Source organism: Sciurus carolinensis, chromosome 17 (assembly GCF_902686445.1).
Source record: "Sciurus carolinensis chromosome 17, mSciCar1.2, whole genome shotgun sequence".
Taxonomy (NCBI): Eukaryota; Metazoa; Chordata; class Mammalia; order Rodentia; family Sciuridae; genus Sciurus; species Sciurus carolinensis.
This window is the reverse complement of record NC_062229.1, coordinates 17490282-17562370: the sequence shown is the minus strand read 5'-3', so window position 1 is coordinate 17562370 and position 72089 is coordinate 17490282. Positions and strand designations below refer to the sequence as shown.

The following is a 72089-nucleotide window of genomic DNA, read 5'->3' as shown; positions in this document are numbered from 1 at the left end:
AAAGCTTTTTTGATACAGGAGAACAAAGTCACCTCTAGTGGCTCCAGAAAAGTGGTGGAGATGACTGCAGGAATCGTTTGAGAGATGGTCAATTCCGTCAGTAAGGCAACACATCCTCAGAGCTAGGTTCCAGGAAAGAGAAGTAAGATGGGAAGGAGCTGAGAGGGAGAGAAGTGGAGAGACACAGGAGCTGACTGCACAGACTGCTCTATGTGAAGGCCCTCCTCTCTGCAGTGTCCCCACTGGGCCAACAAGGCTTGTCCTGTGAGCACTGTGCTGCCTCCTACCTGCTCCCACACCAGCAGCCCCAGGGGTGGTGAGCTCCTGCTCTTCCTTCCCTGGGTGATGGATCAGCTCAGCTCTGATGAAGGGCAGGAGGTGACATCAGGTTGGAGTGTTTTTCAAGGTCCAGTTTAAGGCACTGATTCCTGGCAGAGCTGAGCTATGGGAGAGAGGATCTAGGGTGTATTTACTATTTCCAGGAGCTCAGAGGTTTATTTCTCATGAATGCTAATTAAATTAATTGTTGCATTGTTACTCTACTCTCTAAGCAATTGAATTTCCAGGAGTGAGAAGACAAAACTAGGTAACTGTGCATTCAACTAGTTTTGCATCACTGGGACCATCTTGTTTGCCAAATATGCCTATCCTTCCCCTGAGGCTGCTGGCTCATGATGTCATTTTGTCTCTGGACTTGATCTCTACTGATTATTGTCCTTCCTCGTGAGTATTTCCTCAACCATGAGATGTATTTTCTTGGTCTCTCCCAGGCATGAGCAGGCAGTATCCATGTCCATGTGAATCCCACACCTAAAATGGGAACTGTGCACAGGAGAATATACAACTTCACATGCAGCTCTTCCTTTGACCTTAACAATGCTTCTATATTCATGATTTCAAGTGGATGGTCCTCAATAGTTCAGTGCAGAGAGTGTGGACCATCTTTAACAATTCACAAGGCACTGATCTTCACACCACAAATCAAGCATTTAAAAAATAATTCCAAAAATTATAACACTAGGACACAGGTTATTCTTTTTGGGTGACTGTTTAGTGTGAAGCAGTATTCAACAAGTGAGCCCTTCTCAACAGAAGGGAAGACCTACCATGGGGCTCCCAATGCCCATGTGTTCCAGGATTTCTATACACCTGATCCATGTTGTGTTACTGGATCCACTTCTCATTCTCCTCTCCCATGAAAGATGCATCTCCTTTTCACAATTGCTACAGAGACACCAGTCTTTACAAAATCATACTGTAGCAAAACAGCCTGTTGACATCTAATGTTGGATTCAGAGAGAAAAAAAAGATAATCATGAGAGAACTTCACAAAGTGCAAAGTTAAATGATCCCTGTTTGATAACAATGTGGTCAAGTCTTTTTATTGTCCATGTATCAGGAATGGTTGCTCTAGGGAGAACTCCTATGTGCTCACTTCAGCAATGTCCTGAGTATTGTGACACATAGTCCCCCTTCTCCCTTCTGATGTTGTAGATCACAGGGCCAAGTCTGTGTTTCCAATGTAACAGATGTGCAAGGACTTATGACCCATCACTGTCCTGTATGCATATGATTTGGGTTAAAGAATTAGGATGTGAATCAGCATGGGAGGCAGGACCTTCTCAGGTAGACTCCTAGGTGACTGGGAGGGTGTGACTTTCATTGTTAGTGATCCTGGGTTTTTGAGTGGAGGATAGGCCTTTATTTATGAACACCTTTCATGCATGACATCATCAAGATGGTGTAGAAAGACACCCCTGCCTCCACCAGCTCACCCAAGCCAGGTGGAGACTGCTATCTACAACGCAGGAAAGCTGAAGGTGGACCCAAGAGCCCTTTAGAACATGAGTTACATGGTGGATAAAAAAAGACAATGTTTACTTAGGAAGGATCATGGAAATGCCAGGAGATGAAGAAAAGGAAGAAAGAAGAAAAGCAGAGGCTATTGGTTGCACCCATGTAGTAGGATCCATGGTGATTGATAGCAGCCTGCCCCACAGAGGACACCAGCACCTTCTGCCCATGACATCACCAATGACTCTTTCCCCTGGGGAACTCCAGAGAGGGAGATGTGGTTCTGAGGTTCTCTTACCCTAAGGAACTGACTGCTGTGGAGTCACTTTGGAAAAGATGCCATATCCTCCCACACCCTGCCAGAGTCCTGACTCCCATGACATTGCTGCCACCTGTTAGAATTCCTCTGTCCAGATCATGTCCCATGGCTTAACTGGGCATGGACACATTTCAGATAGTGGACTCTTGTCATGGTGAGGTAGTTTGCACTGTCATATGCAGAGATGAGATCTCAGTGCATGTGACTGTATGCTGGACAGTGGGTCAGTTGCTGTAGAGAGCTATTCCTTGAGGAATCCCAAAGCATCTGTAAGTCAGTGGAGGCCTGGGTCCTCCAGACCTGGATTACTGGCTGCTTCACCACATCCTCATCTGACACACTGTTACCAATGTGTCAGTGGAGGTGGCTGCACCCTGCACCAACACCATTACTGTCCTGGATTCCAGAGCTGTATGCCCTCCATATATGCCTATGATTCAGGTCTCAGTGCCTTGACCACTACCCAGGTCCCCTCATCTGACATCTGTCCAGTATCACTATGAGTCAGACTATAAGCCAGATCAGTGCCATGAGGAATATGCTCAACTCTAACACCATGGTTCAGAGGATTCAGTTCATTCCTAGCTACTCTAGGGAGAGACATGGTGGAAGGGTGTGGCAGAGGAAAGCTACTCAGCACATGGTAGCTGGGAAGCAGAGAGAGAAAGGGAGCATGAAAGCGGATGGGGAGAGGGTGAACCCTTCCAGGTCACACCCCAGTGACTTACTTCCTCAATCTAGGTCCCTCTTCCAAGTAGCGCATTCAAGTACCAATGAATTAACTCATCAAGTGTATTCATGCACTGTTTTAATTAGATTTTTTTGCTGCTTTGAGCAAAAGATGTGACAGGAACAATTTTAGAATAGGAAAAGTTTATACTGGAGCTTGTGATTTGAGAGGTTTCAGTCCATAGACAGCAGCTCCATTGCCTTGGGCCCAAAGTGGAACACCATGGCAGAACAGTGTGGTGGAGGAAAGTGGCTCAGGACATGGCACTAGGAACCAGAGAGAGAGACTCTGCTCACCAAAAGCAAAATATATGCCCAAAGGCACACCTCCAATGACTCATCTCCTCCAACTACACCCTTCCTGGCTACAGATACCACCCTGTTAGTCCCCACTAGGGGATTAATGCACTGATTAGGTTCAAACTGTGACAACCCAGTAATTTCACCTCTAACCTTCTTGCATTGTCTCACATGTGAGCCTTTGGGGACACCTCATTGCTAAGCCATAACATCCAGTGATGAGGTCAGAAACCCCACATTCAGTTGCTGACTAAAAGCTGAACCTCTGAGCCTTGCTGCACTGGGGATCCTGCTTCCATCACATGTGCTTTTGGGGAGACTCCAGATTCAAACCATGACAATACTTCACACCCTCCTGAAGGAACACAGACACCATATTTTATCCCAGTGTTACCCATTCTGGACTACCAGGCTAATGAGCTGTAAAACAATTCATTGGTGCTCTTTTTGTGACAGGTTGACATATTTGACTCCATGGAAATGTTATAGGCCAGGCTATATGGACAATGACTAAACAGACTCCATTTTACCCTGAGACGCCCTGTTATGTAGGAAATGCTTCTTCCAAGGGAACACCCTGTCTGTGTACCCATCAATGGTTGCTTTGTATAGCATGTTTGGCAACACAAAATGATCATTCTTATATAATGTAAAATTCTTCCCTTTTTGATTCCTGTTTTTCTTGGACAATGCACCATGTCAGCAATGATTGGATGTTAGTACCATTCTTTAACTTGTACCCAACAAAGGTCATTTTGAGCCACTTCCCCTTCTGCTTATAATTTTAGATCTCATGATGCTTGTAGTTTTGAATCATAGCAACAGACACTTATGATTGATGTACTGACTTATGGTATAAAAATCCCTGCAACCCTCTGGTTGGAGCTGTTCTCCCAATAGACATTTTGGGCATTGTGTGAGACAGTTAGCCAGCCAGCTAATAAAGACTCTCAGATTTGGACTTCTCAGTGGGCATCAGTCTGTTCTTAAAATTGCACCCCACAACATTTTAATCTCCCAGGCTTGTTGTAATATGTTCCAGCAGCAAGAGGAAATGACCATACCTGGCAATCCCCACATTCTTGTTTTAAGCTGGTCAACCACTACCCCTGGCCAACTCATGGTGTCTATGAAGCAGAGTTGAGAAGGCATGTTGGAATGGCAGCTCAGGTGTGCTTTTCACAAAGAAAAATTGGGCAAGATAACTTTTAGGTAAAGGAGCATGCTGGAACATTTTCCATCTTTTATGAAAGTATGTATAAATCTGTATCCATCTAGACATTGCATATTTCATTTTTCTGTAAATAATTTTTAAATTCAGTAGAATATGGAAATGCAAATCCGATAAAATTAAGAGTTGTATTAGTTGTATCAAAAATCAGTGCCCTGAAAAACATTTTGAAATAAATGGTGCTTGGATAACTATTTATGCATTGAATCAAGATAAACTAAATTCCTGTCTAAATCCCAAAAATCATAATAAAAGGAAGCTGTAGGAAGGATCTTAAATTGTAGTAGACTTTAGAAGAAAATATAGATGAACCTTCTCAACATCTACCAATATGGAAAAATCAATGAATAGAACTGAGAATATAACCAATGGATTTAAACATTTTAAACAAGTATATGTCCAGATTTAAGAAGAGAAAAAAAAATAGAAACCTAGGGAATGTATTTAGAACATATTAGGCATTATAAAACATGATATTGTAGATATATACACTGCTTAAGTCAATTAGAGTAAAAACATATATTATGCTATTTAATTCAAGGAGGGGAGCCAAAATACAGAAAGAACAAATGCAGGAGCTCGTGATGCACTGCATGCGTCTGTAGAGCCATCACTTGTCACCTGAATATGTGCCACTGTGCTGGCCGTACTTCAGTAAAGCAGGAATGCAGAATAACTCAAAACTATGAAAAGATGCTCATCTTCACTAAGGATTCAAAGCAGTGCTGTGATTTGGATATGTGGTGTCTCCCAAAGCTCAGGTGTGGGACAAGACAGGAATGTTCAGGTGTGAAGTGATTAGATCATGGATTGGTACCCTCACTGGTGGATTAATCCCCTTAAAATGGATCAACTGGGTGACAACCTTAGGCAGGTGGGGTATGGCTGGAGGAACCAGGACACCAGGGGCATGGCTTTAGGTTTTTACTCTGTTCCTGGGAGAGGAGCTCTCTCTGCTTCCTGGCTGCTCTGTATTTTATGATACAGATTCCATTTTACATTTAACCCTGTGCCCAGCTAATTTTCACTTCATTTGATGAAGATTCGCTGAACAAATGTCCTTTCCAACAATAGGATGAGGCATTGTGGCTGCAAAGGTGGGACAAATTCGAGGAATCTGTACAGAGGATGAGAAAAAATTCAACACAGTCGGTGTGAGGGAAAGCACAGTAGGTCTGATATAGATAGGAAAACTTTGAGTTAATTTATTCACATCACCTCAGAAAACATTCCTATAAATGAGATTTGAAGATGGCATTCATTTAGTACTGGAGATTGACATCCCATCACTTCTGAGGATATATGTCAGTCAGGAAGACCAGAAATCAAGGACTGCAAGTTCTTGCTCATGTGAAGAAGCGGGTGAAGTTGATGTCACAGAAGTCAAGAGTACAACATTGGTCTCTGGAAGTCAGGCAGGGTGAGGAGGAGGTTGGGTAGAGGGTGCGAAGTCCAGTTTCATGAGTGAAATGATTTCTAAAATTCTATAGCACTATAGAGCAATAGTTCAAAACAACTGATTATATAATTTTGGAAAAGTAGAAGAGAGGAGTGTGAAGAAAAGACAAGCCTTTCAGCAGAAGTAAATGTCAATTACCTTGATTTGATCATCAGAGGTTGTGCACATGCATGGAGACATCACACTGTGCCCCAGAAACACATACCAGTATCATGTATCAATAAAAATACAAATGCCCATACCTCACTGTAGGTAACTGAAAAAGAAAAAGCTCAGATCTAGTCATAAAAATAATAATGACTGTTTGGTTAGTGTAAAGGTGATCAAAATGTTCCATCATGAATTGTCCTTAGACTGGAATGATCCCAGAGTAAGATGGAAAGAATGAGTGTCTTAAAATGCACCAAGAGAGGTAGCTACAGTGTTGGATGTGCGGCATGGGTCTCTGTGGTCTCCAGTATGAAACACGTTGTGACTCATGGGAGACGTGTATCAACACTTTCATTGAGAGGCACCATCTTTCTGAGGACTTTCCCCAGGGCCACCTTGATGTCCCTGTTCCTCAGACTATAGATAAAGGGTTGAGCATGGGGGTGACCATGGTGTACATCACTGAGGCCATCAGACTCATCCTAGAGGATAATGTTGCTACAGAACTGAAATAGACTCCAAGGCTAGTGCCATAGAACAAGGAGACCACCAGGAGGTGAGACCCACAGGTGGAAAAGGCTTTGTACTTGCCTCTGTCTGATGAGATCCTCAGGATGGAGGAGAAAATCTGAGAGTAGGAGAGGAGGATGCCAGTGAGAGGGAAAACAGCTAGGATGATGGCCACAGAGTACAGGACTACATTATTGATGAGGGTGTCAGAGCAGGTGAGCTTCAGAACTTCAGGAAGATCACAGAAAAAGTGAGGGATTTTCCTGTTTGTGCAAAAGGACAGCCTCAAAATGGTCAAGGTGTCTGGGAGGGAGCCCAGGATACTGATCAACCAGGATCCCAGAGCCATGAGCTGACAGAGTCGTGAGTTCATCATGGCTGCATAGTGCAGGGGGTGACAGATGGCCACGAAGCGGTCATAGGCCATCACTGCCAGGAGCAAATTGTCCTGGCATCCAAACACAAAGAAAAAGCAAATCTGTGAGATGCAACCTGCAAAGGTGATGACTCTGCTCTGAGTCTGGATGTTCCTCAGAGCCTTGGGGATGGTGGTGGAGGTGAAACCAATGTCAGCCAGGGACAGGTTGGAGAGGAAGAAGTACATGGGCGTGTGGAGGTGGGAGTCTGAGATGGTGGCCAGGATGATGAGCAGGTTCCCCAGCACAGTGACCAGGTACATGGATAGAAGCAGGCCAAAGAGGAGGGACTGCAGGTCAGGGTCATCTGAGAATCCCAGGAGGATGAAGTTTCCAGCTCCTGTTTGGTTTCCTCTTTCCATGTTGCTGGTGTGTTTTCCCAGAAGGAGGGAGAGAAGGAACTCAAAATTCACTTCAGCCAGAGACTTGGGAGGCAGAGGGAGGACTGCACATTGAGATCCATCCCTAGCAGTTTAGTGAGATGCTGTCTCAAAATGAAAAATAACAGAGAGCTGGATGTGGATCAGTGTTTAACCACCCCTGGGTTCAAACCATGGTACCAAAAATAAAGAAAAAAAGAAATAATTGAAATCATTTCAAATAGGGATTCCCCAGGATGCCCCAGTGTGTTTTATGGAAACCTATGGAACACAAGAGATCATTTATTTTGTATTATCATTGCATCCCATTGCTGACATGTTTCAATTATCATTTTTACCCCCCAAACAAACAAGTCAAGACCTGGCTCTAGGTCAGTGGTTATCAAATGGTGTCCCCAGGCGTAGCTCCCTGGGCATCACCTGGAATCTTGATGAAATGTGCGTTTTCATGCACACCTGACCACCTGAAGCTCACATTCTAGGTTGATAGCAGCCAGTATGTCTTAGGAAGCCCTTGCAGGGTTTAGATGCACACACTTGTTTGCGAACCAGGGCTCCAGGGCTTACGTGCACCCCTCAGCACTCCTCCATCCCCTGTCATGGGAAGGATCTGTATTTTACTGTGCTTCTTTCCTGTGATTATTGCATGTCATATCCTGTGGATTGTGTTGGTCTTTCTGCAGGAAATAGCAACAGCTTCTGTTATTGTTATTCTTTTTTCTATTTATTTTAATCATCACTCTTAGTATATAGATTCAAGAATCATGGAAAGTCTAAATAGAGAAATCCTAGAGTTTCTAAATGTAAGCACATTAAAAAATCACATTAAAATATTCCACATGGGGAAATGGCTGTTCAATAATTTCTTATTCTGGATGCTTGCTTTCCTGGTTTTCTTTATGAGGAAGACAGGTAAGGTGAATTTTATGATTTTTCTCTTATGATAATCTGCAGATGACTTCTGTCAGTTCTTTAGGATTCAGGTATTTCCTTTGTCACCTTCATGTGAGTAACTGATTAAAACTACAACATTCAGATTCTTATATCAGAAGTGAGAATTTGCCTCCAGATATTTCAATCTCTTTGTAGGTAAACTTTCCTGGTTTTGAAAAGAAAATGAGGATTGTGTTCATTTCTTTTTAATCATATTGAGTGTATTTTAGGTTTAATGCTGTTAGAAATGATTGTCCCCATATTATATCCACAGTTTTGATTATATCTGGGAAGGTTTTGGGATTATTTTTTGTATTGATGATGTGTCATGTAGTTTTCCTGGGCCATTTCAATAACTTCATCATTTTTATTTTGGTGAAAGTTACTTTAACTAAATGATATGAATTTGTAACTGCCAGCCTTTCTTTGGTTTTATTTTATAGATTTCACATTGCAGATCCTTGTTAAGGTTTTGTGTAAGATATGGAATTCTTTATTTTGTCACATTATATGATGTTCAGCTCAGTGAATTGCATGATATTAACTATGTAGTTTTAGTTCTCTTAATGTACATTGCTTATTCTGCATACTGTGGTGGGGCTTTTTAAAATTTTCAGTAATGAATCAGTAAGAGTGTAATGGTTTAAAAAATATAATGTTGAATTCTGTCTTTATGTTCCCAAATAAGTGTCAAGGCTTTGATGTGGATTATGAGACTAAAGCATCTATATAAAGAAAATACAGTATAAATAAAAGTAGACATATACAATGGCATAAATAATCTCTAAAAGTAGAGGAACATTGTGACTACAAATTTTTTCATACAAGTAAAAAAGAAACTTCAGTTATTAGAAATTTATTATGAAAACATCTGAAGGAAAAAAGGTACCAGGTAAAAAAATTGCAAAATATTCTATTTGGTTAGTCAAAGTTAATGTGTTTAAATGATAAAAATTCACTTATAAATTATAGAAAGCTTAATGCATTGCTGGGAAAAGGGTAGAAAGAGTTAAAAATTAATTAATTCTTTAAAGGAAATGTAAAAAGTGTATTGAATGAGACGAATTTCATTCTTATCATTGAAATAAGGATAAGATTACATTTTCACTGAAGTAGTTGAGAAGGCCTTTTTGATAACAGTTACCATGCTAAATTCTGTGAGGGGGAAAGGGAAGTAGCATTTCAGGTACTGATATGAATGGATACTTGGTCAATTTTTGGACTGGAGAAATTAAATCAGCAAATAGCCCTTTATAAATTCCACTAGAGTCACCAGTAGATGACTGGATATCTCATTGAGCAGTGACATCATTTTTATTTTTGGAATTGTTTCTTGGTATATCATATAAAAACTACAGATGAATACATATGCCATCCATCCTTAAGAAATAACAACTTTAAAATTTAAAGATGTTGGAAATAAAAATACCATTAGGCAACACTAAAGCAGGAGGGAACATAAAATAAAGATCAGAGAAGAGCTAGAGGACTCAAAAGGAGAAAGGTCCTAGAATTGAGAAGTAAATTCCAGAACTAATTCTAAGTTAGACTTGGGATGAAATGGACAAAAAGAGACAAGAGAAGGAAGGATTAGGGACCGAGGTACAGCCTGTTTGACTATGTCATAATGACCCCAATATATATAAAACAGCAACGTGCTAAATAAAAACCTTCAAAAAGACAAAAGTTAAATTGAAATGTCTAGGATTAGGAATGAGAAAAATGAACATAAACGTAAGGAAAAGTTCAACCTTGCAAAGTCATATTTCTTACAACTCTGTGTTGAAAGTATGTAGATAATCCAGAGTTGAACTTATTTTTGGGAATTGTCCAAAATTGACAGAGGATAAAAAATCAGCAACCAAGGAAAGAATCCAATAAAACACAAGACTTACCACCAAAAATATTCTTGCAGGACCCTGAGGAGGGAGCAGAAGCAGAATTCTCCTTCAAGTAATGAAGAAATCTGTCTTTCATCTCATCTAATTGTCAGAACCCTGGAGGTTCAGACCAATGCAATAGATGGAGAAAAAGACCCAAGACACCTGAGTATGGAAAAGGCAAGATGTCTACTAGGAATGATATTGAACAAATTCTATTGTGATATCGTGTGCACGTACAACAATGTACCAACAAATCCCACCTATGTACAACCCCAACACACAGCAAAAACAGAGACAAGGCAAGATGTCCTTGTGATGGTGGATAGATCGGCTGCAGATGCAAACCTATTTTAACTCAGGGTGATTTTACTGAGGCCGTTCATACAAAACCAAAGTGTCAATGGCAGAGGCCATTCCAGGTGGCATGAGGGCAGAGAGCACATTCAGATCTTTAGCAAATACTGCTTCTCTCTAGTTCTGAATTTGCATTTTCAGATCTAACAGGGAAGTCTCAGTATTCTCTGTAAAATTTCTACTCATTCAACTTTTAAAAAAATAAAACAGTTGGTAGAAGGGGAAAAAAGTTGCATTTCTACATGTAGGTGAATTCATTAGGAAATAGATCTCCAACATTCCAAATATTCATCCATTTACAACTCCTGGAATGGGGACCAGAATCTTATGAACACGCAAGGAGTGAGGTTTTAATATGTATAATTACTTGAAGATCTGCATGTGCTTACCCTTGTGTTATGTTTTATATACCTTCATTCATTTTATTATCATGACTGTTTTTACGGGATGTAAACAAATGTGTTATGATAGTGCAATGATAATAATGAACAGGCCTTACTACCTGATAGTGAGTATTATCATTTCTCATTCCTGATTTACATTGACTTCATCCCAATATGATTCCTATGAAGTGGATACGATTATGATCCTTATCTTAAAGATATGGAAATGTACACAAAAACCATTCAGTAACTTGATGTAAGAGGATGTATGGAAGGTGTTGTGTTAACTACACAAGATACTAAAGGAGGTACCTTGAGTGAATGAAAGAGAAGTTTTGTACATAAAAGAAAAGGAAACTTCTCTGATATAGGAGAACCAAGTCACCTCTAGTGATTCAAGAAAAGTTGCAGAGATGGTTGTGCAGGAAACAATTGAGAGATGGTCAATTCCGTCAGGAAGGCAAGACATCCTCAGAACTGGGTTCCAGGAAAGAGAAGTAAGATGAGAAGGAGCTGAAGTGGGAGAAGTGGAGAGACACACGAGCTGACTGCACAGACTAAGTGAGGGGCCCTCCTCACTGCAGTGTCCCCACCTGGGCCACCAAGGCTCATCCTGTGAGCACTGTGCTGCCTCCTACCTGCTCTCACATTGGCAGCTCAGTGTTGGTGAGCTCCTCTTCTTCCTTCTCAGGGTGATGAGAGTCAGCTCACCTTTGATGAAGGCCTGAGGTGGCTTCAGGCATGAGTGCTCTTCAAGATCCAGAAGTCACTCATTCTCAGCAGGGCTGAGCTGTGGGTGAGAGGATTAAGAGGCATATTTACTACTTCCAGGACCTCAGTGGTTGAATTCTCATGAATGCTCATTAAGTTAATCGTTGCATTGTTATTCTGTTTTCTGAGCAGCTGTATTTCCATGTGTGAGAAAACCAAACTAGAAAGGTAATTGTGCATGCAGCTAGTTTTGCTTCCTTGGGACCATCTTGTTTGCCAGCTATGTCTATCTTTCCCCTGGGGCTGTTGGCTCATGATGTCATTTTGTCTCTGGACTTGATCTCTACTGATTATAGTCCTTCCTCATGAGTATTTCCTCAACCTGTGAGATGGAGTTTCTTGGTATTTCCCAGGCATGAGCAGGCAGTATCCAATCCCATGTGAGAACTTAAGTGGGAGCTGTGCACAGGAGGACATCCAATTCACAAACAGCTCTTCCAATGACTTTGCCAATGCTTCTAAATTTGGTTGCATGTTTGGTGCAGATGAAGTTCCAGGCATTTGTTTAGCTAAGTACATTGAGAGGTGGTTTGTCTGTGCAAGAAGGAGTCTGTAGCATCTAGAGCTTTACAGTTTCCCCACAAGATAACTGAATGGTCCTCAGTACTCAGAGTGCAGAGAGTATGAACCATCTTGAACAATTCACCAGTAAATGATATTTACACCACAAATCAAACATTTTTTTTATTGTACACAATTGGAGTACAACTTTTCATTTCTCTGATCGTTCCCAATGTAGAGTCACACCATTCGTGTAATTATACATGGACATAGGGTAATGATGATTGTCTCATTACACCATCTTTCCTCCCCCATCCCCTCCTCTCCACTCATTTAACTCTACAAAATCCAGTGTTCCTCCTTTCATCCCATTCCCCCTGCACACCTCCATTATGTATCAGCATCCACTTATCAGTGGAAACATTCAGTCTTTGGTTTGTGGGATTGGCTTATTTCACTTAGCATGATATTCTCCAACTCCATCTGTTTATCTGCAGAGGTCATAATTTTATTTTTTTTGTGTGGCTGTGTAGTATCAAGCATTTTAATAACAATTCCAGAGAATTATAACAGTAGGGCAGAGAGTATTATTTTTGGGTGACTGTTTAGTATGAAGCAATGTTCAAAGGATGAGACCTTCTCACCAGTAGGGAAGACCTACCATGGGGCTCCCAGTGACCTGTGTTCCAGGATTGCAACACACCTTGTTCATGCTGTGGCTTGGATTCACTTCCATTCTCCTCCTCCCACGAATGATGCCATCCCTTGGTCACACTTGATACAGAGACACCAGTCTCTACAAAAAAGTCCTATAGGAAACAACTTGTTGAAATCTAATCTTGGATTGAAAGAAGAAAATCATGGGAGAACTTCACAGAAGGCAATGTGCAGTGACCTCCATTTGGGAACAATGTGGCCAAATGTTTTTATTTTCCATGTATCAGGAATTCTTGCTCTAGGGAGAACTCCTATGTGCTTATTTGAGCAATGTCCTGAGTATTGTGACACATAGTCCCCCTTCTCCCTTCTGATGTTGTGGATCATAGGGCCGAGTCTGTGGTTCCAACATTATAGCTGTGAAAGGATTTATGGTCCATCACTGTCATGTGTGCACATGATTTGGGTTAAAGAATTTGGATGTGATTCAGAGTGGGAGGCAGAAACTTTTCAGGTGGACACTTAGGTGACTAGGGAGGGCATGACTTTAATTGTAAGTGGTTCTGTTTTTTTGAGTGCAGTATAGCCCTTTATTTTGTGAATACCTTTCAGGGAAGACAGTATCAAGGTGGTATAAAAAGACTCCTCTGCCTTCATCAGCTCACCTAAACCAGGCAGAGACTGCTATCTACAAAGCAGGAAAGCCCAAGGTGGACCCAACAATCCACTTAGGATTGGCAGCCACATGGTGGGTAAAAGAAGACAATATTTAATTAGAAAGGATCATGGAAATGTGAGTAGATGGCTAGGAAGAAAGAAGAAAAGGAGAGGTTGTTGGTTGCACCCATGTAGTAGGACCCATAGTGATTGCTAGCAGCCTGCCCCACAGAGGACACCAGCACCTTCTGGACATGACATCACCAAAGACCATTTCCCCTGGAGAACTCCAGAGAGGGAGATGTAGCTCCAAGTTTATCTTCCCCTCAGGAACTCACTGCTGTGGAATCACTTTGGAAAAGATACCACATTCTCCCACACCCTGCCAAGTCCTGACTCCCATGCTGTTGCAGCTGCTCATCAGAATTCTGCTGTCCTGATCCTGCCCTGTGGTTAAATGGGCATGACCACATTTCGGGTACTTGACTCTTGTCATGGTGCAGTAGTTTGCACTCTCATATCCAGAGATGATATCTCAGTGCATGTGACCGTATGCTGGACAGGGGTCACTTGCTTCAGAGAGCTTCCCTTAGGGATTACAAACCTTATAAGTCTGGAGGCCTGGACCATTACTGGATTCCAGAGCTCTATGCTCTCCATATATGTCTATGATTCAGGACTCAACTCTACAGCCACTACCCAGCTCCTCCTCATCTGACATCTGAACCAGTGTTACCATGAGTCAGACTGTAAGGCCGATCAGTGCCAAGAGGAATATACTCAACCCTAACACCATGGTTCAGAGGATTCTGTTCATTACTAGCTCTTCCAGGGAGAGACATGGTGGAAGGCTGTGTCAGAAGAAAGTAATTCAGCATATGGTAGCTGGGAAGCAGAGAAAGGGATAATGAAGTGGGACAGGGAGAGAATGAACCCATCCAGGTCAGACTCCCAATGACCTACTTCCTCAATCTAGGTCCCTCTTCCATTTAGCCCATTCAGGAACCAATGAATTAATTCATCAAATGTATTCATGCACTGTTTTAATTAGATTTTGTGCTGCTTTGAGCAAAAGATGTGACACAAACAATTTCAGAAGAGGACAAATTTATACTGAATCTCACCATTCCAGAGGGATCAGTTCACAGATGGCAGGATCCATTGCCTTGGTCTCAAGGTGTGGTAGAACACCATGGCAGAAGAATGTGGTGGAGAAAGTGGCTCAGAATATGGCACTAGGAAGCAAAGAGAGAGCCCCACTCACCAAGAGCAAATTATATGACCCAAAGTCACACCTCCAATGACTCATCTCTTCCAACCACAACCTACCTGCCTACAGATACCACCCTGTTAGTCTCCACTAGGGGATTAATTCACTGATTAGGTTCAAACTGTCACAACCCAGTAATTAAACCTCTAAACCTTCTTGCATTGTCTCACATGTGAGACTTTGGGGGACACCTCATAGCTAAGCCATAACATCCAGTGATGAGGTCAGAGACTCTGGATCCAGTTGCTGACTAAAAGATGAACCTCTGAACCTTGGTGCACTGAGGATCCAGCTTCCAGCACATGTGCTTTTGGGGATACTCCAGATCCAAACCATAACAACACCTCAGATGCTCCCGAAGGAACACAGGCAAGTAGACAACCTGATTTCATCCCAGTGATACCCATTTTGTACCTCCAGTATTCTGAACTGTAAAATGATTCATTGGTGCTCTCTTATCTCCCAGTCTTGTTGTAATTGGTTCTAGCAGTAGGAGGAAATGACCATAACTGGTATTGCCCAAGTTCTTGTTTTAAGCTGGTAAACCACTATCCCTGTCCAACTCATGGTGTCTGTGAAGCAGAGTTGAGAATGTATGTTGGAATGGCACCTCAGGAGCCATTTTCACAAAGACAAATTGGGCAATATAGTTTTTAAGCAAAGGAACACAACGGACCATTTCCATTGTTTCATGAAATTATGTATAAATCTGTACTCATCTAGACATTGTGAATTTCTTTTGTCTAAATATGTCAATTCAGTAGAATATTAATATGAAATTAAATAAAATTAAAAGTTATATTAGTGGTATAAAAATCAGTGTAGAAGAAGACAATTTTGAAATAAATGTTCCTTACATTTTTTAAATTAATTGAATCAAAATAAACTAAGTTACTGCCTTAATGCCACAAATAAGGAAGTTGTAGGGAAGTTCTTCAATTGTACTGGGTTCTAAGCACAGCATCAATGAGCCCTCTGAGCATACACTCAGGTGGAAGAAAAGGAACTGAGTAGAACTGAGAACAAACTGATGAATTCAGGCATGTTAAACAAGTGTAGGTCAAGAAAACCAGAATGAAAAAACAAATGGAATCCTAGGGAATGTATTTAGACCACATTAGGCATTATAAAACATGAACTTGTAGACATATACACTGTTGAATCGATTAGAGTAAAAACACATACTGTGCTGTATGTTCCAAGGAGGTAAAAGGAGCTCATGACCAGCTCTACAGGTCTGTCAAGCCATCACCTTTCAACTGGATATGTACCACCATGATGGCTGAACTTCAGTAAAGCAGGAATGCAGAATAACTCAAAAGCATGAAAAGGTGCTCATCTTCACTAAGGATCCAAGGCAGTGCTGTGGTTTGGATACGTGTTGTCCCCAAAGCTCAGGTGTGGGACAAGGCAGGAATGTTCAGAGCTGAAGTGATTAGATCACAGACTGTACTAATGGGTGGATTAATCCCCTTAAAATGGATCAACTGGGTGATAACTGTAGGCAGGTAGGGTGTGGCTGGAGGAGCTAGGTAATGAGGGGCATGCCTTTGGGTTTGTACTTTGCTCCTGAGAGTGGAGCTCTCTCTGCTTCCTGATCGCTCTGCCCTGAGCTGCTTTCCTACTGCTTGCCTTCTGCCATGATATCTTACCTCATCTCAGGTCCAGAGTTGTAGAGTCAGCTGATCATAGACCAAAACTCTGAAAGTGAGAGCCAAAATAACTCTCATGATCTAAATATTCTTGTCAGTACTTTAGGTCAGAGCAAGGAAAAGCTGACTAAATCAGGAACTAAAAGTAGAATACAGTTGTGCCTGAATAATAACATTTTCGTCCCTCACAAACCTCACATAAGATGGTGATCTCATGAGTTTGCATCCCCTGGTGACACCACGCCAACATTAAATTGTGTACGTGGCTGTGATAAAGGAGCAGGACTGTCCTCCCAACATCTCTCTGGCTTCCCGTCTCTCCATGTGATCTCTCCCACTTGGGTGTGCTCCTGGCATAGCTCCAGCCACTAGAATGGGATGAAGTCAGAGGCTCCCTCACCAGAGCTGGAGTCATGCTAATTGGATTCCAAACTGTGAGAATAATGGACTTCTTTATAACACAGTCCATCTCTGGCAGTTTGTTATAGTAATGCAAATGGACTAATATGTCACATAAAAGAGATATTGAGAAACTTAGTGATGTGATGTGTATACAATATAGAAATAGTGCTGTCACCTACTGAGTGCTGTTGTTACTACTATCAGCATAAATTACTTGGAATGTCTTCTCCAGCACAAAACCTTTTATTCAATTTAAAAGTTTGCATTTTCTGTTCCAGATTCTATTTTTCATTTATCCCTCTGAACAGCTATTTTTCACTCCATTTGACAAATGAACAAGGAGTCCTTTCCAACAACAGGATGAGGCATTGTGGTGGCAAGGGTGGGAAAGAGCCAGTTCTCAAATTTGAAAAATCTGTTCAGAGGATGAATAAAAAATGCAACACAATTGGTGTGATGGAAAGCACAGTAGGCCTGATAAAGAGGGAAAACTTTGTGTTATTTTTTTCACATCACCTCAGAACGTGTTCCTGTAAATGAGTTTTCAAGATGGCATTCACTCAACACTGTAGGTACCCATTCCCATCACTTCTGAGGATATACGTCAGTCCAGAAGACCAGGAGCAAGGGCTGCAAGCTCTTGCCCATGTTAGGATGTGGGTAAAGTTGATGTCACAGAAGTAGAGAGTAGAACAGTGTTTTCTGGAGTCAGGCAGGGTGAGGAGGAGGTTGGGTAGGGGTTGTGAAGTGTAGATTCATGAGTGAAATGATTTCTAAAGTTCTACAGCATTGTAGAAGGCCATAGTTCACAACAACTGATTATATAATTTTGGAAAACTAGAAGAGAGGAATGTGAAGTGACCCAGTAAAAAGAAAAGACAAGCCTTTCTGCAGAAGTAAATATCAATTTCCTTGATTCGATCATCACAGGTTGTACACTTACATAGAGATATCACACTGTGCCCAAGAAACATATACCAGTATCATGTATCAATAAAAATACAAATGCCCATTCCTTAGTGTAGAAAACTGAAAAAGAAAAAGCTCAGTTCTATTCATCCAAAATCACAATGAATGTTGGATAGTATACAGGTGATCTAATATGTTGCATCATGAACAGTCTTTAGTTTGGAATGAGCCCAAAAGAAGATGCTAAGAATGAGTTGTCCTAAAATACTCAAAGGTATCCGCACCATTTAATGAAAGGGGCCACACTCTCTGGTCTCCAGTGTGGTGTACACTGTGATTCATGAGAGACGTGCATTGACCTTTTCTCTGAGAGGCATCATCTTGCTGAGGACTCTCCCCATGGAAATGTTAATGACCCTGATTTGATCCTTACACATTGTGCACATATACTGATCATCACAGAGTGCCTCATCAAGATGTACCATTATTCCATACCAATAAGAAATGTATATAAGTAAAAAACCCAATCAATATTGCAGATAACAGAGAATGCCCAGTTGAGTTCATACAAAGTTGAAGTGATTAGTTAGTTAGTAAAAAGGAAGATACAATATGTAGCAATATGAACAATTGTTAGGGTGGGAGAATCCCAAAGGAAGATGCCAAAAATGAGTTGCCTTAAAATACACAAAGCAGAGGTAGCCACAGCATTGGATGGAGAGGGTGAGGCTCTCTGGTTTCCAGTATGGAGCCTATTGTGACTCATGAGAGACGTGCATCAAAACTTTCTTTGAGAGGCACCATCTTGCTGAGGACTGTCACCAGGGCCACCTTGATGTCCCTGTTCCTCAGACTGTAGATGAAAGGGTTCAGCATGGGTGTGACCATAGTGTACATCACTGAGGCCATCAGACTCATCCTAGAGGATGATGTGGCTACAGAACTGAAATAAACCCCAAGGCTAGTGCCATAGAACAAGGAGACCACCAGGAGGTGAGACCCACAGGTGGAAAAGGCTTTGTACTTGCCTCTGTCTGATGAGATCCTCAGGATGGAGGAGAAAATCTGAGAGTAGGAGAAGAGGATGCCAGTGAGAGGGAAAACACCCACGATGATTGCCACAGAGTACACAACCACGTTATTGATGAGGGTGTCAGAGCAGGCGATCTTCAGAACTTCAGGAAGATCACAGAAAAAGTGAGGGATTTCCCTGTTTGTGCAAAAAGACAGTCTCAAAATGGTCAAGGTGTCTGTCAGGGAGCCCAGGATACTGACCAACCAGGATCCCAGAGCCATGAGCTGGCAGAGTCGTGGGTTCATCATGGCCACATAATGCAGGGGGTGACAGATGGCCATGAAGCGGTCATAGGCCATCACTGCCAGGAGCAAATTGTCCTGGCATCCGAACACAACAAAAAAATAAATCTGTGAGATGCAGCCTGCAAAGGTGATAACTCTGCTCTGCGTCTGGATGTTCCTCAGAGCCTTGGGGATGGTGGTGGAGGTGAAACCAATGTCAGCCAGGGACAGGTTGGAGAGGAAGAAGTACATGGGTGTGTGCAGGTGGGAGTCTGAGATGGTGGCCAGGATGATGAGCAGATTTCCCCAGCACAGTGACCAGGTACATGGAGAGAAGCAGACCAAAGAGGAGGGACTGCAGGTCAGGGTCATCTGAGAATCCCAGGAGGATGAAGTTTCCAACCCCTGTTTGGTTTTCTTTCTCCATGATGCTGGTGTGTTTTCCCAGAAGGAGGGAGAGAAGGAACTCAAAATTTACTGCAGCCAGTAGCTCAGGATGTTGAGGCAGGACTTCGTACTTTGAAAGGCAGCCCCAGCAACTTATTGAGATCCTGTTTCAAAATAAATAAAATAACAAAGGAACTGTGCATGTTGCTCAGTGTTTAAGCACTCCTGGGTTGAAATCATGGCACTTTATAGAAAACCAAATCATAGAAGTCATTCCAGATAGGGATTTCCCAGGATGCCCCAACATATTCTATGGAAACCTTTGGAACATAGGAGATCATTTATTTTTGTCTTATCATTGGGTCTTTTTGCTGACATGTTTCAATTATTTTTTAACCCTCTAACAAAGAAACAAGTCAAGACCTGGCTCTAGGTCAGTGGTTATCAAATGGTGTCCCCAGGAGTAGCCACCTGGCAATCATGTGAAATGTGCATTTTCATGCCCACCTGACCACCTGAAACTCATAGTCTAGATGTGAAGCAGCTCTTTGACTTAGGAAGCCCTGGCAGGATTCAGATGCAGGATACACCTGTTTGGGACCCAGGGCTCCAGGGCTTACCTGCACCCTCAGCACTCCTCCATCCCCAGGTACTCTGCTGTGTTCTGCCTCATGCACATGGGAATGAGCATCTTCTAGTTCCAGGCAGGTTGACCTGTCATGATAAGGCTCTCTGTCTTATTGTGCTTCTTTCTTGTGATTTCTACATGTCTTATCCTTTGGACATTGAGGTTCTTTTGCTAGAAATGTCAACAGCTTCTGGTATTGCTATTCTATTTCTATTTTATTTTAATCATCACTCTTAGTATATAGATTCAAGAATCATGGAATGTCTAAATAGAGAAATCCCAGAGTTTCTAAATGTAAGCATGAATCTTATGTACCTTAAAAGAATCACCTCAAAATATTCCATCATGTGGAAATGACTCTTCAAACCTTTCCCATTCTGGATGCTTGCTTTCCTAATTTTCTTTATGAAGAAGACAGGTAAGGTGAATTTTATGTTCATATTTTCTTCTCTTATGATATTCTGCAGATGATTTCTGTAGGTTCTTAAAATTCAGGTATTTTCTCTGCTGCCTTCATATGAATAAGTGATTAAAACTGATCACATATGAGGCTTCCAGGTTCATATTTAAAAAAATATCTGTCTTCTTCATGTATTTTTGTAGACAGTGTCACCTAGAAGTATTTCCCTCAGATTTTTATTCCTAGTTCCAGTTTATTCTTGTAGATGAATGTTAGAATCAGCCTATTTTTAAGGAGAATAGTATTATTACTTTATTAGAAATGTCCTTAAAGTTTTAATCTAAGTTGAAAAGTTGTGAATCTGCACAACCTTCAGATTCTCATATCAGTAGTGGGAATTTACCTACAGGTATTTCAATCCCTTTGTGGGTAAAATTTCCCAGTTTTGAAGAGAAAATGTGGATTATGTTCATTTCTTTTTAATCATATTGAGTGTATTTTAGGTTTAATGCTGTTAAGAATGATTGTCCCTACATTATATCCAGAAAGTGTTTGGGTTTTATTTTGTGGTTGTTGATGAGGTAGCATATAATTTCTCTGGACTGTCTCACTAATTTCATAATTTTTTTGTAATAGTGTACTTTAACTAAATAATATTAATTTATAACATTCAACATTTCTTTGGTTTTATTATATTACTTTGACATTGCAGATCCTTGTTAAGGTTTTGTGTAAGATATGGAGTTATTTATATTGCCATGTAATATTGATGCTGAACTCATATTGAATTGCATGATATTAACTATGTAATTTTAGTCCTGGTAATGTATATTACTTATTCCTGCATACTTTGAGAGAGCTTTTTAAAATTTTCAGTAAGATTGTAATGACTTATTAACCACTTTATAAACATAATGTTAAAACCAGTCTCCATGTTCCCAAATAAATATCAAGTCTTTGCTGTGGGATGAGAGACAAAGCAGCTATATAAAGAAAGCATAATATAAAAATAAAATAAACTCATTCTTGGGCATAAATAATCTCTAAAAGTAGTGGAATATTTTTTGAATACAATTTTTTTGGTACAAGTAAAACAGAAACTTCAGTAATTAGAATGTTATATTGAAAATATCTGAAGGAAAAATATACCAAGTAGAAAACTGCAAAATATTCCATTTGGTTAGTCAAAGTTAATGTATTTCAATCACAAGCATTCACTTATGAATTTTAGAAAGATTAATGCACTGCTGGGAAAGGGGTTGAGGGAGTTAAAGACTCATTAAAGGAAATGTAAAAAGGTATTAAATGTTTGAGAGGAATTTCATTCTTACCATTGATTTAAAAAGGTGAAATAAAAATAAGATTGCATTTTTTTGAAGTAATCAAGAAGACCTTTTTGAAAAACAGTAACCATGCTAAATTCTGTGATGGGCAAAGGAAGTGACATTTCAGGTACTGATATGAGAGGATACTTGGTTGTCTATTCTGGGCTGGAGAAATTAAATTCACGAATAGCCCTTTTACAAATTCTGCTAGAGTCACCAGTAGATGACCGGGAATCTCCTTGAGCCATGACATCATTGTTTCCTTTTGGAGTTGTTTCTTGGTATATCATATAAAAAACTGCAAATGAAAACATATGTCATCCATGCTTAAGAAATAAAAACTTCAAAATTTGAAACTATTGGGAATAAAAACACCATTAGGCAAAACTAAAGCATAAAATATAGTTCAGAGGAGAGCTACAGAACTAAAAAGGAGAAAGAGCCCTAGAATTGAAAATGAATTCCAGAACTAATTCTATATCTTCCACAACTAGAAATGGTTAGATGTAATTTAGAATGACAGGGACAAAAACAGACCAGCAGAGGAAGGATCGGGGTCCTTCAAATAAAATTCCACACATGTATGATTATGTCAAAAAGATCCTGATATAATATAAAAGTAAAATGCCTACTAAAACCCTTCAAAAAGACAAAAGGTAAACTGAAATGTCTAGGATGAGGAATGAGAAAAATGTGCACAGACATAAGGAAAAGTTCAATCTTGCAATGTCATATTTCTTACATGTATGAAGCTATCCCAGAGTACATAGTATGAAGCTATCCCACAGTAGAACTTATTTCTGGAATTTGTCCAAAATTGATGGAGGACAACAAATCAACAACCAAGGAAAGAATTTAAAAATTACAAGATTTACCACCAAAAAATGCTCCAGTAGGACCCTGAGGTTGGAGCAGAAGCAGAATGAAGTAAAGTAAGGAAAAAAAAAAACACTAAGTTTCTCATTGCTAATTACTGGTCGGTGCCCTGGAGGTTCAGAGCAATCCAATAGATGGGGCAAAAGACACCAGACACCCGAGTATGGAAAAGGCAAGGTGTCTATTTGGCGACTGGTATTGGTCAAATTCCATTGTTATATCAAGTGCATGTACAACGATGTATCAAGAAATCCCACCTATGTACAACCACAGAGCACAGTAAAAAACAGAGAAAAGGCAAGATGTCATTGTTGATGGAGGATGGACTGGTTGCAGATGACTGATCGGTAGCTGCAAACCTATTTTAACTCAGGATGACTTTTTAGAGGCTGTTCATACAAAGCCAATGTGTAAAAAGCTGATGCCACTCCAGTTGGCAACAGGGTGGATAGCACATTGAGATCTTTGGCAAATATTGCTTCTCTCTTGTTCTGAATTTCCATCTTTAGCTTGAACAGAGAAATTGTAGTATTCCCGGTAACATTTCTACTCATCTAACTTATTCAAAAAATAAAACAGTAGGAAGAAGGGGAAAAACTTGCATTTTGACATGCTGGTGAATTTATTAGAAAATAGATCTCCAAGATTCCAAATATTCATCACATTTACAACTCCTGGAACAGGGACTGGAATCTTACAAACACACAACAAGTGATAGTTTTAATATGTATAATTACTTGAGGACCTGTCTGTGTTCACCATTGTGTTATGTTTTATATACATTAATTTTATCATCAGACTGTTTTTATAGTTTGTCAACAAATGTGTTATACTAGTGGAATGATAATAATGAAGAAGAGGAGGCCATACCACCTGATAGAGAGTATTATCATTTTCTTCTGCTCGATTTGCTTTAACTTCACCCCAATAGGATTCCTATGAAATGGACCCTATTGTGATCCTTACTTTATAGATATGGAAACAGATACAAAAACCATTCAATAACTTGATGTCAGAGGTTTTATGGATGGACTTGTGTTAACTACACAAGATACAAAAGGAGGAACCTTGAGTGAATGAAGGAGAAGTTTTTTACATATAAGGAAAAGAAGCTTCTCTGATACAGGAGAACAAAGTCACTTCTAGTGGCTCCAGAAAAGTGGTGGAGATGACTGTGCAGGAAACACTGGAGAGATGGTCAATTCCATTATGAAGGCAAGACATCCTCAGAATGGGGTTCCAGGAAAGAGAAATAAGATGGGAAGGAGCTGAGAGGGAGAGAAGTGGAGAGACACAGGAGCTGACTGCACAGACTCCTCTAAGTGAGGGGATCTCCTCACTGCAATGTCACCAACTGGGCCACCAAGGCTCTTCCTGTGAGCACTGTGCTGCCTCCTACCTGCTCCCACACCAGCAGCCCAAGTGGTGGTGAGCTCCTGCTCTTCCTTCCCTGGATGATGAAGGTCAGCTCAGCTCTGATGAAGGGCAGGAGGTGGTGTGAGGCAAGAGTGCTCTTTATGGTACAGGTGAAGCCACTCGTTTCTGGCTGGGCAGAACACTGGTGAGAGTTTCAAGGGCATATTTACTATTTCCAGAACCTCAGGTTGAATTCTTATGAATGCTCATTAAATTAATTGTTGCATTGTTACTCTACTCTCTGAGCAATTGAGTTTCCATGAGTGAGGATACCAAACTATGTAGTTGTGCATACAGCTAGTTTTGCACCACTGGGAAAAATCGTTTTGCCTGCTATGTTTGTCCTTCCGCTGGGCCTTTTTGCTTGTGATGTCATTTTGTCTCTGGACTTGATCTCTAGTGTTTATTGTCCTTCCTCATGTGTATTCTTCACCTTGTGAGATGGAGTCTCTTGATCTCTCTCAGGCCTGAGCAGGCAGTGTCCAATCCCATGTCCATCCTGCACCTTAAGTGGGAGTTTTGCGCAGGACCACATCCAACTTCACACACAACTATTTCAATGACCTTGCCAATGCTTCTGTATTAATTATTGGAAGTTTAGTGCAGATGAAGTTCCAGGCATTAGTTAAGGAAGTATATTGAGAGGTCGTTTGGCTGCAGAATATGGAGTTTGTAGTTATCTAGAGATTTACAGTTTTCAAATAAGCTGGGTGCATGGTCTTCAGTACTCTAGTGCAGACAGTATGGACCATCATTAACAATTCACAGGGCACTGATTTTTAAAGCACGAATCAAGCATTGTAAAAGCAATTCCAGAAAATGATAACAGTAGGACAGAGAGCATTCTTTGTGGGTGATTGTTTTTTGTGAAGCAATATTCAACAGACAAGTCCTTCTCACCAGAAGGGAAGACCTACCATTGGGGTCCTGATGCCCATGTGTTCCAGGGTTTCTATACACTTGGTCCATACCATGTTCCTTTATCCACTTCTCATTTTCCTCTTCTTAAGAATGAAGCCATCCCTTGCTCACACTTTGTACAGACACAACTGTCTCTGTAGGAGAGAGCCTGTTGAAATCTAATGTTGGATTCAAAGAAAGAAAACCATGGGAGAACTTCACAGATGAAGTGCAGTGTGCAGTGACCACTGTTTGGGAACAATTTGGCCAAGTCATTTTATTGTTCATGTATCAGGGATGGTTGCTCTATGGAGAACTACTATGTACACATTTTAGCAATGTCCTGAGTATTGTGACACATAGTCTTCCTTCTCCCTTCTGATGTTGTAGATCACAGGGCCAAATCTGTGGTTCCAACTTAATGGCTGTGAAGGAATTTATGGTCCATCACTGTCACGTGTGCACATGATTTGAGTTTAAAGAATTTGAATGTGATTCAGAGTGGGAGGCAGGAACTTCTCAGGTGGACTCTTAGGTGACTTATTTGTAATGATTCTGAGTTTTTGAGTGAATGAATCAGTGGACAGCCTTTTATTTTGTGAATTCCTTTTGGGCATGACGTCATCAAGATGGAGTAGCAGGAGATCCCCACTTCACCAGCTCACCTGAGCCAGGCAGAGACTGCTATGTACAAAGCAGGAAAGTGCAAGGGGAGTCCAAGAGCCCATTTAGAAATGGGAGCCACATGGTGGGTAAAAGATGACAATATTTCATTAGAAAGGCTCATGGAAATGTGAGTAGATGGCTAGGAAGAAAGAAGAAAAGTAGAGGCTATTTGTTTCACACACGTAGTAGGACCCATGGTGATTGCTAGCAGCCTGCCCCACAGAGGACATCAGCACCTCTGCTCATGACATCACCAATGCTTATTTCTCCTGGGGAACTCCAGAGAGTGAAATGTGGCTCTAATGTTCTCATCCTCTCAGGAACTAACTGCTTTGGAATCTCTTTGGAAAAGATGCCATGTCCTCCTACACCCTACTGTAGTCCTGACTCCCATGCTGTTTCTACCACCATTTAGGAATCCAGTACATTTCAGGTCTGGACTTTTGTCATTGTGAGGTAGTTTACACTCTCATATGCAGAATGGATATCTCAGGGCATGTCATCATGGGCAGTACAGTGGATCAGTTGCTGCAGAGAAATATTCCTTGTGGGATCCTAAAACTTCTCTAAATCTGTGCAGGCCTGAATCCTCAATACCTGGATTATTCCATGCTTCACAACATCCACATCTGACACATGTTACCAATGTATCATGGAGGTGGCTGCACCCTGTACCAACACCATTACTGTCCTAGATTCTAGAGCTCGATGCCCTCCATATATGCCTATTTTCATATCTCACGAATATGGTCACTACCAAGGTCCCCCTCATGTGACATCTTCCCAGTGTCACCATGAGTCAGACTGTAAGTCAGATCAGTACCACAAGGAATATGCTCAACCCTATCATGATGGTCAGAGTATTCAGTTCATTGCTAGCTCCTCCATGGAGAGACACGGTGGAAGGGTGTGGCCAAGGAATGCTACTCAGCACATGTGGCTGGGAAGGAAAGAGAAAGAGGGAGAATGAAAGGGGATGGGGAGAGGGTCAACCCTTCCAGGTCACACCTGCAGTTACCTACTTCCACCATCTAGGTCTCTCCTCCATGTAGCCTATTCACTTACCAATGAATTAATTCATCAAATGCAGTGATTGACTGCTTCAGTTAGATTTACTGTTGCTTTGAGCAAAATATGAGACAGGAAGAATTTTAGAGGAGGACAGATTTGTACTGGATCTCACGATTTCAGAGGTTTCAGTCCATAGTGGGCTCCATTGCCTTGGGCTCAAGGTGTGGTGCAACACCATGGCTGAAGAGTGTAGTGGAGAAATGTGGCTCAAGACGTGGCAATAGGAAGTAGAGACAGAGCCCTTCTCATCAAGAGCAAATTATATGACCAAAAGGTGCACCTCCAATGTCTTATACCTACTATACCATACCTGCCTGCAGACACCACCCTGTTAGTCCCCAGTAGGAAATAAATGCACTGATTAGGTTCAAACTGTCACAACCCAATCATTTCACCTCTAAACCTTCTTGCATTGTCTCACATGTGAGCCTTTGGGGGGCACATCATAGCTTAACCATAATATCAGTGATGAGGTCAAAGACCCTGGATACAGTTGCTGCCTAAAAGGTGAACCTCTGAATCTTGCTACACAGGGGATCCTGCTTCCAACATGTGTGCTTTTCGGGATACTCTGTGTGCAAACCACAGCGACACATCAGACTGTCCTGCAGGAACACAGCCAAGAAGACACCTTGATTTTATCCCAGTGGTATCCACTCAGGATTACCCAGCTTCTGAACTTTAACATAATTCATTGGTGCACTTTTAACCTCCCAAACTTGTAATTGGTTCCAGCAGCAAGAGGTAATGACCATACCTGGCATTTCCCATGTTCTTATTTTAAGTTGGTAAAACACTACTCCGGCTAACTTATGGTGTCTATGAAACAGAGTTGGGAATTCATGTTGGAATGGCAGCTCAGGTGTGCTTTTCACCACAAAAAATTGGGCAAGATACTACTTAAGCAAAGAAGCACAACGGACCATTTTCCATTTTTTTTAACCATATGTAAATGTATATGATTACACAAATGGTATGCTGTTAATCCATGTACAACAGAAACAACATGCATCCCATTTGTTTACAATAAAAATAAATTACAAAAAATAGGACTGGAGATACGGTTCAGTGGTTGAGTGTCCCCAAGTTCAATTTGCAGTATGCGCCCCACAAAAAATGATTGTTCTGGATGACCTCGGGGTAGGGCCTACATAATCATAAGGGTCCTTAAACAGGGAAGAGAGGCAGATGATTCAGAACCAAGACCTCTGCTCGGAGCCTCTATGGACTACTGCTAGCTTTGAGGATGTTTTGAGGCCAAAAGCCAGGCAATGTTTGGGAGCAGCTTTCAGAAACCATGCAAGGATTTCCCCTAGGACTTCCAGAAAAGAACATGGCCCTGCCAACACCTTGAATTTAACTCAGGGAGACCCATTTGGGACCTCTGACTTCTAGAACTGTAAAATAATAAACCACGACATTTGTGGCAGTTTGTTACAGAAGTAAATAGGAAATTCATATAAGGATTGAGAAGAAGGAATTATCTCTTTGAGACTCAGTTTCCTCATCTGAAAAAGCCATCTTTTTATAAAATTACATAAATTGTATTCATCTAGACATTGTAAATTTAGTATCTTTCAATATAAATATATCAATTCCACAGAAAAAGAAAATACAAATCCACTGAAATTAGGAGTCATGTAAATGGTACCAAATAAGTGCCGAGGAAAAGATTTTGAAATAAATGGAGCTTGGATAATTATTCATTGATTGTTTCAAAATGAGCTGAATTTCTGTCTAAATGCCAAAAATCATAATAAAAGGAAGTTGTAGTAAAGAGTTTAAATTGTAGTGGATTTTAGAAGAGAATATATATGAACCCTCTGAGCCCAAATGCACATGGAAAAGAAATGAGTAGCACTGAGAACATAACCGATGAGTTCAAACATATTAAATAAGTGTAGGTCAAGAAATCAGAAAAGAAAAAACAAATGCAAACCTAGGGAATCTATTTAGAACACATTAGGCATTATAAATCATGGCCAAGTAGATATATAAACTGCTTAAAGTAAATTAGAATTGAAATATATATTATGCCACATGATTCAAGGAGGTGAGCCAAAATACAGAAAGAATAAATGCAAGGAGCTTATGATGCACTGTTCATGTCTGCCAAGCCATCACCTGTAACCTGAATATGTGCTACTATGCTGGCTGTACTTCAGTAAGGCAGAAATGCAGATTAACACAAAAGCTTGAAAAGGTGCTCATCTTCAATAAGGATCCAAGGCACTGCTGTGGTTTGGATATGTGGTGTTCCCCAGAGCTCAGGTGTGGGACAAGGTAGGAATGTTCAGAGGTGAATTGATTTGATCATGGATCTGTAACCTAATGGGTGGAATAGTCCCCTTAAAATGGATCAACTGGGTGACAACTGTAGGCAGGTGGGGTGTGACTGGAGGAGACAGGGATGTGCTTTTGGGTTTGTATTTTGTTCCTGGGGAGTGGAGCTCTCTCTCCTTCCTGGTTGCCCTGCTCTGAGCTGCTTACCTCCTGCTCACCCTTCTGCCATGATATCTTGTCTCATTTCAGGCCCAGAGCTGTGGAGTCAACTGACCATGGACCAAAACTCTTAAACTGAGAGCCAAATAAACTTTCCCTTCTCCAGATCTTCTTCTCAGTGCAAGGAAAAGCTGATTACAACAGGAAGTGAAATTAGAATCCTGTTGTGCCCTACATAACAACATTTTGGTCCCTCGGCAACCACACATAAGATGGTGATCTCATGAGTTTGCATCCCCTGGTGACACCATACCAATCTTAGCTTGTGTACGTGGCTGTGATAAAGGAGCAGGACTGTCCTCCCCCACATCTCTCTGACTTCCTGTCTCTCCATGTGATCTCTCCCACTTGGGTGTGCTCCTGGCACAGCTCCATACGGCTGGATGGGATGAAGTCAGAGGCACCCACAACAGAGCTGGAGTCATGCTAATCGGACTTGATAGCCTCCAAACTGTGAGAACAATGGATTTCTTTATAATATACTCCATCCCTGGCTCTTCTTTATAGTAATGCAAATGGACTAATATGTCACATTCGAGATATTTGGAAACTTAGTGATGTGATGTGAATAAAATATAGAAATAGTGCTGGCACCTACGGAGTGTTGTTATTAATATCAGCATTAGTTAATCTGAATGTCTTCTTCAGTTCAAAATCTTTTATTCAATTTATACCTTTATATTTTTGGTTCAGATTCTATTTTACATTTAATCATCCATCCTGCTAATTTTCACTACATTCTAAAAATATTCACTGAGAAAAAACTCCTTTACAAAAAAAGGATGAGGGATTGTGGCTGCACAGGTGGAAAAGAGCCAGTTCTGAAATTGGGGGAATCTCTATAAAGGATGATTAGAAAATATCAATATAGTTGGTGTGATTGGAAGAACTTTAATCTGATAAGATGGGGTTACTTTATGCACACCCTCTCAGAAAACATTCCTGTAAATGAGTTTTCAGGACTACATGTACTCAATACTATAGGTACACATTTCATCATTTTGAGGATATATGTAAATCCAAAACACCAGAAACAAGGGCTGCAGGTTCTTGCTTTTTGGAGGAAGGGGGTAAAGTTGATGTCACAGAAGTCGAGGGTGCAACAGTGGTCCCTGGAAGTCAGACAGGGTGAGGAGGAGGTTGGGTAGAGGGTGTGAAGTCCTGTTTTATAAGAGAAATAAAATCTGATGTTCTACGACTTTGTAGAGGACAATAGTTCATAACAATTGGTTTTATAATTTTAGAAAACTAGAAGAGAGGAATGTGAGATGTTCCAATAAAAAGAAATGATAAATGTTTCAGGACATGGAAATGCCAGTTGCCTCTATTTGATCAGAATATGTTGCAAAGATGCATGGAAATATCACCCTGTGCCCCTCATCAAGATATGCAAGTATCATGTGTCAATAAAACTACAAATGCTCATACCTCAGTGTAAGTAATTGCAAATGAAAAAGCCCAGTCGCAAGTACACAAAATTACAATGACTGGTAAGATAGTGTAAAGGTGATCCAACATGTTACATTACGAACAGTTACTAGGTGGGAATGAGCCCAAAGGAAGATGCAAAAAATGAATGTTTTAAAAACACCAAGCAAAAGTAACCACAATGTTGGATGGAGAGGGAGAGGCTCTCTTGTCTCCAGTATGGCCCACATTGTGATTCATGAGAGACGTGCATCCACCCTTTCACTGAGAGGTAACACCTTGCTGAAAACTCTCCCCAGGACCACCTTGATGTCCCTATTCCTCAGACTGTAGATGAAAGGGTTAAGCATGGGGGTGACCATGGTGTATATCACTGAGGCCATCAGACTCATCCTAGATGACAGTATGGCCACAGAACTGAGATTGACCGCAAGTACAGTGCCATAGAAAAAGGAGACCACCAGCAGGTGAGAACCACAGGTGGAAAAGGCTTTGTACTTGCCTCTGTCTGATGAGATCCTCAGGATGGAGGAGAATATTTGAGAATAGGAGAGGAGGATACCAGTGAGAGGGAAAACACCCAGGATGATGGCCACAGAGTACACCATTACAGTACAGATGAGGATGTCAGAGCAGGCGAGCTTCAGAACCTCAGTAAGATCACAGAAAATGTGACATATCTCCATGTTTGCACAGAATGACTGCCTCAAGATGGTCATGCTCTCTGGAGGGGCGCCTAGGAAACTAATGAACCAGGACCCAATAGCCATGAGCTGGCAGAGTCATGGGTTCATGATGGCCATGTAGTGCAGGGGGTGACTGATGGCCACAAAGCAGTCATAGGCCATCACTCTCAGTAGAATATTGTCCAGGCATCCAAACACAGCATCAAAAAGTACATCTGTGAGATGCAGCCTGCAAAGGTGATGACTCTGCTCTGCATCTGGATGTCCTCAGAGCCTTGGGGATGGTGGTGGAGGTGAAACCAATGTCAGCCAGGGACAGGTTGGAGAGGAAGAAGTACATGGGCTTCTGCAGGTGGGAGTCTGAGATGGTGGCCAGGATGATGAGCAGGTTCCCCAGCACAGTGACCAGGTACATGGAGAGAAGTAGATCAAAGAGGTGGGACTGCAGGTCAGGGTCATCTGAGAATCCCAGGAGGATGAAGTTTCCAGTTTCTGTTGGGTTTCCTCTTTCCATGGCGTTTCTGGGATTCTCAAGGAAGAGGGAACAGGAACTCAATCTTCTCACCCAGAAGGCATTCCCAGGATGCCCCCAGTATCTTTTATTGAAATCCAAGGAACTCAAGAAATTATAGATTTTGTCTTATCTTTGTGTGTTTTTGGTGAGATTTTGAAGTTACTATGTTTAACTCCAGGCAAACTGGCTCTGGGTCAGTGGTTCTCAAATGGTGTTCCTGCAGCAGCCACCTGGGTGTCACTTGGTGGGAATGTGCATCTTCAGGCCCACAGAACCACCTGAGCCTCACATTCTGGGTCTGGAGCCCCTTCTTGGTTGTTAAGCCCTCTTGGGATTCTAATGTGCATGCCTGTATGTAGGTTCCAGCTCTAGTGCTTGCTGCATCCCTGGAAGTCAGTCCACCCTCAGCATCCTGGTGGCTGCTCTGGGTTGTTCTTCCTACTGCACTTGGGCCTGCGATCTCTCTACCTCCAGGCAGGAGCATCAGTGAGTGGAGGACTCTTTATTGTATAATGCTGCTTCTCTGAAATTTCTACATGTCCTATCCTGTGGGCCTTTAGTGCTCCTTCTGCTAAAATATCAGTAACCACTGTGAGTATTCATCACTTCCATTTCACGTTTACTATTTTTATGTGTATATTAGTACATTATAGACATAAATAATATTGGCCTTCATTTTGGCGTAATCACACAAGGAGGGAATATAATTTGCACTCCAATCCTCTGTCCTACCAATTTCACTACATAAATCCAGTGAAGATGGATTTGCCTAATGCAGAAATCCTAAGCCATGTGTGCTGGGCACACCAGCAATCCCAGTGACTCAGGAGACTGAGGAAAACGTATTACCAATTTGAGGTCACTTTCAGAAACAGAGTGAGGCCCTAAGCAACTTAGTAAGAGCCTGTTTCAATAGAAGGAAAAAAAAAAGATAGTTTGACCATATAATTTTAATTTTCAACACATTTCTCTGTTGTCCTCACTGTAGTGTTTTGAAATTCCAGATCCTTGTAAGATATGGAACTCTCCTATTTCTTCCTTTCTTTCAAATAACCCCAGGGTTTTGTCCTGTAATATGATACTCATTCTTTTCCTAATTGTTCACATTAAATATGTTTTTTTTTATTTTTGTGAACATCATTCATTCACTCTTAGAAACTTTAGAGGGGATTTTTCAAAGGTATTAACAATTGTATAAGTTCTGGAGATAACACATGGATTTTAGGGAACAACATGACACTCTTTTGAAGTTATACAAATTATGTCATTATCTATATGATTACTTGATGTTATAAACAGAATCAGGATCCTTTTGCTTATGTGACCAGACAGTTGCTGTTATAACTTCTTCTTTCAGTAAATCAATAAATTCAAAATTCATATAATGTGATCAGTAAACTTTTATGTCCAAAATTGAAAGTCTCCTTGGTCTATTGATCATCTATTCATCTCAACAAGGTCCTGTTCATTCAGGAGATAGTTAAGACAGTCAATGAAACTTCACCTTGATAAACTATAGCCTGATTCTCTGGGACAATATAATTCTTTTAATAGTGTAATTTAAGAATAAGAAAATAATAAATATCATGATATTAATATTACAATTTTGCATGCATTGGCACTAATAATTTGTGATGCTCCATCCTTACATCTTTACACAGGATAATGATAAAAATGGTTACTGATTTTATGATGTAAATACTAATTGAATATGTGCCTCCATTTATGCATTTCAAGAAGTCTGTTTCTGTAAGTGGTACAGATTTCTACTAGACAGTTCAAATCCCTTCATTAATGTGAAATGTTTTTTGTTTGTTTGTTTGTTTTATTTTGTTTTTTTTTATACTATTTTTTTTTGTTTTTAGATATACATGACAGTGGGGTATATTTTGACATATTTTACATGCATTTTAAAAACAATTCCAGAAAATGGTCACAGGAGGACATTGTGTCATCTTTGGGTGACAATGTTTAGCATAAAGGAGTAGGCAACGGGGTGAGAACTTCTCACCAGAAGGGAAGACCTAGAACAGCGATGGAAAAGAAAATCACTGGGGACTTTGCAGAGTGCAATGTGCAGTGACCCCTGTTTGGGAACAATGTGGCCGCGTGTTTCCATGTCCATGGATCAGGAATGCTTGCTCTAGGGAGAACTCATATGTGCTCACTTTAACAATGTCCTGAGTATAGTGATACGCAGTCTCCCTTCTGACATACTAGATCACAGGTCCAAGTCTGTGTCTCCACCTTAGCAGCTGTGCAAGGACTTATGGTTCATCACTGTCATGTGTGCACATGATTTGGGTTAAAGAATTAGAATGTGAGTCAGGGAGGGAGGCAGGAGCTCCTCAGGTAGACTCCTAGATGACCGGGAGAGGTTGTGAGTTTAATTGTTAGTGATACTGGCTTTCTGAGTGGAGGAATCACTGGACAGCCTTTATTCTGTGAATGTCTTTCACTCATGACGTCATCATGATGTAGCAGGAGATCCCCACCGTCACCAGCTCACCTAAGCCAGGCAGAGATGGCTATGTACAAAGCAGGAAAGCCCTCAGGGACCCAAGAGCCCATTACGAATTCTGACCCACATGGTAGGTTAAAAAGGGTCACTGTTGGCTAGAAAAAAAGAACAAATTCAGAGGCTACTGGTTTGGTTTCACTCACGTAGGAGAAGCTAAGGTGATTATTAACTTGCTGCAGAGAGGACCCCATCACCTCTGCCCCTGACTTCACCAGTGACCATTCCCACTGGGGAGCCTAGGAGGAGATGAGGCAGCACAGCTCTCCTCCCCCAAGAACTGGCTGCTGCTGAGCCACTTTGTAAAGGAGTGGTCCCCTCCCTGACCCTGCCAGAGCCCTGTGGCTGACCAGGACACCACCACATTTTAGTCACTGGACCTTGACATGGGGAGGGAGTTTGCACATGGGGGCTCAGAGCCAAGGTGACTATCTGCTGGGCTGTGGGTCAGTTGCCACAGAGCTATTCCCTATGGGATTCCAGAGCTTCTGTAACCAGAGCTTCTGTAAGGCCTGGGCTTCTGGTCCTGGATCAAGGGCTGCTAAACTACCTCCATGTCTGGCACACTGTTACCAGAGGCTCAGTGGAGGTGCCTGCCCCCAGTACCAGTGCCAGTATTGCTCTGGATCCCAGAACTGTGCTCCCCCATTCATGCCTGTGACTCAGTCTCACTTTCATGAACATTACCCAGGTCCCCATCATCTGTCACCATGAGGCAGTCTGCAAGCCAGATCAGCATCAAGAAGGATACCCTTAGGCTCAACTCTTTCCATGGGAGGAAAGGAGAATGGGAAGAGTTCAGAGCCACCTATGCTGAAGACCATCCACCCTCTCTACCCATGTGGCCTTCCACAGCATTGGGTGATGAGAGTCCCTGTATCTTTCTCATACTCCAGGCTCAGGTGACAGGTGTATAGACACCATACAGAGATAACCTCCCAGGTGCCAAAATGGCTAACAATAACCTGCAAGAATCCCTGCATCCCTACAGGAGCAGGCATTTATATTGCAAAATTAGTGTGTGAATGACTGATGAAACTTCTGTGATGATACAGATGTTCTGTTGGTGTTGCCAAATGTGGTAGCCACTCGTCACTCAAGCCTTCCTAGCCACTGGGATTACAGGCATGAACCTACTAAGAACACCATATTTGAAAAACAGCTACTAAGTGGAATTATGGAAGTAGAGATTTTGGTCAGAGTACTCCCACTTCCTTAATGTTTAACTCTTAGTGTTATAAGATTAGACTTGAAAGAGCTAAGATCACACTTGTGCAAGAATCCTGACCATATCTGTTACCTTGAGTGAATGACCTTGCTGCTGTAAGCTCTTACTTCCTTATCTGAACAGAGGAGAAATTGTCCCCAATTGCATACTCTGGTTTGGGTGTGGTTTAAGTGTGTCTTCCTCAGCTTCCTAGGTTGGAAACTTGGTCCTCAGTGTGGCGATGTTGGCAGTGGTGGAGTGGTTAAGAGGTGGACTGTGGGGCAGGGCTCTTAGGTCACTGGGTTGCTACCCCTAGAAATTATTAACTCAGTTCTACTGACACCCTGGTTGCTATGAAAGAGCAAGACTTCGCTCCAGTCTACTGGCTTTCATCTTTCCATGTGACCTCTGCTTTGTGCATGTGCTTTGGCCATGACTCCCCTACCATGATTTGATATGACTAGAGAGTCATATCAAAACTATGCTATACTATTTGGGCTTTCATCTCAGTAAACCAGGACCTATATAATACTCTCTGCTACACAGAGTACCCAGCCTCATGTCCTTTGTTACAGCAATGGAAAATGGGCTAATACATCCCATAAAGGAGTTACTGGAAAAAGGAATGTGATGACATGGATAACATACTGAAGTAGCTGCTGGCACATCTTGAGTGTTGTTCTTATTGATATCTACATCAACAACTTTTCATTTCTTTTCCAGCTTAAAATCTAGTACTAAACTTTAGAATTTGTGTGTTTTTATCCAGATTCTATTGATATTTAACTGCCCACCCCTCTGATTTTCTTTCCATTTTATAAAGATTTACTGAGCATCATTTTTTTTTTTTTTTTTAACCAAGAACTGCATTAGGCACCTTGGTTGTAAAAGTGAATAAGATATAGTTCTGACAGTTAAGGAAGCCATACTGTGGTGAATAGGAAAATTCAACCATGCTGATTAGTATGACTGAAAGGACAAGGAGTCAGATCAAAAGTGGAAGCATTTTGAGTTAGTTTTATTCTCACCATCTCAGAAAATCTCTGTAAATGACTATGCAATCTGGGCAACATTTCCAAAATACTTTAAGTGAATATCCCTCCACTATAGGAGTTATGCAAAAGTGTAAGATTTAATTAAAAAGTATGAACGTAGCATATTCTTGGTCATATATAGAAATCAATGAAGTTGATTCCACAGGAGTGGGCAGCTGAACAGATCTCGAAAGAGGTTAGGAAGGGGAGAAGTGAGGGGAATGGGGGGAGGCCGAATAATGAAGACCCAGGGACTGGTAGACAGAGGCAATAAGTTCTAATGTTCTACTGCACAGTAGGGTGACTATAATCCCACAATTTGTTATATATATTTTACAAAGAACACGACGAGTTCAAAGCTTTACAACTCCAGTAAACTTGAAATGTTTAAGGAGATGGAAAATTTATAGATTTGATCATCACACATTATTTATGTTTGTCAAATTATCACAATGTACTCATAACTATGCCAGATTATTATATGTCAATAAAAATTCAAAACAACCTCCTCGGTATTAGTTTACATGACTGAGGAAATAACAGATTGTATCCCAGAATGTTAAAATGACTGTTTATAAAGAGAACGGGTGTTCTAACATGTAAAGTTATGAATAGTAGCTAGGGCTAGAAGGATCCAATAGGAATACCGAAGGAAAAATTTAAAAATAAAAGCATAAGGTTTGAAAATATTGGATGAACTATGCACAACACTGTTCAAGAGATTCATGCAAAGGAACTTTCACTGAGAGGCACCATGGTACTAAGTACTCTCCCCAGGGCCACCTTGATGTCCCTATTCCTCAGACTGTAGATGAAAGGATTCAACATGGGAGTGACCATGGTGTACATCACTGAGGCCATCAGACTCAACCTAGAGGATGGTGAAGCAGCAGAACTGAGGTAGACCCCAAGGCCAGAGCCATAGAACAAGGAGACCAACAGGAGGTGGGACCCACAGGTGGAAAAGGCTTTGTACTTGCCTATGTCTGATGAGATCCTCAGGATGGAGGAGAAAATCTGAGAATAGGAGAGGAGGATGCCAGTGAGAGGGAAAACAGCTAGGATGATGGCCACAGAGTACACAACCTCATTATTGATGAGGGTATCAGAGCAGGCGATCTTCAGAACTTTAGGAAGATCATAGAAAAAGTGAGGGATTTCCCTGTTTATGCAAAAGGACAGCCTCAAAATGGTCATGCTCTCTGGCAGGGAGCCCAGGAAACTGATGAACCAGGACCCTAGAGTCATAAGCAAACACAGTCGTGGGTTCATGATGGCCACATAGTGCAGGGGGTGACAAATGGCCACGAAGCGGTCATAGGCCATCACTGTCAGGAGCAAATTGTCCTGGCATGGAAACACAACAAAAAAAATAAATCTGTGAGATGCAGCCTGCAAAGGTGATGACTCTGCTCTGAGTCTGGATGTTCCTCAGAGCCTTGGGGATGGTGGTGGAGCTGAAACCAATGTCAGCCAGGGACAGGTTGGAGAGGAAGAAGTACATGGGTGTGTGTAGGTGGGAGTCTGAGATGGTGGCCAGGATGATGAGCAAGTTCCCCAGCACAGTGACCAGGTACATGGACAGGAGCAGACCAAAGAGGAAGGGACTGCAGGTCAGGGTCATCTGTGAATCCCAGGAGGATGAAGTTTCCAGCTCCTGTTTGGTTTCCTCTTTCCATGGGGTTTCTGGGTTTACTGTGAAAGAGGGACAAGAGGTACTCAAAATTCACTCCTAATAGGTATTCTCCAGGATGACCCCAGTGGGAAATTAAGAAATCATGCATTTTGTTTAACCATTGGATTTCTTTGATGAGAAGCTTTAGTTACCATTGCAATCTGCAAAAAAAGAAAATAAAACAAAACAAGTGTAGGTCAGCAGTCTCCAGAAGTGCTCTCTGGGAGGGAACAAACACCTCAGGCTCACGGGAACTCTCCAGGTATGTGCATTTCCAGGACTGAACCACCTGGACCTGATGCCCCAGGAGTGCAGCCCCAATCTTCACCTTAACAATCTCTCCACACAGGGATGCAGTGACTCTTCTGTGGACCTGAACTCCAGCATGTGCCACATCCCCAGCAGTCCTCCCTTCCCCAGCATCCTGGTCTGGTGTGATCTGCCTAACCGTGTGGAAACATGAAGTCCCTAACTCTAGACAGATTCAGCGACCTTTGGAAGACTCTTTGGTTTACAGTGCTGATTCCTGCAATGTCCGCACTTTACAACCTCTGGATTTTGAGGCTCCTTGTGCTAAAAAGTATGGGAACACACTGCAGTTATTATTTTCTAGATTTCCCTGTAATTACTACTTTCCTTTTATAAATCCTACCAACATGGAATTTCTAATATAGAAATTCCTAATGTTTCCAGATTGAAGCATGAATCTTATGCAAATTTTGCATCATCCTCTATTCTTATCATGTCAAAATATTGCAGTATCTGGAAATGGCTTTTAAAACACGCTCACTTCAGGTATTTACTGTGTCAGTTTTCTTTTTGAGAAATTCAGTATTGATTCATTTTAATTATTAATTTTCCTCTTTATGGTCATCTATAAATGGCCTCTGTCAGTTTAATAAATTCATGTATTTACTTTATAGCATTTATATAACTATATGATTATAAATGACATGTATGGTATAGTTTTAAGTGATCTCTCAGGTTCTTTTTAAGTTTTTTCTTCCCACTTTTTTATTGTTTTCTTTTTAATTAATTTTTTTCTCCTTATTATATACTTGAATGTTGAACAGTCACCTAGTATAATTTCTATCAAATTTTATACGTGGTAGCAGTCTTTTCTTGTTGGTGAGGTTTTGATCCTTTAGCCATGTTGGAAGAATGATATTATTGTATATTTAGTGAAGATTCCATTAAAGTCATTATTATTTTGGAAATAGTGTCATCTTTACTGTATTTGGTGGCGGGGACTGTTTCCGCCATGCTGCTCGACAAGGTCTGAGCATGGGGAAGGACTTGGCAGGGCCACCATTCCCAGAAATTGTCCCTGTCATCTCTCCTGGGAATTGGGTGTTTTCTTATAATTATCATACTTATAACTATGCTACTGCAAATCATATTCCCTGGATTTTGTGATAAGAATTTAACCTCAATGAGTCTGTGGAGCTTGGGGGAGGCTGAGGAATGCTTTAAAAAATGTACTATATCACACATGATAAGTCTAAAGGTACAGAGTTTGAGGAGTTCTTCAGAAAACTACAGTTATAGGAACTGCTTGCTCCTATGCTGACCACACCTACCCCATTTAATGCTTTACCAGGAAAACAGTCTGACAAACAGAACAGGAGACTTGTTTTCCCCACAATGCAAGGAGCGCCCTACTTAGCTTACGAGATTGGGGGACGTTTGTGGTAACCACCTAGAGGGAAACAAGTGAATAAGTATAAGGACCCACCTCCCACATATGCACCTCTTCCCTATACAGGAGCGTACAATGAAAATGGTGAATGAATAATTAATATTTATGGTAAACGGACAAATGTCCAATAATGGTCGTTCCTTCAAAGGCTTGGATGCCAAGGGCCACCCTGGAAACGTAAGACTAAAGAATAAAGAAACGGCATTCTCAAACAACTAGAAAAGTATGATCTTAAGATCAAATGCCCTCATTGCATGTTAAGTGGTTATGAGTAGTTTATGCTGGCTTAGGTCTCATACATGTATTACAGTAGGTAGAGGATAAATCAGTAACATAAAGAATATTAGGGTGAAAATTAAGCACTCACACTGATTGTTTGGCAGTAAAAGAACCTAACTTAATTTTAACTGAGCTTGTTTAGGTGATAGAGTAGACCTTTAAGGTTAAATCAATAACATAATAATAAGAGCTAAAGATTAAGTACATGTTGTGCTTAGCAGTTCAGTAAAATTAGCTTAAAACAAAATAGAGCCATTGTGCTGACAATAGGTCTGACACCAAAGGTAAACAAGGCCAGTTGAATGTAAAGAGGGAAACACCTGTCACTGTCGTTTGCTTATGTGAATGACTTTAAGTAAATGTAGAAAGTTGACCCTAATGTGCCTGCTCTGTGTTAGACACCTGCTGGGAAGCGTGGTTAATGACAAATCTTGTGGTAACCTCTCTATATCTTGGATCTTGTTTAATCTTGCTTTACTTAATACTATAAAAGAAGAACTAAAATAAATCTGAGCAGCACTTGCTTCCAGTTGTTCCAGGGGTTCATGTTCCTCTCTGCCAACCCCACCCACCCTTCGGGGAACCCATGAGTTCCTGGGGCTGGCCCCCTGCATTTGTATTCTCATTCTGGTCACAGACGTTTCCCTCTGAATATTTTAATCATTTTTTGAGCAAAATTTCCTGACAATTAGAATATACATATAGAGATTATAATTATTTCATAAGTGTTTTAGTGTGAGAGAAGTTTAATGTCATTAAGAATGATGTGCCTGAGCATTATCTCTGCTGTTGTTATGATATTATTAAATCTTTAGAATTTTCTGTATTGATGAGATGTCCTATTCCTAGGAATTCATTTTAGTTTAATAGTTTCCTAAAACTATATTGACATTCTTCAAATATTATTCTTCAAGTAAAAATAATTAATAAAAACTGTTTCTTTTTTAGGTCTTGTATTTTTGGCTAGAAATCCCAAAATCTTATTACAATTTATGGGAAGATTTAGAATTTTTTATTTTCTTTCTTTCCAATTAGGGAACAACCCTGAAAATGGTGGTAATGTGATATTCACTGTCATATTAAAATTCATCCTGTTAAATATGTAGATATAAAAATCACTACCTTTTAAATTTCTGGGTGCTTTGGAGGGAATTTGTAAAAGTCAAAATAACTGTTTAATGTTTAACTTTTTAGAAAAAATAATGTTAAATCCATCTACATATTCTCAAATAAATTTTTGTATTCCCAAATAAATCATAAACATTGGATATAGAACAAGAGGCCACACCAGCTATCTGAGGAAAACATAAATGTATGATATGAACATGTCCATGGAGATGCCTAACTGTTGTAGAGCTACTTTCTCAACATGAGGCCTATTGTAACATTAGGGAAGTGAACATCAGTAATTGCTTCTATAATCTAAAGATTGTGAATGAGAAAATATGATGCAGAATACTTTAGATGCTAAAATAGTTCATGGGTTGATGAAAGTTAATATATTTGATCTATAAAGCCTTAACTATAAATCATGGAAAGATTCATGGTTTGCTGGGAAAAGGCCAGCCGGTATTATAGATTTATAAAAGATAATGTCAAAATGGTAGTAAGTGTTTGAAGTGTTTGATGAAGGAGGGTGAAGGTAGTTGTGATGGTTCCAGGTGACTGAGATGGCAGGGTAGGGAACTCTTGACAGACAGTGGCAGTAAGAGAAGTCGGTTTCTACTAGGAAGGCCAGAGTTCCTCAGAACTGGGTTCCAGCAGAGAGAGGGAGCAAACTGAGAGGGAGAGACGTCAAGAGGCACAGCAGCTGACTGCACAGACTGCTCTAAGTGAGGGGTTATCTCATTGCAATGTCCCCACCTGGGCCACCATGTCTGGTCCTGTGAGCACTGTGCTGCCTCCTACCTGCTCCCACATCAGCACCCCAGGGGTGGTGAGCTCCTGCTCTTCCTTCCCTGGGTGATGAGGGTCAGCTCAGCTCTGATGAGGGTCAGGAGCTGGTGTCAGGAAGGAGGGCTCTTCAAGGTCCAGGTGAAGTCACTCCTTCCTGGCAGAGCTGAGCTGTGGTTGAGTGGATCACGGGGCATATTTACTATTTCCAAGACCTCAGAGGTTGACTTCTCATGAAAGCTCATTAAATTAATTATTGCATTGTTACTCAATTGACTTTCCATAAGTGAGAAAATCAAACTAGGAAGGTAATTGTGCATGCAGTCGATTTTACATCCCTGGGGACCATCTATTTTGCCAGATATGCACATTCTTTCCCCCCGGGGTTTCTGGCTCATGGTGTTGCTTACTCCCTGGACTTGATCTCAAGGGATGATTGTCTTTCCCCATGAACATTTCCTCAATAAGTGATTCAGAGCTTGTCTGTCACAAACAAGAGCAGACATCTTTCCAAGTCCACAAATAGCTTTCCTAGAACTCACACACACTTTGTCACAGCTTCTGTCCTCACCACTGAGGGACAGTGTAGCAATGTTCCCGCTGTGTGGTTAGAGATATATGAGAAGAGCTCATGCAGGCAGGCATCTGCATGAATCCACAACTTTCTTTACAAGCTCACATCAAGTCCATTGTTTGGTCCTCAATATTCCACACCAGAGAATGAGGACATCTTTAACAACTTATAAGGCATGCCTTTTACAGGTCAATTCAAACATTACTAGAAACCTGTTCAGAACAATAGTGCACCATGCATGACTTTCATGTCCTGGAGTTTAGCATGAAGAAGTAGGCAGCAGGTGAGGCCTTCAGAAGATGCTACATCCTGTGGGGATCCCAGTGCTCAGGTGTTCGAGAATTGCAGCACTTACCTGGTTCACGCTGTATTCCTGGGTTTCTTTCCCATTCTCTTCCTCTCAAGAGGGGTGCCATTCCTCACTCACATATGACATGTAGGCATCAGCCTCTAAAAAGGTGTATTATAGGAAACAGCCCTGTGAAATCCTTTTTTGGAGTCAAACAAAGAACATCAGTGTAGTTTTGAGGACAAGGTGCAGTGATTTCTGTTTGAAAACCACGTGGCTAAGTGTTTTCATTGTCTACATACTTGGAATGGTATGTGAGGACTGGTATGTGCTGATTTTAACCATGTCCTTTAACTTGTTATTAATACACTCTCTCATTCCTCTTCAGAATGTGGTAGATCATTCCATGATATCTGGGCTCCACTTTAACCTTTGGGAAAGGACAAACATTCCATTATTTTCATTTGTAAAATTGTCTTGGGGAAAAGAAGCAGAAAAATTATCAGAAAAGAAGGCTGAATGCCTTAGGTAGAGTCCCACATGCTCCTAGGAGTCTGAACTGTACTGTAAGTGACCCTGGGGTTTTGAATGTAGTCACTGAACAGACTTTTCTCTTTGAAGATCATTCAGGAATGACATCATCAGGATGGTGGAGGTGATACTAGCTACATCATCTCACCTAAAATCAGGTAGAGACAACTCTTTATACACCATAAAATTCCAGGGAACATCTGCAACAACATGGTGGTGGTGAAAGAAGAGGATAATATTCACATAGAAATGTTTTCTGGCGATATTGACCTACTTAAGACACCAACAGATGCTGGGAACAAAGAAAAGCAGAGGCTACTGAGATGGTATGAAAACAATTTTCCACAGGTGAGACCAACTCTCGAGAAGTGAAGTCCTACCATGTGGATCCCAATGCCCATGTGTTCCAGCATTGCAACACACTTGTTCCATGCTGTGTTCCTGGATCCACTTCCCATTGTCTTCCTCTTAGTAATGAAGCCATCCCTTGCTCACACTTGTACAGAGACACCAGTCTCTACAAAGGCATACTATAGGAAACAGACTGTTGAAATCTAATGTTGAATTCAAAGAAAGAAAATCATGTAGAACTTCAGAGAGTGCAATGTTCAGTGACCCTGTTTGGGAGCAATGTGGCCAAGTCTTTTTGTTGTACATGTATCAGGAATGGTTGCACTAGGGAGAACTCCTATGTGCTCATTTTAGCAATGTCCTGAGTATTGTGATACATAGTCCCCCTTCTCCCTTCTGATGTTGTAGATCACAGGGCCAAGTCTGTGTTTCCATCTTAACAGATGTGTAAGGACTTAAGGTCATGTGTGCACATGATTTGGGTTAAAGAATTTGGAGTGAATCAGAGTGGGAGGCAGGACTTCTCAGCTAGACTCCTAGGTGACTGGGGAGGGCGTGACTTTAATTGTTATTGATGCTGGGTTTTTGAGTGGAGGAATCACTGAACAGCCTTTAATTTTGTGAGTACCTTTCAGGCATGACATCATCAAGATGGTGTAGAAAGACACCTCCACCTTCACCAACTCACCTATGTCAGGCAGAGACTGTTATCTACAAAGCAGGAAAGCCCATGGCAGAACCAAGAGCCCATTAAGAAGTGGGAGCCACATTGTGGGTAACAAAAGGACAGTGTTTATTTAGAAAGGATGATGGAAATGCTGGGAGATGGCTAGGAACCAAGAAGAAAAGTAGAGTGTATGGATTTTACTCATGTAGTAGGACCCATGGTGATAGCTAGCAGCCTGCCCCACAGAGGACACCAGCACCTACTGCCCATGACATCACCAATGACTATTTTCCCTGGGAAACTCTAGAGAAGAAGATGTGGCTACAATGTTCTCTTCCCCTATGGAACTGACTGATTTGGATTCACTTTGGAAAAGATGCCATGTCCTCCCACACCCTGCCAGAGTCCTGAACTCCATGCTGTTGTTGCTGCCCATTAGGATGCCTGATCCTGCCCTGTGACTGAATTTGGCATGAGCATATTCAGGTACTGGATTCTTGTCATGGTGAGTTCATTAGCACTGTCATATCCAGAGTTGATGTCTCAGTGCACGTGACTGTATGCTGGACAGTGGGTCTGTTGCTGTAGAGAGCTATTCCTTGAGGGATCCCAAAGCATCTGTAAGTCAGTGGAGGCCTGGGTCCTCCAGACCTGGATCACTGGCTACCTCACCACATCCTCATCTGACACACTGTTACCAATGTGTCAGTGGAGGTGGCTGCACCCTGCACCAACACCATTACTCTCCTGGATTCCAGAGCTGTGTGCCCTCCATATATGCCTATGATTCAGGTCTCAGTTCAATGGCCACTACCCAGGTCCCCCTCATTTGACATCTGTTCAGTGTCACCATGAGTCAGAAAGTAAGCCAGATCAGTGCCAAGAGGAATATGTTCAAACCTAACATCATGGTTCAGAGGATTTAGTTCATCGCAAGCTCCTCCAGGGAAAGACATGGTGGAAGGGTGTGGCATAGGAAAGGTACCTAGCACATAGTAGCTGGGAAGTAGAGAGAGAGAGGGAGCATGAAAGGGGACAGGGAGAGGATGAACACACCAGGTGACACCACAGTGTCCTAGTTCCTCTATCTATGTCTACTTCCAAGTAGCTCATTCAGGTGCCAATGAATTAATGCATTAATGATTTATGCACTGTTTAGTTAGTTTTTTTGCTGCTTTGTGCAAAAGATGTGACAGGAACAATTTTAGAGGAGAACAACTTTTTCCTGGGGCTCACAGTTCCAGAGGTTTCAGTTCATAGACAGCAGCTCCATTGCCTTGGGCCCACAGTGTGGTGGAACACCAATGCAGAACAGTGTGGTAGAGCAACGTGACTCAGGATGTGGCACTTGGAAGCAAAGAGAAAGCCCTGCTCTCCAAGAGCAAAATATGTGCCCCAAAGGCACACCTGCCAATGACTCATCCAACAATACCCTACCTGCCTACATATACCACCTGGTTAGTCCCCACAGTAGGATCATGCACTGATTAGGTTCAAACTGTCACAACCCAATCATTTCACTTCTAGGCTTTCTTCATTTTCTTACATGTGAGCTTTTGGGGGATACCTCATAGCTAAACCATAATGTCAGTGATGAGGTCAGAGATCCCAGATCCAGTTGCTCATTAAAAGCTGGATCTCTGAAACTTATTGCACTGGGGATCCTGCTTCCAGCACATATGCTTTTGGGGATATTCCATATCCAAACCATAACAACTCCACAGATTCTCCTGAAGGAACACAGCCCTGTAGACACCTTGATTTTATCCCAGTGTGATACCCGTTTTGTACCTCCAGTATTTGGAATAGGAAAAAAATTCATTGGTGCTCCCTTAATTTATCAAGTTGTAATATGTTCCAGCAGCAAGAGGAAATGACCATACCTGGCAATCCCTATGTTCTTGTTTTAAGCTGGTCAACCAATACCCCTGGCCAACTCATGGTGTCTATGAAGCAGAGTTGAGAAGGCATGTTGAAATGGCAGCTCAGGTGTCCTTTTCACCATAAACAATGGGGCAAGATAGTTTTCAAGCAAAGGAACACAGTGGACCATTTTCCATCTTATTATGAAATTATGTATACATCTGTATTCATCTAGTCATTGTGAATTTGTCTTTTCTTTAAATATCTCAATTCAGTAAAATATGAAAATACATAACCAATAAAATTAAAAGATATACTAGTGTTAAAAAATTGGTGTAGAAGAAAAAGATTTTGAAATAAATGTTGCTCAGATTTTTTAAATTAATTGGATCAAAAAAAGTAAATTAGGGCTGGGGATATAGCTCAGTTGGTAGAGTGCTTGCCTTGCATGCACAAGGCCCTGGGTTCAATCCCCAGCACCGCAAGAAAAAAAAAAAGTAAATTATTGCCTCAATGCCAAAATAAGGAAGTTGTAGGAAAAATTTTCAGTTGTATTGGGCTCTGGATGACAGTATCACCATGTGTCTGAGCATACGCTCAGATGGAAGAAAAGGAAATAGGTAGAACTGAGAATATAACTGATGAATTCAATTATTTTAAATAAGTGTACATCAAGAAAACAGGAAAGAAAAAAATGGAATCTAGGGAATGTATTTAGAACATGTTAGGCATTATAAAATATGAACTTGTAGATACATACACTGTTTAGTCAATTAGAGTAAAAATAAATATTATGCCATATGATCCAAGGAGGTGAGCCAAAATTACAGAAAGAATAAATGCAGGAGCTCCTGACGTACTGTATGTTTCTGTAGAGCCATCATCTCTCACCTGAATTTGTGCCACCATGTTGGCTGCACTTGAGTAAAGCAGGAATGCAGAATAACTCAAAACCATGAAAAGGTGCTCATCTTCAATGAGGATCCAAGGCAGTGCTGCGGTTTGGGTACGTGGTGTTTCCCACCCTCAGATGTGGGACAAGGAAAGAAGGTTCAGAGCTGAAGTGATTAGGTCACAGAGCTGTAACCTAATGGGTGGATTAATCCCCTTAAAATGGGTGATAACTGTAGGCAGGTAGGGTGTGATTGGAGCAGCTAGGTCATGAGGGGCATGATTTGGGTTTATACTTTGCACCTGGGAGTGGAGCACTCTCCGCTTCCTGGTTGTCCTGCCCTGAGCTGCTTTTCTCCTGTTTGCCCTTCCAGCATTATGTTGTGCCTCATCGAAGGCTCAGAGAGCTGTGGTGTCAACTGACCAAGGACTGAACCTCTGAAACTGAGAGCCAAAATAAACTTTTCCTTCTCCGAAGCTTCTTGTGAGTACTTTTGGTCAGAAAAAGGACAAGCTGACTAAATCGGGAAGTGAAATTAGAATAAAGTTGTGCCCCACATAACAACATTTTGGTCCCTCAGCAACAACACATAAGTTGCATTACCTGGTGACACCATACCAATCGTAGCTTGTGTACATGGTTGTGAGAAAAGAGCAGGAATTGTCCCTTTCCGATATCTCTGTGACTTCCTGTCTGTCCATGTGATATCTCTCTCTTGGGAATGCTCCTGGCACAGATCCATTAACCTGGATGGGATGAAGTCAGAGGCTCCCTCACCAGAGCTGGAGTCATGCTAATTGGACTTGATAGCCTCCAAACTGTGAGATAGTCTTCTTTATAACATACTCAGTCTCTGACACCTTGTTATAGTAATGCAAATGGACTAATACTTCACATAAAAGAGATACTGGGAAACGTAGTGATGTAATGTGTATAAACCATGGAAATAGTGCTGGCACCTACTGAGAGTTGTTGTTATTAATATCAGCATAAATTACTCCGAATTTCTTCTCCAGCTCAAAATCTTTTATTCAATTTAGACTTTGCATTTTCTGTTTCATATTCTATTTTACTTTTAACCATCTGCCCAACTAATATTCACTACATTTGACAAATATTCACTGGGAAAAAAGTCTTTTCCAAACTCAGGATGAGGCATTGTGGTTGCAAAGGTGGGAAAGAGGCATTTCTGAAATGCGAGGAATCTTAGAGAACGTGATTAAAAAAAAGTCTATAGCATTGGTGTGATGGGAAGCACAGCAATGCCATATAATGGGGTTAATTTATTCTCACCCTCTTAGAAAATATTCCTGTAAATGAGTTTTGAAGACAGAATTAACTCAATACTGGAGGTAGAATCCCATCATTTTGAGGATATATAGCAGTCCAAAAGACCAGAAAGAAAGGGCTGCAGGTTATTTTTCATGTGAGGAAGGAGATGAAGTCATAGAAGTTGACAGTTGTTGTACTAACAGTGGTCCCTGGAAGTCAGGTGGGGTAAGAGGGAGGTTGGGTAGAGGGTGTCGGTCCCGTTCATGAATAAAATGATTTCTAAAGTTCTACAGCACCATAGAGGAGAATATTTCATAGCAATTGATTTTTAAATTCTAGAAACTAGAAGAGAGGAATGAGAGGTGTCCCAGTAAAAATAAATGATAAATGTTTCAGGAGACGTATATGCCAATTGCCTTGATTCGATCAGTACATGTTTCACACATACATGGAGATATCACACTGTGCCCAATCAACATATGCCAGTATCATGTATCGATAAAAATACAAATGCCCATACCTCAGTGTAAGTAACTCCAAATGAAAAAGACCAGTTGTTTTCATACAAAATTAAAATGACTCGTAAGAGAGTGTACAGGTGATCAAATATGTTGCATTATGAACAGTCTTTAGGTGTGAATGAGTCCTAAGAAGATGCAAAGAATGAATGTCTTAAAATACACCAAACAGAGGAAGCCACAGTGTTGGATGGAGAGGGGAAGCTCTCTGGTCTCCAGTATCATGCACATAGTGACTCATGACAGACGTGCATCCACCCTTTCTCTGAGAGGCACCATCTTGCTGAGGACTCTCACCAGGGCCACCTTGATATCCCTGTTCCTCAGACTGTAGATGAAAGGGTTCAGCATGTGGGTGACCATGGTGTACATCACTGAGGCTATCACACTTATCCTTGAAGGCAGTGTGGCTACAGAACTGAGATTGACTGCAAGGCCAGTGCCATAGAACAAGGAGACCACCAGGAGGTGAGACCCACAGGTGGAAAAGGCTTTGTACTTGCCTCTGTCTGATGAGATCCTCAGGATGGAGGAGAATATTTGAGAATAGGAGAAGAGGATGCCAGTGAGAGGGAAAACACCCAGGACAATGGCCACAGAGTACACCACTATGTTATTGATGAGCTTGTCAGAGCAGGTGAGCTTCAGAACTTCAGTAAGATCACAGAAAAAGTGAGGGATTTCCCTGTTGGTGCAGAATGACTGCCTCAAGATCGTCATGGTCTCTGGAAGGGCACCCAGGACACTGATCAACCAGGACCCGATAGCCATGAGCTGACAGAGTCATGGGTTCATGATGGCTGCATACTGCAGGGGGTGACAGATGGCTACGAAGCGGTCATAGGCCATCACTGTCAGGAGCAAATTGTCCTGGCATCCAAACAGAACAAAGAAATAGATCTGTGAGATGCAGCCTGCAAAGGTGATAACTCTGCTCTGAGTCTGGATGTTTCTCAGAGCCTTGGGGACGGTGGTGGAGGTGAATCCAATGTCAGCCAGTGACAGGTTGGAGAGGAAGAAGAACATGGGCATGTGCAGACGGGAGTCTGAGATGGTGGCCAGGATGATGAGCAGGTTCCCCAGCACAGTGACCAGGTACATGGAGAGAAGCAGACCAAACAAGAGGGACTGCAGGTCACAGTGATCTGTGAATCCCAGGAGGATGAAGTTTCCAGTTCCTGTTTGGTTTCCTCTTTCCATGGAGTTTCTTGGTTTCTCAAGAAGGAGGGAATAGGAACTCAGTCTTCTCTCCCAGAAGGGATTCCCAGGATGCCTCCAGTGTCTTTTACTGAAACCTCCAGATCTCAGAAATTGTATATTTTCTTATCATTGGGTGTTTTTGCTGACAAGTTGAAGTTACTATGTTTAACTCCAGGCAAACTGGCTGCAGGTCAGTGGTTCTCAAATGGTGTTCCTGGAATAGCCACCTGGGTGTCACCTGGAAACTTGGTGGGAATGTGCATCTTCAGTCCCACAGGACCACCTGAGCCTCACATTCTGGGTCTGGAGCCCCCTCTTGGTTGTTAAGCCCTCTTGGGATTCTGATGTGCATGCCTGTTTGTAGGTCCTGGCTCTAGTGCTTGCTACGTCTCTGGCATTCAGTCCTTCCCCAGTGTCCTGGTGGCTGCTCTGGGCTCTTCTTCCTACTGCACTTCAGCATGTGAGCTTCCTAGATCCAGGCAGGCACATCAATTCGTGGAAGACTCTTTATTTTATAAAACATTTATGTGGGACAGGAGTCTAAAGCAGCTGACTGCAAAATACAGAAAAAAAGCAACTTAAATATATACATGGATATAAATTATCTTTGTTTGTAAAAGTACTTTCTGAGTAAGATTTTTGTTATAAATAAAAGAAAAAAAATCCCAGTAATTAGAAGCATACGTTGAAAACACCTGAAGGAGAAAATATCATGTGCAGAAAATTAGAGTGCAAAAATAATTTGGTTAGTCAAAGATAAGAAGAGCTTTGATTTTATTTATTTCTTCTTTATTGGTGCTGTGGATAGAACCTGGGATGCTTATCCAGTGAGCCACATCCTTAACCCAAAAGGCACCTCGAGGGAATGAATGAACACATGAGTAGAGTGTTACAGATAAAAGACAAAGAAGTATCTTTGGTAGAGGAAGAGGCACGGCACTTGTGGTGGCTCCAAAATTACCCAACATGGTAGCGTAAGAACTTGAGAGAGCTGGGAGCTAAGAGGTGGACAATGCCAGGAGGAAGACTAGATATCTTAAGACCTGGGCTCCAGAAAAAAGATGATGTAAGAACAGAAGGATCTGAGAGGGAGAGAAGTTGAGAGACACAGGAACTGACTGCATGGAGTGCTCTAAGTGAGGGGCCCTCCTCACTGCAGTTTCCCCACCTGGGCCACCAAGGCTTGTTCTATGAGCACTGTGCTGCCTCCTACCTGTTTCCACACTGGCAGCCCTGGGGGTGGTGAACTCCTGCTTTTCCTTCCCAGGGTGATGAGGGTCAGCTCAGTTCTGATGAAAAGCAGGAGGTTGTGTCAGGCACGAGTGGTCTTCAAGGTCCATGGGAAGCCTCTCATTCCTGGGAGAGCTGAGCTGTGTGAGAGGATCAAGGAACATATTTGCTATTTCCAGGATCTCAGAGGGTGAATTCTCATGAGTGCTCATTAAATTATTTCTTTCCTTGTTGCTGTATTCTCTGGGCAATTACATTCCCATGAGCAAGGAAACCATACTAGAAAGGTAATTGTGCATGCAGCTAGTTTTGCATCCCTGGGACCATCTTGTTTGCCAGCTATGTCTGTCCTTCCCCTGGGGCTGTTGGCTCTTGATGTCATTTTGTCTCTGGACTTGATCTCTACTGATTATTGTCCTTTTTCATGAGTATTTCCTCACGATGTGAGATGGAGTTTCTTGATCTTTCCCAGGTATGAGCAAACAGTATCCAAGCCGATGTGAGTCTTGCACCTTGAGTGGGAGCTGTGCATAGACCACTTCAAACTCCACACACAACTGTTCCAATGACCTTGTCCCTCCAATGACCTTGCAAAGCTTCCATATTCAGCATTGTGTTTCATTGCAGATGAAGTTCCATGCATTTATTTAAATAGTGAATTTAGAATGGATTGTGTAGACATCTAGAGTTTTACATTTCCAAACAAGCTGGCTGCATGGTCCACAGTACTCAGTGCAGAGAATATGAACCATCTTTAACAATTCACAAGACCCTTACTTCTTCATCCCAAATCTAGCATTTTTTTCAGCATTGGAATATTTTATTTAAAGAAAACAAATTGCAACCGTTCAACTACTTTTCAAAACTTTTTTGTCCTTTGCTTATTCCTTGTATGTATTTCTTTAAATAATATATAAAGCATGATATAAATAATACCTGCACATTCTGCATCCTGGAATATGCCCTTAAAACACAACAATCATTTTCTTAAATTTCTTTTCCTTTTTTTGTGTATGAGTTTATTTTCTTTTATATATGCTAGATCATCAGCAATTAGAACCTTCTGGAGATAATGAGTAGGTTTTAAGGAAAAACGTGACACTCTTTTGAAGTTATACAAGTGTACATCATTTTCTCTGTTACTTGATGTTATAACTAGATAAAAAGAATCAATGTCCTTTTACTTATGTGAGAGGCAGTTGCTAGTATAACTTCTTCTTTCAGTAAATCAATAAAATCAAAATTCAAATAATGTTATCAGTAAAGTAATATGTCCAAAATTGAAAGCCTTTTTGGTTTATTGGTCATCTATCTATTTATCTTAACAAAGATCTTGTCATTCAGAAGATAATTAAAGGACTCAATGGAACTTGACCTAGACAACTAGAACTTTGTTCTCTGGAACAGTATGATTCTTTAAATAGTGTAATTTAAGAATAAAGAGGAGATCCATGATGGCAGGAGATCCAAAATGGCAGACTAGTTTGGGGCAGTGTTCCTTGTCACTTTGTTACTCTGTATTCAAGCAGAGGAATATCTGTTTCTCTGTGAGACAATGTTTGCTGCTAATCGATTCCCTGCTGTTTACCTCATTTGTCCACCTCAATCTCCTGCAGTCTACCAGAATATTGACTACTTTTTGAGTGTAGATCACTCACTGACTGCTGCCTATCGTCGACCATTTGCCTGTTTGCCTACCTCTTCCCTGCCCATTGCCTTCCTTTCACCTACCCATCGCCTAAGGTCCACCTGCCAATCATCCGCTGGTAGCCTGCAGACTGCTGGCAGACTGCCAGCAAATCACCATGTGCCTGCTGTTGCCTGGAAGTCCACTGTCTCAGTACTTACAGGTTTGGTTACACTTGGCTGCCTGCAGGATCCCTGGCCCAACTGACCGCAACTGCCTTCAGGATCGCTCAGCTTGACCAACCTTGCCTCACCTCCAGGACCCCCAGGTTAACTGACCACACCCTACATGGACTCAGCACCCATGCCTCATGCTCCAGCTCCTCATTTGACAACACTTGTGGAAGCCAGTGCAGCATACTTGGATTATCCTGGAAGTGGACGAGGCCATCTTTAGGTGGGGCCAATCCCATCCTAGGATGCATTCTGGAGACCAGAAGCTCATTGTCAGAGTCCTCCGTGATTCCCAGGAAGATGAAGTTACAAGTTCCTGTTTGGTTTCCTCTTTCCATGGGGTTTTTGTTTTTTTAAAATTTATTTATTTTGAGTCGTTGTACACAAATGGGGTACCATCGTTGTTTTGCTGGTTGTGCAAGTGTTAGAGTTGCACCATTTATGTAATCATACATGTACATAGGGTAGTGATGTTTGTCTCATTCTGTTATTTTTCCTCCCCCCTTTTTTGCTCTATACAATCCATCCTTCCTCCATTCTTACCTCCCTCCCATTATGTACCATCATCCACTTATCACAGATATCATTTGGTCTTTGGTGTTTTGGGATTGGCTTATTACACTTAGCATGATATTCTCCAACTGCTTCCATTTACCTGCAAATGCCATAATTGTATTATTCTTTATGGCTGAATATTATTCCATTGTTTATATATACCACAGTTTCTTTACCCATTCATTTATTGACGGGCATGTAGATTGGTTCCACAATCTATCTATTGTGAATTGAACTGCTATAAACATTGATGTAGCTGCTTCACTGTAGTATGCTGATTTTTAAGCTTTTGGTATAGGCCAAGGAGTGCAATAGCTGGGTCAAATGGTGGTTCCATTCCACGTTTTCTAAGGAATCTCCATACTGCTTTCCAGAGTGGCTGCACTAATTTGCAACCCCACCAGCAATGTATGTGTGTACTTTTTTCCCCACATACTCGCCAACAATTATTGTTGCTTGTATTCTTGATAATCACCATTGTAATTGGGGTGGGCTGGAATCTTAGGGTAGTTTTGATTTGCATTTCTCTTATTACTAGACATGTTGAACAGTTTTTTATGCATCTTTTGATTGCTTGTAGATCTTCTTCTGTGACATGTCTGTTCATTTCCTTAGCCCATTTGTTGATTGGGCTATTTGGATGCTTGGTGTAAAGTTTTTTGAGTTCTTTATAGATTCTGGAGGGGGTTTTTGTTTTCCTGAGAAAGGGGGACAACAGGAACTCAAAATTCCCTCCCAATAGGTATTCTCCAGGATAACCTCCATATCTTTTATTTAGACCTAGGAAAATCAAGAAATTGTTCATTTTGTCTCACTGTTGGATTTCTTTGATGAGAAGCTCTAACTAACATTGCAATCTGCAACAAAATAAAATAAAACAAAGCAAGTGTATTTAGTGGTCTCCAGAGGTGCTTTCTGGAAGAGGGGAACCACTTCAGCCTCGTGGGAACTTCCCTGGTATGTGCAGTTCCAGGTCTGAATCACCTGCACCTGATGTCCCAGGTGTGGAGCTACCATCTGCACTCTCACAAGGCTGTCTGCTCAGTGATGTGTTGGTTCCTTTGTGGACCCCAGCTGCAGTGCCTGGTGCATCCCCAGCAGTCCTCCCTTCCCCAGCATCCTGGTGGCTGCCATGGTGTGTTCTGCCTAACCGTGTGGAAACGTGAAGTCCCTAACTCTAGACAGAGTCAGCGACCATTAGAAGGTTCTTTGGCTTATAGTGCCTGGTTATGCAATGTCTGCACTTCACATCCTCTGGAACTGGGGTGCTCCTTGTCCTAAAATATATGGGGAAACACTGCTGTTATTATTTTCCTGATTTCCCTGCAAATACTACTTTCTCTCTATAAATACAACCAGCATGGAATTTCTAAATATGGAAATCCTAGAATTTCTAAAATGAAGCAGGAAACTTATGCATATTTTGAATCATATGATTCTCATATTATAACATTGAACCATCTGGAAATGGCTTTTGAAACATGCTCGCTTTGGATATTGACTGTGTTAATTAGCCTTTCAAAAAATTCAGTTTCGATTCATTTTCATTTTTCAATCTCCTCTTTATGATCATCTATAGGTGGCCCCTGTCAGTTTAAAAAATTCAGGTGTTTCCCTTTTTACATTCTTAAAAATAAATGATTGTAAGTGACCGTCTATGTTATAATGGTAAATAATTTCTCAGTTTCTTTCTAATTTTTTCTTCCCACTTTATTTTTATTGTTGTCTTTTTCATTAAAATTTTTTCTCCTTATAGAATAAATGAAAGTTGAACAGAGACTCACCAAATATAATCTGTACCAAATGTTTTTCCAGGTAGCAGACTGTTCTTGTTGAGGTTTTAATCCTTAGCCATGTTGGAAGGGCAATATTATTGAATATTTACTAAAGGCTCCATGAAGGTCAAAAATTAATTTGGAAAAGTGTCATCTTTACTGTTTCAGATTCTCATTCTAGTCACAGACATTTCCCTCTGAGTATTTTAATCATTTTTTGAGCAAATTTTCCTGACATTTGGAATATACATATATAGTTTATAATTATTTTGTATTGAGAGTGTTTAATGTGAGAGAGGTTTAATGTCCTTAAGAATGATGTGCATTGACATTATCTCTCTGTTTTTGTTATGATATTATTAAAGGGTTAGATTTTTCTGTGTTAATCAGATGCCCTGTTTCAAGGAATGCATTTTAGTTTAATGATTTTTTAAAAATATATCCACATTCTTCAAATATTATTCTTCAAATAATAATAATTAATAACAACTATTTCTTTTCCAGGACTTATATTATTGGTGGGAAATCCCAAAATCTTGTTACAATTTACGGGATGATTTAGAATTTGTATTTTTCTTTCTTTCCTTTTAGGGAATAACCCTAAACATGATGTTAATGTGATGTTCATTTATATTAAAATTCATCATATTGAATGCATAGATATAAAAATGACTTCATGTTAAATTTCTGAGTGCTTTTAAGTGGATTTGTAAAGGTACAAATAAGTTTTAGTGAAAAATTTATTAGAAACAATGCTAAATCCATCTCCATATTCTCAAAAATATTTTTTTGTATTCTCAAATAAATTGTAAACATTGAATGTCGAACAAGGGTCTACACCAGCAATCTGAGGAAACAAGTGTATAAGGTGAACTTACCATGGAGACACCTAACCTTCGTAGAGTTACTTTCTGAGCATGAGACCTATTGTAGATGGAAGGGAGGTGAACATAAGTAATTGTGTCCACAAGATAAAGATTGTGAATAAGAAGTATGATGCAGAATACCTTAGATGCAAGAATAATTTATGGGATTGACCAAAGTTAATATATTTGATCTACTAAAGCCTTAACTATAAATCATGGAAAGATTCATGCTTTACTGGGAAAAGGTCAAACAGTATTATAGATTTATAAAAGAAAATGTCAAAAGGGTGGTAAGAGCTTGAAATGTTTGATAAAGGAGAATGAAGGTAGTTGTGATGGTTCCAGATGACTGAGATGGCAGGGTAGGGATCTCTTGACAGACAGTGGCAGTAAGAGGAGGTCACTTTCTACTAAGAAGGGCAGAGTTCCTCAGAACCGGGCTCCAGTAGAGAGAGGAAGCAAGCTGAGAGGGAGAGATGTCAAGAGGAACAGGAGCTGGCTGCACAGACTGCTGTAAGTGAGGGGCTCTCTCACTGCAATGTCCCCTCCTGGGCCACCAAGGCTGGTCCCGTGAGTGCTGTGCTGCCTCCTACCTGCTCCCACATCAGCACCCCAGCGGTGGTGAGCTCCTGCTCTCCCTTCCCAGGGTGATGAGGGTCAGCTCAGCTCTGATGAAGGGAGGAGGTAGCGTCAGGGAGGAGGGCTCTTCAAGGTCCAGATGAAGCCACTCATTCCTGCAGAGCTGAGCTGTGGGCCAGAGGATCAAGGGGCATATTTACTATTTCCATGACCTCTGACTTTGACTACTCATGAATGCTCATTAATCATTGCATTGTTACTCAATTAAGTTTCCCTGAGTGAGGAAACAAAATTAGGAAGGTAATTGTGAATGCAGCCAGTTTTGCATCCCTGGAACCAACTAGTTTTCCAGATACAGACAGTCTTTCCCTTGGGGCTCTTGTCTCCGGTGTTGGACTTGATCTCAAGGGATCATTGTCTTTCCCTATGAGCATTTCCTCATCAAGTAACTTGGAGCTTGCCGTCACAGACAAAAGCAAACACTCTTTCTAAGCCAACACAGAGCTGACTAATACCCCTGCCCACATACTTTGACAGAGCTTCTGTCCTCCCTACCCAGGGCACAGTGTAGACACAGTTCCAGGAGTGTGATCAGAGAAATATAACGAGAGGAGTTTGTGCAGGAAGTCATCTGCATGAATCCACAGCTTTCTTTACAAGCTCAAAACAAGTCCATTGTGTGGTCCTAAATATTCGAAACCAGAGAGTAAGGACCATCTTTAACAATTTAGAAGGCACTGCCTTTATAGGCCACATCAAGCATTATGAAAAATCAGAAAATCAGAACAGTGGAACACCAAGAATTCCTTTCATGTCGTTGTGTTTAGCATGAAGGAGTAGCCAACAGGTGAGATCTCCCAAAGGCACTACCTACCATGGGGCTCCCAATGCCCAGGTGTTCAGGAATTGCAGCACTTTCCTGGTTCACGCTGTATTCCTGGTTCATTTCCCAGTCTCTTCCTCTCAGGAGGGGTGCCATTCCTCACTCACATACAACACGTAGGCATCAGCCTCTAAAATGTTGTATTATAGGAAACAGCCCTGTGAAATCCTTTTTTGGAGTCAAACAAAGAGCATCAGTGTAGTTTTGAAGACAAGGTCGGCGATTTCTGTTTGAGAACCATGGGGCTGAGTGTTTTCATGTCAACATACGGGAATGATTTTTCCTTGAGGACTGATATGTGCTTATTTTAACCATGTCCTTTAACTTGTTATTAATACACTCTCCCTTCCCTCTTCTGGCTCTGGTAGATCATAGCATCATAGCACAAAGTCTGTGGCTCCACTTTAAACTTTGGGCAAGGATACACGTTCAATTATTTTCATTTGTAAAATTGTCTTGGGGAAAAGAAGCAGGAGAAGAATAAGAGAAAAGGTGAATGTCTTAGGCAGACTCCCACATGCCCCTGGGCCCCTGATCTGTACTGTAAGTGACACTGGGGTTTTGAATATAATCTCTGAACAGACTTTTCTTCTTTGAAGTTCATTTAAAAATGACATAATCAGGATGGTGGAGGAGATACCAGCTTCATCAGCGACCCAAAACGAGGTAGAGACAACACTCTACATACCATAAAATCCCAGGTAGCATCTGCAAAAATGCACTGCGGATGAAAGAAAAGAAGAGGATACCACTGACATAGAAGAATTTCTGGTCGTATTGACATACTTAAGATGCCATCAGATGCTGAGAACAAATATAGCAGAGGTTACTGGGATGGTATTAAGGCAATGCTCCATGGGTGAGACCATCTCACCAGAAGGGAAGATCTACCATGGGTCTCCCTATGCCCATGTCTTTCAGGGTTTCCACACTCCTGGTTCATGCTGTGTTCCTCAATCCACTTCCCATTGTCCTCCTCCGAGGAATGAAGCCATCCCTTGCCAACACTTGCTAAAGAGACACCAATTTCTACAAAAGCATCATACAAGAAACAGACTTTTGGAGTAAAAGAAAGAAAATCATGGGAGAACGTCACAGACTGTGAAGTGCAGTGACCCCTGTTTGGGAACAGTGTGGTCAAATCTTTAATTGTCCATGTAACAGGAATGGTTGCTGTAGGGAGAACTCCTATGTGCTCATTTTAGCAAAGTCCTGAGTATTGTGGCACATAGTCCCCCTTCTCCCTTCTGATATTGTAGATCACAGGGTTAAGTCTGTAGTTCCATCTTAACAAATGTGTAAGGCCTTACAATCCATCACTGTCATGTGTGCACATGCTTTGGGTTAAAGAATTAGGAAGTGAATTAAAACGGGAGGCAGGAACTTCTCAGGTAGACTCCTAGGTGACTGGGAAGAGTGTGCCTTTAATTGTTAGTGATTCTGGCTTTTCGAGTGGAGGAATCACTGGACAGCCTTTTATTTTGTGAATTCCTTTCAGGAATTACAACATCAAGATGGCGTAGCAGGCAATCTCTGCCTTTACCAGTTCACCTAAGTCAGGCAGAGACTGTTATCCATAATGCAGGAAAGTCCATGGTGGAAACAAGAGCCCATCAAGAAACAGGATTCACATGGTGGGTAACAAAAGGACAGGATGATGGAAATGCTAGGACATGACTAATAGAGATGCATAAAGCAGAGGATATTGGTTGCACCCATGTAGTAGGATCCATGGTGATTGATAGCAGCCTGCCCCACAGAGGACACCAGCATCTTCTGCCAGGACATCGTCAATGACTTTTTCCCCTGGGCAACTCCAGAGAGGGAGATGTGGCTCCCAGGTTTTCTTTTCCTCAGGAACAGACTGCTGTGGAGTCACTTTGGAAAAGATTCCATATATTCCCCCTCCCTGCCAGAGTCCTGACTCCAATGCTGTTGCTGTAGCCCATTAGGAGTCCACTGTCTATATCCACCCCTGTGGCTGAACTTGGCATGACCACACTCCAGATACTGGTCTCTTGTAATGGTGAGGTAGTTTGCACTCTTATATCAAGAGATGAGATCTCAGTGAATGTGACCGTATGCTGGACATTGGGTCACTTGCTGCAGAGAGGTATTCCCTGAGGTGCCCCTAAGTCTGTGGAGGCCTGGGTCCTCCAGTCCTGGATCATCATCTGCTTCACAACATCCACATCTGACACAGTGTTACCAACGTGTCAGTGGAGGTGGCTGCTCCCTGTACTAATGCCATTACTCTCTTGGATTCTAGAGCTACATGTCTGCAATGTATGGCTATGATTCAGGTCTCAGGTACAAGGTGATTACCCAGGTACCCCTCATCTGACATCTGTCCAGTGTCACCATGAGTCACATTGTAAGCCAGATCAGTGCCATGAGGACTCTGCTGAACCGTAACACCATGGTTCATTGCTAGCTCTTCCTGGGAGAGACATGGTGGAAGAGTGTGTAAGAGGAAAGTACTCAGCACACGGTAGGTGGAAAGTAGAGAGAGAAAGGGAGCATGAAAGGGGATGGGGAGAGGGTGAACCCTTCCAGGTCACACCCCAGTGACCCATTTCCTCCATCTAGGTCTCACTTCAAAACCCTTTAGGTACCAAAGAATTAATTCATCAAATGGAGCAATCAACTGTTTTCATTAGCTTTATTGCTGCTTTTAACAAAAGATGTGACAGGAACTATTTTAGAGTAGGAAAAGTTTATACTGCAGCTCACAATTTCAGAGGTGTCAATCCAAAGACAAAGCTATAATTCCGTGGGTCCAAGCTGTGGTGGAACACCACAGCAGAAGAGTGTGGTGGAGGAAAGTGGCTCAGGACGCATGGCACCACAAGCAGGGAGAGAGCCCTGCTCATCAAGAACAAAATATATGACCCAAGGGCACACCTCCAATGACTCAACCCCTCCAACCACACCCTAACAGCCTACAGATACCACCCTGTTAGTCCCCACAAGGGATTAATGCAATCATTAGGTTCACATTGTCAGATCCAATCATTTCATCTCTAAACTTTCTTGGATTATCTCACATGTGGGTCTTTTGGGAACAATATGTAGCTAAACCATAATATCCACTGGTGATGTCAGAGCTCCTGGAGCCAGTGGCTGACTAAGAGCTGCACCTCTGAACCTTGCTGCACTGAGGATCATGCTTCCAACACATGGGCCATTGGGGAGACTCCAGAACCAAACTGTTAACAACTCCTTAGATGCTCCTGGAACAACAAGGCCCTGTAGACACCTTGATTTTATCCCAGTGATATCCATTCTGGACTACCGTTTTTTGAACTGTAAAATACTTCATTGGTGCTCTTTTAACCTTCCAATCTTGTTGTAATTGGCTCCAGCAGCAAAAGGAAATGACCATACCTGGCAATCCCCATGTTCTTGTTTTAAACTGGTCAACCACTACCCATGGCCATCTCACGGTGTCTAAGAAGCAGAGTTGAGCAGGCATGTTGGAATGGCAGCTCAGGTGTGCTTTTCACTGTGAACAATGGGGCAAGATAGTTTTCAAGCAAAGGAGCACAATGGACGATTTTCCATCTCATATGAAATTATATTTAAATATGTATTCATATAGACATTGTGAATTTGTTTTCTCTAAATATATCAGTTCACTAGAATATGAAAATACAAATCCCCCAAAATTAAAAGATATACTAGTGTTAAAAAAATCAGTGTAGAAGAAAAAGATTTTGAAATAAATGTTGTTCAGATTTTTTTTAAAGTCATTGGATCAAAATAAACTAAATTATTGCCTTAATACCAAAATAAGAAAACTGTAGTAAAGATCTTCAATTCTACTGGACTCTAGAAGACAGGGTCAATGAGCCCTCTGAGCATATGCTCAGGTGTAAGGAAAGGAACTGAATGGAACCGAGAACATAAAAGATGAATCAAGCATGTTAAACAAGTGTACGTCAAGAAAACGAAAGAAAAAACAAATGGAATTCTAGGGAACGTATTTAGAACATGTTAGGCATTATAAAACATGAACTTGTAGATATGTACACTGTTTAGTCAATTAGAGTGAAAACACATATGATGCTATGTGATCCAAGGAGATGAGCCAAAAACACAGAGAATAAATGCAAGGAGATCATGACCCAGTGTATGTGTCTGTCAAGCCATCACCTGTCACCTGAATATGTGCCACTGTGCTGGCTGTACTTCAGTGAAGTAGAAATGCAGGATAACTCAAAATCATGAAAAGGTGCTCAACTTCACTAAGGATCCAGGGCAGTGCTGTGGTTCGATTTGTGGTGTTTCCAAAGCTCAGGTGTGGGAGAAGTCTGCAATGTTCAGAGGTTAAGTGATTGAATCATGGATCTGTAACCTAATTTGTGGACTAAGCCCGTTAAATGGATCATCTGAGTGATAAGTGTAGGCAGGTAGGGTGTGGCTGGAGGAGCTAGGTCATCAGGGGCTTGCCTTCTGTTTGTATTTTCTTTCTGGGGAGCGGAGCTCTCTCTGCTTCCTGCTTGCCTTGCTCTAAGCTGCTTTCCTCCTGCTCACGCTTCCAGCAGGACGTGTGGCCGCATCTCAGGCCCAGAGCTGTGGAGTCAGTTGACCATGGACCAAAACTCTGAAACTGAGAGCCAAAATAAACTTATCTTTTCTAAATATCCTTGTCAGTAGTTTTGGTGAGAGCAAGGAAAAGCTGACTAAATCAGTAAGTGAAATGAGGAACCTGTTGTGCCCTGCATAATAACATTTTGGTCCCTCATCAACCACACATAAGATCATGTTCTCATAAGTTTGCATCCCCTGGTGATGCCACAGCAACATTAACTTGTCTATGTGGCTGTGTTAAGAAAGCAGGACTGTCCACCCCCATATCTCTCTGGCTTCCTCTCTCTCCATGTGATCTCTTCCTCTTGGGAGCGCTCCTTGCTCAGCTTCATCCACCTGGATGGGATGAAGTCAGAGGCTCCCACACTAGAGCTGGAGTCATGCTAATTGGACTTAATAGACTCAAACTGTGAGAATAATGGATTCTTTATAACTTATACCATTTCTGGCACTTTGTAATAATAATGCACATGAACTAACATGTCATATAAAAGAGATATGGGAAGCTTAGTGATGTGATGTGTATAAAACATGGAAATAGTGTTGACACCTACTGCATGCTGTTGTTATTAATATCAGCATAAATTACCCCGAATTTCTTTTCCAGCTCAAAATCTTTTATTCATTTTAAAACTTTGTATTTCCTGTTCTTGATTCTATTTTACATTTAACTCTCTGCTCTGCCATTTTCACTACATTTGACAAATATTCCCTGAGGAAAAAAAGTCCTTTCCAACAACAGGAGGAGGCATTTGTCTTAAAGGTTGGGAAAGAGGCTTTTTTGAATTTGAAGAATCTATACAGAGGATGAGTAAAAAATTGAATATAATTGGTGTGATGGGAAGCACAGTGATTTGATATGATAGGGTGAATTTTTTCACTCCCTCTAAGAAATGTTCCTGTATATGAATTTTTCAGATGACATTAACGCAACACTAGAAGTATACATCCCATCACTTCTGATATATGTCAGTCCAAAAGACCAGAAAGCAAAGACTGCAAGTTCTTGCTCATGTGAGGATGGGGGTGAAGTTGATGTCACAGGACTTGAGAGTACAAAAGTGGTCCCTAGAACTCAGGTGGGGTGAGGAGGATATTGGGTAGAGGGCATGAAATTCAGTTTTATAGGAGAAATGATTTTTAAAGCTCTACAGCACATAGAGGCCATAATTCATAACAATTGATTTTATAATTTTAAAAAACTTGAAGAGCGAAAGTGAGGTGTCCCAGTGAAAAGAAATGATAAATGTTTCAGGAGATGGAAATGCCAATTGCCTTGATTTGATCAGTATATGTTGCACACACGCATGGAGATATCACACTGTACCCCATAAACATGGGAGTATCATGTATCAATAGAAATACAAATGCCCATACCTCAGTGTAAGTAATTGCAAATGAAAAAATCCAGGTGTATTCACACAAAAATGGTAAGACAGTGTACACGATACAATATGTTGCATTATGAACAATCCCTGGGTGGGAATGGGACTTGGAAGATGCAAAGAATGAGTTGTCCTAAAATACACAAAGCAGAGGTAGCCACAATTTGGATGGAGAGGGTGAAACTCTCTGGTCTCTAGTGTGGCGCACACTGTGACTCATGAGAGGTATGCATCCATTCTTTCTCTGAGGGGCAATATCTTGTTGAGTACACTCCCCAGGGACACCTTGATGTCCCTGATTCTCAGGCTGTAGATGAAAGTGTTCAGCATGGGAGTGACCATGGTGTACATCACTGAGGTCATCAGACTCATCTTAGAAGACACTGTGGCTATAGAACTGAGGTTAACTACAAGGCTAGTTCCATAGAACAAGGATACCACCAGGAGGTGAGACCCACAGGCTTTGTACTTGCCTCTGTCTGATGAGATCCTCAGGATGGAGGAGAAAATCTGAGAGTAGGAGAAGAGGATGTGATGTGTATAAAACGTGGAAATAGTGTTGACACGTACTGCGTGCTGTTGTTATTAATATTAGCATAAATTACTCTGAATTTCAGGGATACACCATTGTTTGGGGTATAAATATTTACTATCATTATGTCTTCCTGATTTATGGTTCCCTTAAGCAGTATGAAATGTCTTTCTTTATCTCTTCTGACTAACTTTGGCTTGAAGTCCACCTTATCTGATATAAGGATGGAAACCCCGCTTTTTTACTGAGTCCATGTGCATGGGAGATTTTTCCCCATCCTTTCACCTTTAGTCTGTGGATGTCTTTTTCTATGAGATGAATCTCTTGCAGGCAGCATGTTGTTGAGTCTTTCTTTTTAATCCATTCTGCCAGTCTATGTCTTTTGATTGATGAGTTTAGGCCATTAACTTTCAGGGTTATTATTGAGATATGGTTTGTATTTCCAGTCATTTGGGCTTATTTTTGGTTTGTAACTTGGTTTGGTTTCTCCTTTGAGTGGGTTTTTCTCTAAGGTAGTTCCTCCCTTTGCTGACCTACATTGTTGTTTTTCATTTCCTCCTCATCGAATATTCTTTTGAGAACATTCTATAGGGCAGGCTTTCTATGTGTAAATTCTTTTAACTTTTGTTTATCATGGAAGGATTTTATTTCATCTTCAAATCTGAGGGTTAGTTTTCTGGGTATTCGATTCTTGGTTGGCAACCATGTTCTTTCAGAGCTTGAAATATGTTGTTCCAGGTCCTTCTAGCTTTTAGAGTCTAGGTTGAGACTGCTATTTGTATTGGTCTCCCCCTATATGTAATCTGATGCTTTTCTCTTGCAGTCTTCAAAATCCTATTTTTATTATGAATGTTAGGGTATTTTTATTATAATATGCCTTGGTGTGGATATGTTGTGATTTTGTGCATTTGGTGTTCTGTAAGCCTCTTGTATTTGATTTTCCATTTCATTCTTAAGGTTCAGGAAATTTTCTGACATTATTTCATTGAATAGGTTGTTCATTCCTTTGGTTTGTATCTCTGTGCCTTCCTCAATCCCAATAATTTTTAAATTTGGTGTTTTCATGACTTCCCACAGTCTTGGAGGTTCTGTTCATGATTTCTTACCATCTTCTCTGTTTAGGTAACTTCCTTTTCAAAATTAAATATTTTGTCTTCATTTTCTGAGGTCTGTCTTCCAAGTGGTCTAGTCTTTTGGTGATGCTTTCCATTGAGTTTTTTATTTGGTTTATTGTTTCCTTCATTTCAAGGATTTCCATTTGGGTTTTTTTGAGAATCTCTATCTCTTTGTTGAAATGATCTTTTGCTTCCTGCAGTTGCTCTTTCAACTGCCTATTGGTATTATCATTCATTGCCTGTATTTGCTCTCTTATCTCTTTCTTTGCTTCGTGAATCATCTTAATCATGTATAATCTGAAGTCCTTTTCTGACATTTCTTCTACCATACTGTCATTGGTGTCTATTAATAAGAATCTAGATTTGTTTGGATCATTTCCTTCCCTTGTTTTTTCATGTTGTTCATGTATCTTCTCCTCTAGCAGTGGAGATCTGGGGTATGGCAGATTCCTTCCTATAGGCTTATAGTGGTCCTATAGCTTTCCAAAACCTTTTCTTTAAGGGGAGATCAATATTAGCAGTGCCCAATTCAGACACTATGCAATCCTAGACCAAATAGCCCCTATGAGAACATTAACAATATTGTCATAATAAACAGAATGAGTTCAAATATTGTCTTCAGTATGACCATCAGATGTGCAATAATGTCTGCAGTTTCTAATGAAGGACAAAGAGGATGCAGAGGGATTTAGGATGTAGCTGTTGATGGGATAAGAAAAGAATATACAGAAGTTCTAGATAATAGAAAGTGTGAGAGTGTAATAAAAAGAAATTGGATGTTAGCATGCAAAAAGGGAGAAAGAGACTCTGAGGGTATACAAAAGGAAAAGAGAGCAAGAAAAGTAAGAAATAAAAACTTAAAATTGGGTGTTTTTCAAGATGGCAGACTAGAGGGCGGCTGCATTTCATGTTGCTCCAGGACTCAGGATTCTAAAGAGGAGATAGTGAGAGACTTGGGACCAACTCAAAACCCCCGGGTGAGTCTCTCCCATTGGAGAGGCATCCTGGATGGGGCGGTAGCCATGGAACGCAGGGAACTTTGTGAAGTAGAGTTGCTCCATGAGACGCTCCTTCCCCCCGCTGGAGCGGTAAACACAGACAACTGGGATCATCGTAGAGGAGGCGGCTCAGCACAGCGCTTGGTCTCGGAGCAACCACTGGGGCTCCGGGCAGCTGCCTGAGGTGGAGCTGCGTGGCGAGCTGTTTGGACTCAGAGCGATCACTTCTGAACACCGGGGGGTTGCCCGGAGGAAGAGGAGAAGTGCGGCGGGTCGCATGGTCTAGGAGTGACTGCATCAGAGCTACAGGTGGTTGCCAGAGGAGGAGCACCGTGGCGAGCTGTTTGGACTCAGAACGACCGCTTCTGAACACTGGGGGGATTGGCCGGAGGAAGAGGAGAAGTGCGGCAGGTCACTTGGTCTAGGAGTGACTGCATCAGTGCCACAGGCGGTTGCCAGAGGAGGAGGCAAGTGGTGAGTTGTTTGGACTCAAAAAGACCGCTCCTGAACACCGGTGGCCTGCCTGGAGGAGGAGCACGGTGGGTCGCTTGGTCTCCGAGCGACCGCTTCTGAACCCCGGGGGGCTACCCCAAGGAGGAGGAGGAACAGGGCGGGTCACTTGGACTTGGAGTGACTGCCTAGGGCTATGGGCGGTTGGAGGGTGGAGGAGACACGAAGTGAGTTGCTTGGACTCCTAGTGACTGCATCGGAACACAGGCGGTTGTCCGGTGGAAGAGGTGTGTGGTGGGTCTCTGGTCTTGGAGCTATTGTACGGGGCTCCAGGTGGAGGCTCAGAGGAGGGGCCGCATAGCCAGCCGATTAGGTGCAGAGCAGGGTCCCAGGACCTAAGCGACTTCTTGGTGGAAGAGCCGCACAGAGACACGCCCAGGGGCGGAGCGAAGTTTCCAGGACTGCAGGCAGATTCTCTGAAGAGAGGCAGCCTAGGGAGACTCATCTGTGAAGGGTGAGGCTCCCAGGCCCAGGAGGTAGGCCGGGCCCTTGGGAACATTGCAGAGGAAGACAGCCCAACCCACGTGGTAGTTGTAGATTGAGGGGAAGCTCTAGGAGGGGAACTGACCAGCGAGACCTCCCCACCGGGTGAGTCTTCCCTGCTGGGTGAGGTTTTCCCACAAGGACGGTAAAACCAGAGACACAGGCCCAAACAGGCCTTGCCTCAGCCTGCAGCCTAGTTCCCCTTTGGATGACCATTGGTCAACAAGTGGAGGCACCTCTGCCCACTAGCAGGGAATATACCCCACCTGAAGGTCACGAACCCTAGAGAGGCAGCTTCCTTGTGGAGCACCGCATTATCAACTTCCTCCAAGACTTCAGGCTACTGAAGGATAAGAGGGGATATACTAGCAATCTTCAGGGACATCATAAGTCAATAGAGGAAATCTGCAATATCTTAATGACCCACTGATTCTGAACAATATGAGAAAACAAGGGAAGAAAATGCCCCAAACGAATCTAGATGTTACATCAATAAAATCCAATGACAGCATGGCAGAAGAAATGACAGAAAGGGAGTTCAGAATGTACATAATTAAAATGATCAGGGAAGCAAACGATGAGATGAAAGAAAGAGCAAATGCAGGCATTGAATGATAGCACCAATCTACAGTTAAAAGACCAAATACAGGAAGCAAAAGATCATTTCAATAAAGAGTTAGAGATAGTGAAAAAAAAACAAACAGATATCCTTGAAATAAACCAAATTAAGAACTCCATAGAAAGCACAACCAATAGGATAGAACACCTGGAAGACAGAACCTCAGATATTGAAGACAAAATATTTAACCTTGAAAACAAAGTTGAACAAACAGAGAAGATGGTAAAAAATCATGAACAGAATCTCCAAGAACTATGGGATATCATGAAAAGGCCAAATTTGAGAATTATTGGAATTGAGGAAGGCTTAGAGAAACAAAGCAAAGGAATGAACAATCTATTCAATGAAATAATATCAGAAAATTTCCCAAATCTGATGAAATGGAAAATCAAGTTCAAGAGGCTTATAGGACTCCAAATACACAAAATTAAAAGAGACTCACACCAAGGCACATTATAATGAAAATACCTAACATACAAAATAAAGACAGAATTTTAAAGGCTGTGAGAGAAAAGAACCAAATTACATTCAAGGGGAAACCAATACGGATATCAGCAGATTGTTCAATCCAGACCCTAAGAGCTAGAAGGGCCTGGAAAAACATTTTTCAAGCTCTGAAAGAAAATGGATGCCAACCAAGAATCTTATACCCAGCAAAACTTACCTTCAAATTTGATGATGAAATAAAATCATTCCATGACAAACAAAATCTAAAAGAATTTACAAAAAGAAAGCCAGCATTACAGAATATTCTCAGCAAAATATTCCATGAGGAAGAGATAAAAAACTAATGAGCAAATGAGCAAAGGGATGAATTATCCTAAAAGAACTGTCAAATAAAGGAGGAACCACGTTGTTTCAAAAAAACAATAAATAAAATTTAAAAAATGAACCAAATGACTGGGAATACAAATCATATCTCAATAATAACTCTTAATGTTAATGGCCTGAATTCACCAATCAAAAGACATAGACTGGCTGATTGGATTAAAAAGAAAGATCAAACAATATGTTGCCTGCAAGAGACTCACCTCATAGAAAGAGATACCCATAGACTAAAGGTGAAAGGAAGAGGAAAAACATACCATGCACATGGACTCAGCATAAAAGCTGGAGTATCCACCCTCATTTCAGATAATGTGGACTTCAAGTCAAAGATAGTCAGAAGGGATAAGGAAGGACATTTCATACTGCTTAAGGGAAGCACAAATCAGCAAGATATAACAATCATAAACATCTATGCCCCAAACAGTGGCTCATCCATGTATGTCAAACAAATCCTTCTCAATTTTAGAAACCAAATAGACCATAACACAATAATACTAGGTGATTTTAACATGCCTCACTCACCACGGGACAGATCTTCCAAACAAAAATTGAACAAAGAAACCATAGATCTCAATAACACAATCAATAATTTAGACTTAACAGACATTTATAGAATATACCATCCAACCAAGAGCGAATAAACTTTCTTCTCAGCAGCACATGGATCCTTCTCTAAAATAGACCATATATTATGCCACAAAGCTAATGTTAGCAAATACAAGAAGATAGAAACACTACCTTGTATTCTATCAGATCATAATGGATTGAAGTTAGAAATAAATGAAAGAGTAAAAAACAGAAAGTACTCCAACACCTGGAGATTAAACAATATGCTATTTTATGATGAATGGATAACAGAAGATATTAGTAAGGAAATTAAAAAATTCTTAGAGGTAAATGAGAACAAAGAAATATCATATCAAAATCTCTGGGACACTATGAAAGTAGTACTTAGAGAAAAATTTATTTCATGGAGCGCATTTAATAAAAGAAGTAAAACTCAACAAATAAAAGACCTAACACTCTAACACTATAGCTCAAAGCCCTAGAAAAAGAAGAACAAACCAAAACCAAAAGTAGTAGAAGACAGGAAATAGTTAAACTCAGAGTTGAAATCAACGAAATGGAAACAAAATACACAATACAAAAAATTGACAAAATAAATAGTTGGTTCTTCAAAAAGATAAACAAAATTGATAAACCTTTAGCCACACTAACAAAGGGAAGACGAGAGAAAACCCAAATCACTAAAATTCGGTATGAACAAGGAAATATCACAATAGACACGACTGAAATACAAAACATAATTAGAAGCTATTTTGAAAATCTATACTCCAAAAAAATAGAAAATTTCAAAGACATCCACAGGTTTCTAGAGACATATGAATTGCCTAAACTGAACGAGGAAGACATATACAATTTAAATAGACCAATTTCAAGTAATGAAATAGAAGAAGTCATCGAAAGCCTACCAACAAAGAAAAGTCCAGGACCAGATGGGTTCTCAGTCGAGTTCTACAAAACCTTTAAAGAAGAGCTCATTCCAATACTTCTCAAAGTTTTCCATAAAATAGAAGAAGAGGGAACCCTCCCAAACTCATTCTATGAAGCCAATTGTACCCTGATACGTAAACCAGACAGAGACACATCGAGGAAAGAAAATTTCAGACTAATGTCCTTAATGAACATCGACGCAAAAATTCTCAACAAAATTTTAGCAAATTGCATACAAAAACATATTAAAAAGATAGTGCACAATGACCAAGTGGGTTTCATCCCAGGGATGCAAGATTGGTTCAACATCAGGAAATCAATAAATGTAATTCTGAAAGCGTTCCCCCTAAAAACTGGAACAAGGCAGGGATGCCCTCTTTCACCACTTCTATTCAACATCGTCCTTGAGACTCTAGCCAGAGCAATCAGACAAACCAAAGAAATTAAAGGGATACGAATAGGAAAAGAAGAACTCAAACTATCCCTGTTCGCTGATGACATGATTATATATTTAGAGGAACCTGGAAATTCCACCAGAAAACTTTTAGAACTCATAATTGAATTCAGTAAAGTAGCAGGTTACAAGATCAATGCTCATAAATCCAATGCATTTTTATACATAAGTGATGAATCTTCAGAAAGAGAAATTAGGAAAACTACCCCATTCACAATAGCATCGAAAAAAATAAAATACTTGGGAATCAATCTCACAAAAGAGGTGAAAGACCTCTACAATGAGAACTACAGAACACTAAAGAAAGAAATTCAAGAAAACCTTAGAAGATGGAAAGATCTCCCATGTTCCTGGATAGGCAGAATTAATATCGTCAAAATGGCTATACTACCTAAAGTGCTATACAGATTCAATGGAATTCCAATTAAAATCCCAATGATGTACCTTGCAGAAATAGAGCAAGCAATTATGAAATTCATCTGGAAGAATAAAAAACCTAGAATAGCTAAAGCAATCCTCAGTAGCAAGAGCGAAGCAGGGGGTATTGCAATACCAGATCTTCAACTCTACTACAAAGCAATAGTAACAAAAACGGCATGGTATTGGTACCAAAATAGACAGGTAGATCAATGGTACAGAATAGAGGACATGGACACAAACCCAAATAAATACAATTTTCTCATACTAGACAAAGGTTCCAACAATATGTAATGGAGAAAAGATAGCCTCTTCAACAAATGGTGCTGGGAAAACTGGAAAACCATATGCAATAGAATGAAATTAAACCCCTATCTCTCACGCTACACAAAACTCAACTCAAAATGGATCAAGGACCTCAGAATCAGACCAGAGACCCTGCATCTTATAGAAGAAAAAGTAGGTACAAATCTTCAACTTGTTGGCTTAGGATCAGACTTCCTTAACAGGACTCCCATAGTACAAGAAATAAAAGCAAGAATCAACAACTGGGATAGATTCAAACTAAAAAGCTTTCTCTCAGCAAAGGAAACTATCAGAAATGTGAAGAGAGAGCCTACAGAGTGGGAGAATATTTTTGCCAACCATACCTCAGATAGAGCGCTAATTTCCAGAATCTATAAAGAACTCAAA

The 72089-nt window shown here is 41.2% G+C and overlaps 1 protein-coding gene and 3 pseudogenes across 1 annotated transcript; all 4 read right to left on the bottom strand.

Moving 5' to 3' along the window:
* Positions 1 to 6394: 6394 nt before the first annotated feature.
* LOC124969326 (olfactory receptor 7C2-like) lies at positions 6395 to 7270 on the bottom strand. The gene has a single exon (XM_047532241.1). It carries the CDS (start codon positions 7268 to 7270, stop codon positions 6395 to 6397), a length of 876 nt encoding a protein of 291 aa, XP_047388197.1.
* An 11152-nt stretch (positions 7271 to 18422) lies between these two features.
* Positions 18423 to 19386, bottom strand: LOC124968146 (olfactory receptor 7C2-like; annotated as a pseudogene).
* Positions 19387 to 37240: 17854 nt separating this feature from the next.
* Positions 37241 to 38196, bottom strand: LOC124968145 (olfactory receptor 7C2-like; annotated as a pseudogene).
* Positions 38197 to 49257: 11061 nt separating this feature from the next.
* On the bottom strand, positions 49258 to 50220 carry LOC124968144 (olfactory receptor 7C2-like; annotated as a pseudogene).
* Between the last annotated feature and the right edge of the window lie 21869 nt (positions 50221 to 72089).

What these genes read in the sequence shown, in the direction of transcription:
- LOC124969326 (XM_047532241.1), bottom strand. Translation starts at nt 7,270, where the DNA reads ATGGAAAGAGGAAACCAAACAGGAGCTGGAAACTTCATCCTCCTGGGA.